We start from the raw sequence: 71,097 nt of genomic DNA on the forward strand, positions 1-71,097 counted from the left end.
ACCACCACGCCCTCGTGGGCAATCTCGCGAGCAATTTCAGGGCGTACTTAACCTTCTCGTGTTCTTCCATGGGCGCAGTGGAACATCGGCAAGCTGTGCTTCGAGGCCGACACCGAGCCGTACGCGCTGGCCCGCGACAAGAGAGTCACGGTAAGGCTACTGATCACTCCTTAGGTTCTGCTACTCCCTCCGACCCATATTACTTGTCAAAATATTACATGTATTTAGATGATTTTTAAACATAGATACACCCATGTTTGATCAAATTTGAGAAAAATAATATGGGTTGGAGGGAGTACTAGTTTTCTTGGGAGATTAAGAAAAGCACTGAATTCCTCTGAGGGTTCAAGGATTTCGCGGCTGCCTTGGGGATCGAGGTGTTCACGCCTGTCAGCCACACCCTTTTCGATCCTGCAGAAATCATAGAGAAGGTATCATTCAGTAATCAGTACTGAACTACTGATGTTCCTGGTAGGATTCATGTGCTTTGGGGATCTTTTATTTGTTTTCTGTTTATTGGCAACCTGAAGAATGGGGGACGGCCGCCATTGACATATCAATCGTTTCTGGCCATCGCCGGGGAGCCACCCAAGCCGGTAATGGCGGAGTACTCTGAGCTCCCACTGATTGGTGACACCGGGGAGTACGAGCTGTTGCCCGTGCCCAAATTGGAGGAGCTTGGGTATGGTGATATCAGCCAGGTTAGAGCAATAGCACGTTCAGTCCAGTGTACTAATTGCTCGACCAGATTTGAAGTTTCCTTGACTGAATGAATAACTGCTCATGCACAGGAGAACATTTCACCTTTCCGTGGCGGGGAGACAGAAGCTCTGAAGAGGATGAGAGAGTCACTACAGGATAAGGTTTTGCTGCTGAAACTCTTTTGATTTTCAATTTATTGCATCCATATCTTCTGAAACCTTAATGTTTCATTCAGAAATGGAAGGTACCTGTTCCTTTATTACAGTTATACATTCCTATTAGCATCAAATTCCCTTTTGCAGGAGTGGGTTTCCATGTTTGAGAAACCTAAGGGCGACCCCTCTGCCTTCCTAAAACCCGCGACAACGGTCTTGTCGCCGTATCTGAAAGTGAGTCTTATCGCATGCATTCCAATGTTATCGGTCTCGCTCGTTGACATTTGCTTCATATTACAATGTTTAAAATCGAAATGGATTGTTTACGTCGCAGTTTGGTTGCCTATCTTCGAGGTATTTTTACCACTGCATTCAAGAAGTTTACCGGAGTACCAAAAAGCACACAAAACCACCTGTTTCGTTGACTGGCCAGGTGTGTTCATTAGTAACTGCGAGGGTTTGTTCTGAAGAAAAGAAAAAAACTGAGTTCTTCAGTTTTATGTTTCTTGTAACAGTTGCTATGGAGAGACTTCTTCTATACAGTGTCTTTTGGCACTCTTAGTTTCGATCATATGAAAGGAAACAAAATATGCAAACAGGTTTGCTGATTCTGTAACCTCCTTATCTGCAACCTTCTCCTGAACATAATCCGAGTTCTTTTTCATCTTAGATTCCATGGAGACAGAATGAGGAGTTGTTTGTTGCATGGAGAGATGGCCGAACAGGATATCCATGGATTGATGCTATCATGATTCAGGTTTAATTACCCTGAAAAACATGTGCCAACTTTGCACGGATGAGTGCAACTTGCTTCACCTTTTCTGTTTCCTCTTTCTGTCTGCATCACTTATAACTATCCATATCATGTGAATGGTTTTGCTTATTTTGTTGGTCGTCAGCTGAGGAAGTGGGGTTGGATGCATCATCTTGCACGCCACTCTGTTGCTTGTTTCCTGACGCGGGGTGATCTGGTACGGATCTACACCTTAGCTAGCTACATATTTGTTTGTTCGAAAAAGTGGTAGTAAGTTAGCTTGGTAGTGTATACTATTTAACGAGTGGCGTAGACAATCTGCAGCGACGCATGCTTGTTTTCAAGGTAAATCCCTAAAAAAAGAAAGATTGATAAAATGCCACAACTTCAATTTGTTCTTTGATAAAAGGGCACGCCTTCTGTCACTGACTATGGACCAACACAAGGGGTGGCATTTTATCAAATCTCATGTTCTTCTATATCAAATGACAGTGATCGGGAACAAAAGGCGCACTTTTTATAAACATAAGCCGCTCAAGTACCTAATCATATCCGATAAGAACATACCTTTTTCAAAGTAACATGGGCAATGTCATTCATAAATTAAAAAACCATCGACGCCATTTATAAATTCTGAAGACATGAATGCAAAGTATTTCTTTTTTCCTACGTGATTCTTATTAGCTAACGAGCATGACCATCGAGGAGAAAATAGTTTATTTTTCCGTTGGATTCCAAGATTGGATGTCCTCCTTATCTTACCTTACCTTACGAAATTGGCTTTTCATTTTCTCAATGAAGTTTATCCACTGGGAGAAAGGTCGTGACGTCTTCGAAAGGCTACTGATAGACTCTGACTGGGCTATCAACAACGGCAATTGGCTGTGGCTATCCTGTTCATCCTTCTTCTACCAGGTCAATAATCAAACAGTCCCTTCATGTACTACATGTAATAGCTGCATTCTTATTCAGTCCAAGCTTCTTTAATACTTCGTTCAATATTTCTCGACACAGTATCACAGAATCTACTCCCCAATATCATTCGGAAAGAAGTATGATCCCAATGGAGACTATATCCGGCATTTCATCCCAGTGCTGAAAGGTAACTATCTCAACGACAAAATTTCAGCATCTCATTTGCGATTTTCAGAACCAATGAATGCAGCATGTTGGTGTCACAGACATGCCAAAGGAGTACATCTACGAGCCTTGGACTGCACCCCTCAGCGTCCAGGAGAAAGCCAGGTGCATTGTTGGTAGAGACTACCCAAAACCAGGTGAAAAGAACATCTCTTTTCAAGCGCAGGAATTAAGTACAATGCATGAACCTTCAGTGAGCATATTTCTGTTTCCACTTCCAGTAGTTGATCATGAGGCTGCAAGCAAAGAATGTAGGAAGAGGATGGGTGAAGCGTACGCCTCGAATCGTCTTGGCGGTAACACCGTCAATGGAAAGACCTCAGAATCGTCGCGAAGAAAGTCTTCTGATGGCGGCCAAGATGCCTCCGATTTATCTAAGTCGAAGCAACCGAAAAGGAGGAGCTGAGCCCAGAGCAGCGGAGACAATTAGAACTTGTAGAATCTGACTTAGACACTGACCTCTATAATCTTTGGATGCCTGTATGTATCGGCTTCTCCGGCCTCCTGGTTCATTCGGTTCTGTTACTTTTTTCAGAAAAGTCATGATAAAAAAAAGAACATTCTGAACATTCTGAATCCAAGTTCAGTTTACTTTTTTCAGAAAAGTCATGACAAATCCAACATAGATATAAGTTAATTTGTGATGGAGGGAGTACCATATCAGAGAACATTCTGAATCCAAGTTCAGTTTACAGTCCGGAGAAAGGTCAATTCGCAGCACGGGCTAAAAGTCCACGCGGGAGCTGACGAGATTAACACAAAATACTCCATTGCCCGGTCCTCGTGACAGGGGAGAATAAATAAACACTCCACGTCCACGTCAACGTCTTCAGTCCTGGCTCAAACTCCTAACCCATCTAATCACACGCTTAATTGAACTCTGAAGTCTGAATGATGGATGGGGGTATGACTATGAGGGAAATTGCTTGTACGAAACCAAGAGAGAGCCCATGATGCGGTGTTGGCACGTAGGCTCTAAGAACATCTCCAGCCGCATACCCATATTTTGATTACCCAAATCCATCAGTGGGAAGGGAGAAATTTTTTTTGGTATTATTCCAGCATACCTAAAACTAGATACCCAAAAAGGAATATTCTCATTTGATGCTTTCTTTCTTTTCATTATCTTGTTTCTTTTGTATCTATTCCATCTCCTCCTCTCCTCTCACTCCCCGTGGCATCCCCAATCCCCATCGCGGTGACCCTCCTCCATCCCCATCGACGGCAGCGCAAGAGGCGGCGTGCAGGAGGGCGACGGTGGTCGCGCGCGGTGGCGCTCGGCGGCAGGGCGACGGCGGTCTCTGCATCGGGAAGCAGCACGTGATGAGGAGGGGAAGAGGAGGAGTGCCGGCGGCCGGCAAGGCGGCTTGCAAGGGCGCATGCAGGAGGGCTGCGTCAGGCGGGCTCGGCGGCAAGCGAGGGCAGCGACGGGCGTGCGGCGCGGCGCACGAGGGGGGGGGGGCGGTCGGGCTCGGCTGCGCGGGAAGCAGAGTAGGGCGTCGGCGGGGGCAACATGGAGGCGGCGAAGCCCTCGGGCTTGGTGGGGAGTCGAGCAGGGCAGGCGCGGGATGCCGGCCGGCGGCGGCGCGAGCCCTAGCCAGCGGCGGGGCGAGCCCGAGCCGGAGCGGCGGCAGTCATGGAGGGAGCAGCAGAGGCGACGAGGTGGGCGGCGGAGGGGTCCGACGCGGTGGCGAGGGCGACGGAGGGTCCCACTCACCGGCAGCGACGCGAAATCCGGCGGACCGCGACGGGAGGGGAGGGGCCACGGGCGGTAGTTGGCTTCGCGCGTGCGTTTTGGGTCAGATGGGTACTCTGGCTGGGAATACCCAAACATGGGTAGCTACCCAAAAAATATGGGTATCTAACTTTTTGGGTATGCTGCTGGAGCTAGCTTTTGGGGTAAAATACCCATATCGACAGTTTTTGGGTATCTTTCTAAATATGAGTATGTTGTTGGAGATGTTCTGCACAGTGACAGGCTCTATCTTTGCCCGCCAGAGATATATGTCCTGCACTTCCTTTTTCCCAACGAAAGGTTATACTTGATTAATTACTCGTGGTCGTTGCCCAAGTCTAAGATTCAAACTCCAAGCTGCAAAAAGGTACTGTATGCTTGACCAGTGACCACCATAGACCGTAGAAAACGCAAATATGTACTCTTTCCGGACGGAGGAAATAGGGAATACTTTATCCTGACGTACTCCTGAGCGTAAATTCTTTTGTTTCCACTTTAGGTTTTTTTTTAGATATATTCAATTCAATATGGTATTAGAGCATCACCAGTGTATAAGGTCACATTTGTAATAAGGTGGGACCCTTGTATCAGTCTTGTAGCTACCTAAAAATTTCACAATGCTTGTGGCTAAACTTGTCCTTAAGATGGGCCCACAATACTGAAAAATTGGCAAGTGGTAATCCTCCATGTGTACATAAACTATTAAAAAGTAATACCTTTTGCGTTATGGACTGCCCACAAGTTTATGAGTTGTTCTTAAACTTTTGTGCTTATGAACAACCTCCACAATGTATAAAGTTATTCTTAAGGATCATCTTTTTGCTTATGGACAAGTTTTCTAGCACATTGCATGTGCCCTTACCATAGAGTTAAATACTAATAAAAAATCGATAGTTATGATCTTCGTCGAGTCCATCTCTAAGGACTAGATGAACCTAGACATGAGAAGGGTGTTAATACTTGTGCATCTTTCATTTAATTCAATGGACACCTCTCCAGTACAGCCAGTCCATACTAAATCTCGATGTCAAAAAACGAAAAAAAATGATGTCGCCAAAAGGTATTCCTTTTTTTTTTCTGCGCAAACGAAAAAATGTATTCCTACATACTATATAAATCGATTTACCTTTGCTGCCTTCCGATGCTAACAAAACGTGACCTAACTCGAAGGAAATTGAAAGAGATGAATGCCCAACTCATGCCAGAGACCATGCTTATGCCATGCACAAACTACGGAAGGATCACCGGTAACACGTGGAAAACTGAATCGTATATTTAGGGAAAAAAGGAAAACCATATGGAAGCGCAACCCAAAACCATGGGACTACACGGGAGCGGCAAATACGTGACCACCAAGGCAGCACGGAATTTTCTCCTTACACAACAGCAACCTTAATATTGCACGGGAAGTTTTGAGGAGTGGAATTTCTTGAACCCAAGTTAAACTGCATGCCAACGTTACTTGTTCTCAAAGCAAAAGGATTAAGGGCGCCATCCATGGAGAAAGTACGTCATGTTAACTAATGAGTTGTTGCTTTGAAAAACTTATCACGTGACACGTGCCGGGTAGTGGCTTCTAAATTTGACCAAATTCATAATTTTTTTTGAATATTTATATTTTCAAATCAAGAGCATTAGATTCATTATGAAATATAATACTCCATCCGACTAAAGTTATACTAAAACCGAGACACTTTTTATACATCGGAGGGAGTATATCTATCTTTTTAGATGAAAAGAGCACCACTCCCGATTTCATTAAGGAACCCAAATTATTACGGACTTTGTTAATTAAGTATCTAGAGGCATTAAGAATATAATATCTTACTTTGACATTGCTTATGTTGATCTCTTTATATAAGTTTGATCAAATTTTAGAAAGTTTGTTAGTCAATAAAAGTTATATGAATCATAAGTACTCTTTCCGATTCATAAAAAGTGTTATTCATTTTGTACAAAGTTAGTACTAAGTAGACGACACTTTTTATGAATCGGCGGAAGTATATTTAAGGACAGATGGTCACATATCTGCCAACGAGGCGACATTGTATCTCTTGGGTAAAAAAAATTCACAGTCTTACACAAAAAGTAATAATCTAATTTATACATTTACACATGTCAAACGAAAATTGCTCGCCATCCGAATCATTTGTTGGCACTTCAAACATTGTTATTGGTTTTTGAGGGAGGAGGCCAGCACACACCATCTGTACCAGAACCGACAGCCCAAGAAAGGGATAATACCCTGACAAAGGGCCCGATCCGCATCGGACGGCTGACGCTGCACGCCGAGGCCTCGGTTCCGATCCGACGGCTGCGGTGCGCCTACACTTGTCGCCTCGCTTCGCTCTGGAAAGCGCCACCACGCAACGCAACCCCCTCCGGATATACACGTATAAAATCCTCGCCCTTTCCTTCCCCCAAATTAATTACAGAAATTAATTCCGGATTCCTTTTTGTTCTCGTGCTTCCCGATTTCCTCCCAGTTCTCCTCTTCATCCAATCTCTCCCCCGCGCGACGGAAAATCGGGGACGGGAGTTCTGCGGGCTCGGCGGAATTTTTTCGTCGGATTTTCCCGTGCTTCTTCTTCCAGGCCGCAGTCGTCGTCTCAAGGTTTGTGATTTTTTTTCTTCTTCTTCTTCTTCAAATTTTTGTTTTACTGTTTAGGGTCGGGCGTTTCTTGATGTGATTTTTTGGTGCGGGGATGGAGGTGCGGCGAGAACCCTAATCGCATTGATTGATTATTAGTTGACTAAGTGCGATGGTTTTCTCGTCCCCAGTTCAATGGCTCCTGTTTAGGAACTGACTAGAATAGATCTTTCTGCTGTGCGGATTTTTGTAAGTAATCTTGGATCCGTTCCTTCCGACGTAGGAGTTCGTTGTCTCTGGCGTATTTCTGGTCTCAGAATCCAGGTTGGGATGATTCTGCCTGAAGTATCCTTGAGTTTTCCATGATTACCTGTTGTTTGTTGATCTGGTAGGCGATATGTCGGTTAATCTTTCCCTTGATTGCTTGGCGTAGACGTTAGTTGTGTCCCGAAGCAATTACTGATGTCAAGTATCTCCCTTGTCCTAGTAATTTAGCCAGTCGTTCGTTCATCTCTTCTTCTGTAGATTGATGGTCTGATGCATCCGAATCCACTAAGTTTGCAATCGTTGATTCGTTTCAGTTTCCTTCAGGTATCCAGATGAGATTATTTGTGTCGCAGCACATTATCTGTAGATACACTTCGGAATTCCCATTTCATCTATGGTGAATTTGTTTGAATGGAACAGTGCCATCTGATCTGTTTTATGTTTAGTTTATCTTATTACCTTGTACAATACTGCTTTACAAGTTTAGATATTGTTGTCTTGTCTTTGGTAACTAAACTTATCAAGTTACTAAAATTTGTTATTTTCCTTTCTGTAACAGTGTTCGGGAAATAGCAAGACATGATGAAATTCCGGAAAGGGGGCAAGGTGGAAGTATTGCAGAAGGCGGAGGTGCCGTTCGGTTCCTGGAGACCTGCCGAGATCGTTTCTGGCAACGGACACACCTATCTTGTAAGCTACGATCAATGCCTGTTAGACACTAGTGTGGTCGAAAGGGTGCCAAGAAAGGCAATGAGGCCCTCTCCCCCGCCCCCAGATGGTTCCATATGCTGGGTCCCAGGCAACATCCTTGAAGTCTTTGACAGCTACTCTTGGAAGGTCGTGGAAGTGGTGAAATTACTTGGTCATAAGTTCTATCTTGTCAGGCTTCTTGGGGCCTCCATGGAATTGAGAGTACATGCATCCAGTCTTAGGACAAGGCAGCTTTGGCAAGACGGCAAATGGGTTCCTCTTCCAAAGGTATGATTTATCCCTTCAAATTATTAAATACATGTTAATACTGTACTAAAAAACAGTTGTCACACGCTTATTAAATACAAATTATTATGTTAATACCGATGCCTGTTATCGAAATTATGGACACTTTATGTCAAATAGTTGTCGCACTCTTGTTTCTTTTTGTGTTAATACTGTACGATGGGGCTTGAAGGATGTCATCATTTATAAACTTTTTTTTCTTTTCAAGGAGGAGCGTCATTTGTAAACTAAAAAACAGACTAGTAACTGGCGCTCACTAACATGTTGTTGATTACATTCAGGATTCTGGTGGTTCACATAGGAGTCGAACTAAAGGTGGCAACAACACCTCAGGGGACAGTAATCTTCTACTAAAGAACAAGAATGCGTTTGAGGGCAACATGTCTCGAGGCACAAAGAGGAAATCATCTGGTTCATCAGCTTTCCCGATGCAGCGCAGTGAAGTCACTAAAAGATTCCAGATTTCTCATAGAGATGGAAGATGCCAACGTATTGTCCGTGGAGATTCTCTTCATTTGATGGATAAGGTAGATGCTGTTGATTCCCCATGCTTAATGCTGGGTGAAAAATGCATGCATGATTCCTTATATAACAGAGCAAATGGCTTTCCTAAAACAAATTTGGCAGTGGTTAACACTAATGTTGACTATCCCTATCCTGCTCTAACAACACAAGATAGTGATACTGATAGTGCCGCATCCTCTGTTGGTAGTTGCAATCCCTACGGTAGCCCCTATAGGCCAGCACATCCTCAAGAGTATGACAGTGGAGATATTTGTAGTAAAAATGGTGATGATGAAGCTTCTATATCCGGAAGAGAATCACCTCTTCCTATTAAAGGTGATCCGAGGGAAGAAACCCATCTACTTGAGTTGCATGCTTATCGTGCAACAATGATGGCACTATATGTTTCTGGGTCAATTAGCTGGGAGCAAGAAGTTTTGATGACTAATCTGAGGCTTACACTGAACATCTCAACTGATGAACATTTATCCGAGTTAAGGAATTTGGCTTCCTCTGCAGTTTGTTCTAGATAGCCGTATTAAACAGTGATCAAGACAGAGGCTTAGAATTTTGCTGTTATGTTGTCATATCGCTTACTTTAGAATAGTGAAATCATGGTTAGTGTGGACTAAGGACATGTCATTCACTTGTTGTAGTACCTGATGCTCTGTATTAACCATGGAAAAAGAAATTTTGTATGATAGATTTGCCTGAAGTCCTCAATGCTACTTTTGTCCCCACTCAGTAAAGTTCTCTTTCTTTAATTGAACCAGCTGTGTTCTTAACTCAGATTACCTTGTATTGCTTTTGTGCTGCTGTAACAAAGCCTTGATATTTGGTATTAGAATTGTTCTCTCTGATGGTTGTTAGAACACTTTAAAGTCTGTGATAAGTGGTTGTAATTCAGTGATGTGTCATGGCAATGAATTTTCAGTTCTATTAATCTGCATGTTCAGCAAACAACTTTCTATGCTGATGTATTATTGTTACATCTTTGCTCTATGTTTGGGGCCACTACTCTACTGTAGGCAAAGCACCTTTACTTAACAGTATCAATGTGTGTCACCTGGAAGTTCACCAACATTTTAGCTTCTATGACACCTTTGGTCACAACATTAGAAGCCAACACTACGTTTGGCTGATTTTTTTCCCTTTTCCGGTGGTGTGCAATTGCAAAAGGAATAATAAGAAATGATGCCATCTGATGCTTCTCATGCATTTTCCAGGGCCTTCGGTAGGTCTGTGTTGATGGAGGAGTTAAAAAAAATGTCACCTGGTTTACATGGTGATCAATGTGGCAACATTTCCATCAAACCATGGTTGGTTGGTATCTAAAATTTTCATTTTATCTTCTTTTCCAACTCTTACTAGCTTTTGCATGGAGAGTTCCAAGGGAATTTGTCTTGCATTAATCAACAAACAAGTTAATGCTAATATTCCAAGCCCAATATATTTGCAAACAAGAACACTAGTGCACCACAGTAAAGTATTTTTTCCCTACATTTATTGATATTCCTGATCATGTTTTTCTTCTCTTTCATTTCTGTGCTGGAAGAAGGAAACCAAAAGGAGTACTCCCTCCGATCCATATTACTTGTCGCAGCTTTTTCTAGATACACATGTACCTAGACACGTTTCATTGTGTAGGTACATGCGTATCTAGATAAAACTGCGACAGGTAATATGGATCGGAGGTTAAATTTATAATAATAGTGATATGATCATGCGTTGGTAAAGAAGGAATTAGATATCGTAATTGCACAATGTGCTCTTTGTGGTTAATCTCTCATCAAGAGTAAGCATATATGTGTTGTTGAAGTCGAAAGCCTTGATAAATGTAGGCAGGGTGACCAGATTATTTGTTGTTAACTGTAGCTTTCAAAAAAATTATCTTGGTCACAGTACTGTTTAAATGCTAGGTCTCAGAAGCTCTTCTGTCAAAGTTCATAGCAGGTTTTGCTTTGCAAGAGTTCATATCTATAAAAAGATTAATTGGCCTTGTTCTGGGAAATGAGGGAGACTGTCCCTTGTGCTACTTTATGTGGACAGTAAGAGGTAAGTAGGCATATTGTTTATCATCAGGCTTGGCAGCTCTACGGTAGATTCGTGAATTATCTTGTCCATGATGTGTCTTACGAAATGTAAGGTGTGCTAGTGATATATTATGACACTATCTCTTAGATATCCTTGTGAGCAGTTACAAAGGTGTTCTAATGCTTATTTTGTCCTTGTTGCTGCTGCTCGGATGAGATTGGGTCTTTTATGGTCTTACCTGCATGGCCATTCAAATGACTGTGCTCTCCTAATATAAAAACCTAATCTGTTATAGCGTCCTCCTGCAACTTTTATCTTCAAGGAGTTTGAGATGTTTATGTGTAATGGCAACGCTCGGGAATCTTATGGTCATATTGCTGGTATTACTGATATTCCTTTTTTTTTTCCTTACTCTTGTTTCTGTGTGCCTTTGTGTTGTGACACTGCTCCGGCCTATGATATGTTAGTACACCATCCAGTATATACCAGTCCTAAGGCAACTGGCATGATGTTTCTGTTTCACATGTGTCTGAATGAATTTGAGGAATCTTTGTGAAATAAAGTTGTAATTTACAGTATGCTTCGCAACAGAAACATCGATGCATGTTTCAAATTTTACCAGTTTTGGATGGTTTAGATCTTACAGCTTTATTATGATACTAAAGTAGCAATATATATGCAATGCAGTATGATAAGGAAACTATGTGCACAAACTCTTTCCTATACCATGTAAACCATTTCTGGGTGATAACTTCTATCTGAAGCAGCATGAAATAGCGCCTTGTATGCATCGATGGTGTAAAAAGGTTTGATGTACAAGCCTGCTGATTCATTAGTCACTAGAGATACTCTTATTTTAATACCAAATACTCCGACCAATTTTAACTAAAACAACGACAAGAATTTAGGATCAGAGGGAGTAGCACATTAGGCTGATATGTTTCATTGAACAGTTGGATGTTAAACTTCTGTTTTTCTACAATTGATGACAGTGAGCTCAGAACACAATTTGTTGCAGAAGCAAAAACAGGAGTGCTTGGTTCCGGTTTGTTGGTTAAAACCAGTCAAAACTGGTCAAAATCATCCATTTTTTAACCATATATAACTAAGCCATCTGGCCCGGAACACTAATTTAAAGGGGCTAAACCGGATGAATCGAAATCTGATACCAAAAAAGGGTACTAGGCTGTTCTGGTTTAGTGAGTACATGGCAAGTCAGGTGGAATTGGCATATATTTATTACTCCCTCCGGCCGGTATTACTTGTCGAAATATTACATGTATCTAGACGCTTTTTAAACATAGATACATCCATATTCGGGCAAATTTGAGACAAGTAATATGGGTCGGAGGGAGTAATACATTTCCCGTACTTAGAAGCTGTCTTGAAGACATACCAAGGTCATAATGCATGTATAAAACATGGTTTGGGCAAATTTTAAATCTGTCTGTAACAATGGAATGTTAGGTCTGGAATTGATGTTCTGTTCTATATAAAAATTCTAACATCCTTTTTCGGCAAATAATATTCTGATTGGTTGTACAAGTTGTTTTCATTCGCAACTATAAAATTAAACTTCTATATACTAAATAAAAAGGTCTGATTGCAATTCCATAGTTGATCTCAGGGGGGTCATCAGATTGATCAGAACGTGGTGTACGATATAACAAGCACTTTCTGTATATTTTCAGCCGACATGTGGATATAAAATGGTTGATGCTCACCTTATTGCACCTTTATTTTGACGGCACACTTTCTTGCATCTTGGTAACCACATTTGCAGGCTTTTCTAACAAAGATTGTACTATTGCTTCAGGTGGTCTTAGCCTGAAGACAGAACTGATTGAAGTGAGGTCCATTTTCTCATGTCAGCCCAAAAGGCTTGGATGGTGCTATTTTTTTTTTGTTGTTGTTGCTTAGTCTTTAGTGGTGTTACCTGTCCTTTATACTCTCTCCGTCCCAAAATAAGTGACGTGGATTTGTATCACTTATTTTGGGATGGAGGGAGTATTATTGTTTATGAGTACTGTGAGGATTGGGATTCAATTTTTTTGTAACATTGTGTTTGAAGTTTCAGTAGCAATAGCAACGCAATCCTCGTGGCAGCTTTATTCCTTGATCAGGAGACACCTGAGTTTGCAGGTAGGGAAGAAGCCTTTTTCTGTCTAATCTGTGATCTCTCCCTTTTGGCTTGTAGTATATCCCTCCACTCGTTTATTCATGCATTTGGATCCAGGTATATAACACGATTATTTCTTCCCTAGAGACGAGTCGAAATAAATTGAGTTGTTAGAATCATCACTTCAGCTGATCCATCTTTGCTTTTCTTCGGGATGCATGATTGTATCCTTGTGGCTGGACCTATTCTTCTGATGCACTAGCAGAGCACCTGAAGCTGCGCTGTTCATCATGTAACTCTTTTCTTTTTCCACTGCATCAGCCATTGGGATGTCAATGACACAGATAAAGCAGCTAGCAGACAGATCCAAGGAGGTCCGCCAGATGGCTGGGCAGCACTGTGACCTGAAGTTTGTGAAGTCAGCCATCAGGTATCTATCAGTGTACTGTACGGTGAGGTTGTGAACTACCATGGTTCTTATCCAACTGATGGTTCTCGGAGTCGTCAACAAGTTGAGAGTTGGCTGTTGAGATTCACCATTGCAGACTGAAGCTGTAATGTTGGAGATTGAGGAACATTTCACATTTTGGGGTTCAATCCCTGCTTGCCTGGTTTATATAATTATATTGCACACGGTTGACATCTATGTCCATGCATTTGTAAGCTTGGATGGTAAAAGATAATGAAGGAACGGAAGAATTATTGAATCATAGGGCCATCATTGTGTAACTATATAACGATGGATAGTATGTGTCAGCAAAGCTGTTAAGATACTTTGGTAATGTAGTAACGAAAACATTAAAAACATCTGTGGTCAGCAATGTAGTAGTGAAAAACAAAGCCTGGATACTCTTGTAGATTGAAGACAGGGTCATTGCTCAATGACATTTTTGCCATTTTCAGGGTGATCACTGTTCTCTGAATCCACGCATAGTGAAGAAACATGGATCAGAGTAGGCAGTATGGTTTCCCTAGATGGCAAGCAAAAGTCTTGGTGCTTTTCCCAAAATTAATGATTCTTACTGCTCTTATGGGGTTTCTGCAGCCTGCCTGCAGGTAAGTAAGATGTCGAATTATTGAGCAATTTCACTAGCCATACATACCTTTTCTATTAAATTGACATCCATGTCCTTTTCCCACAAAAAAGATGTGCTTATATCCACAAGATTTAAATCAAGTGTGTCCACTTGAGATTGGCTCCTAGATTGGATCAGGAAAACGAATACTGATGGAATAAAGCTGGATGCTCTGGAGAGATCTTTGTCCTGTCCATGTAATGCCAAAGTGATACCTATTACTACCTCCGTCCATAAATACTCAGTATAAGATGTTCTATCTTTGTCCTAATTCAAACTTTAAAAACATACTAATATTTACAGAGGGCCTCTATTTACAATATCAAATAAGCATGGGCCGAGCCAGCCTGTTCCCAGAGCCCGGTCAAAACTTATAGGGATTAGTGTCTGGCTTATGAACAGCCACCAATTAGCTGCTCACAATTTTGCCTTAAGTTAATAAAGTGGGGTTTATGCTAAAAAAAACAGCAACCAATTAGCCATCAGGTAATCATAGTAATTAGCATAAAAAAATTGTTGAGCCCGGGGATCGCCAGGCAAATAAGTATACTATGACTATGAAGATATATATCATGGTGGGTTTAATATAACTATTTTGCTGTTATAGATATTGGTACATTTTTCAACAAACTTGGTCAAACTTTCAGAAATTTGACTTGGGGAAAAAAGATAGAACATCTTATATTTAGGAATTTAGGAACAAAAGGAGCATGTAAAAGAAGTACTCCCTCCGTTTCGTAATTCTTGTCTCAAATTTGCTCAAAATTGAATGTATGTATTTCTAAAAAATGTCTAGATACATATAATATTTCGACAAGAATTATGAAACGGAGGGAGTACATAAGCATCTTCCTCTCCTTATCTTCTTGCTCCACTCGCCCCTAAGACACCCATTTTGAATTGCTTTTGATGCGCTGCAGGGAGACATCCGTTTTGAATTGCTTGATGCACTGCCGGGAAACATTCCAAAAACTTCGTTGCTCCGCGTCACTCATTAGACTTTGCTTAGCATGAGACCAAATGAAGCTACTATACACCAGAGAAGCAGCACTTGAACCCAATTGCATAGGCAATTTGACATGGTTAATTAGTACTGCGTACTAGTACTGCTGGTTTATTAGGCCGGCTGACACAGTGAGACGACCAAGCTTAGCCGGGGACCAGCCAGAGGCCGGGCTCGCTGGCTGTCTGCCTCCATCCATCACCCTTCTGCCATCCGTGGCAGCGTAACGAACCTCATCATGGCAGGGCACTGGGCGCCGCTGCCGCTGGCTCTGGCTCTGGCTCTGGCTGTGCCGCGTCGCGTCGCATTGTATTGTGTGCCAATTGGTGGCCGACTTTGCTCTGCAGGTCAGGTGGCATGGGCAGCTTCTCCCCTAGCTGCTCATCAGTTAGCTCTGCCTGATGAAACAGAAAGCGATGGAGATAAATGGCTGTGCCAGAGCCCAGGGCTGGAGTACTGATGGATACCTGCCTCTACCCACATGAATCTTCTGCGCATACTCCGCACTGACCGGCGACGGCGCTTCACCCAGCCCAGCCCATTCAGTACTCTCTGCTGCAGTGCAGTGCAGGGGCATATGCTTTGGCCCAGAAAAGCTGCTACTCGCACCCAATGGAGTATATGTACGTACGCAGCTGCAGTATGTACGTAGCTATACCCTGACTACTGGCCTGCCTGCTGCTGTGGCCGTCCATCCGATTGATGCATGGCCACTCTTTTCTTTTCTTTGATGCATCTGCTGTCCATGTGTACTACTGCATCATGGGTTAACAACTTAGTAGTACTGTAACATTCATCAAGTTTCGTACATGCCGTGGCCTGGCATCGTGTCTATATGCTGCAAATATCATGGGTTTAACGACTTAACACATGTCCCCAATCCATTCAGGTGTCCTGTCAGGGGCTCTGAACCCATGTGTGAAGCTGTCTCTACCATGCTATGGTCTCTACAATACGTTCTTCGTTACTTCCCCTTGGGTGTCTGCAAATGGAGAAGATTTTAGGGAGGCCGATCGAGAAGCTCGCTTCTGCTTCTACTGCTGCCTCAGGTGACCCTTTAATCTATCGGACATCCCCACCAATTTTTGACAATTATCTCCGACCAATGTGATCGCCAATGGACGTACAAGATCTCGGCCTGCACCGCGACGACTGCCATGGCATATTGTTATGACACAGATCATGTGCATGTGATGGATGATGGTACTTACATTCATAGAGCTAGCCATGCATGGCTCCCATCCCATGACTCAGTTAGGTAGTGTTTGGTTGGAGAACGAGGTAGAATGTAATGAAACGGTTCTATTTCAATAGGAATGAAATGTAATGGAACGGTTCTACTTTCATATATTCTAGAAACCAAACACCTACAACCACTGGTTCCATTTAGAACCAAGTGATTTCTACATTTTTTGAGGAACGAGATAGTTAGACATATTAGAAGAATATTCCTTTTTGAGGAACCAAGTGGTTCCATTCCAGTTTTCAATATTGTATGAACCAAACACAAGAATCATCTCAATTATTGGACCCATTTCATTACATTCCACCTCATTCTCACATCCAAACACTACCTTAGCTAGCCTAGCCATGGCATGGCATCCATTCCATTCCATCCCCTCGATAATTCCCCTCCCCTTTCATTCTTCCAGTGTTTGCCGCCTTCTAGCCAGAAGTGAGTAATGGAGGGAGTATGTCATGTGTATAGAGTGGCTGCTGCTCAAGAGGCAGGCACACACACTCACACTAGCACTGCCCTGCCCTACCTGCCTCTCCTTTATTGTTCTTGGGATCTTACTCTGCCACCACACCAGGCTCGGCGTTTTGGCAGCTGCAACCTTGCCTTTTCGGTAGTGCCCACCAGATTTCCAGCAGATGTGCTGTCCTTTCCCCCTCTGACACCCTCCTAGCTGATGATCAGCCTTGCATGCAGGCTGTGTGCTAGCTGCTGCTTCAGTTAAGATTCTTGTGTCATCACTGAGCAGCTATTGTGCAACGGCAGTTAGTTATGCATGTGCTCCCTCAACACTCATCACTGTGTGCATAAACTAGTTAATTAATTAGAAGCAACACCCACAGTACCACTGTTAAATGACTAGCTTACTGCAGCACATATATATGATAGACATGTATCTCCCCCTGTAGCTAGCGGCAAGAACTCCGTTCTGGAAACCTGAATTGAACAAGAACCTAGTCAAGCAAGGTTTGTTTGCTTTCCAGCATGTTACTCTCACGATCCTTTCTCAGGAATTGTGCGGCGCGGATCGACCCGATATGATATATGAAATATATCTCCTTTGCACCGCGCTATGTGTTAAAATGCTGTCAATCCAGTCTCCGATGAAACCTCTGGCCAAGTAAATAACAACCGGCTCCCTTCCTCTAAAGGAGAGCTAGCGAGCGGGTGAGGATGTCGTGAGTCGTGACACAAAACCAGATGCTATCTCAAGCATATAGTAGTATGGATCCTTCTCATTCCATAGGATTGCAGCAGAGGTTTCTGTTAATCATAATTCAATCAGAGAAGGGGACCATTTGCACGCTTTCCGGGGCAGATCGGCGCTAATCAAGGGCAGCTCAATGTAGCAGCAGAGGGTCATTTTTCAAAGCGAGAAAATTAAAATAGCAGTGGTAGAGGAGGGAGACATGGAATCAAGTAAACAAAGTGGCAAAAAAAAGGGTATAGAGCTAACTAGGTAGCTAGCCCTGTGATGAGAGGTAGCTTAATTAGCTTAGCTCGAGTTGCATGCGATCGTGGAATTATAGGATTTACTTGGGAGATTGTGCTATCAGTAGTGGGGAGGGGGGATCATAATCAAGTGGTTAGTTGCTCATGTGGCCTATTAATTGGATCTTGGACGTCCCTCACGTCGAGCTGGAAACCATGAGGCAGAGTGTGCAAGTTCATGTCATGCTTGCTTGGCGCCATGTGCCAAGGGACCTTTGTTAAATCATTCCGTGTGCGACGGAACGGGGACGGCGTAATGGGAGAAACTTAAATTATTGAAAGGAACCTAAGTTTTAGAATGACAAAGAGAAATTCAAATGATCATGCTTTGTTCATAATTGTATATATCATCATGTGATTTCTTATTTATATCTTGCTGATTGCTACTAGGAGCATGGCCTAATTTTCCCATCTGGCTATAGCTCAGTCCTGGTAATTAATAAGTGAAGCTAAGTAACAGTATCTTATTATGAACCGTGCAATGATTAGCTCGCCGGGCCGCGAGCCCAAGGCGGGCAGGCCGATCTAGGAGAAAAGCCATGGATGTTGTTCTGGGGACGTGAACTCCATTTTGGGGATCTCGATATCCTCGAGAGCAGTAATTTATCAGCAGATTTTGATGCAACGCTATGTGGTTGTGCTCTTGTTTTTGTATACTTACAGCTTCTTCCAGGAAGCAATGGAAAAGGGCATGCAGTGGATGTGGATCTTGTTCCTGATGCTGCACTCGGAAGCTTCTGAGCTGCCATCCCGTGGCATTCTGTCATGAACAAGCAAAGAACATCTGAGGACAGCTGTTTTGATCTCTTTGCGAGGCTCCCAAGATTTAATCAGGATCGTCGGAGATAGCAGCAACTTGTCAGATTTCTCCTGATTCTCGAGGTAGAAGAATTCCTAAACCATTCTGAAAGTACAGTGCTAGCTGACACAAACATTACTATCAAGAACAAATGGAGCTCATGGAGATTGTAAGATAAATATGGGATTGCAACATTTTAAAGGACATGTCGTGGTAAGCACAGCTGTAGAGCTCAATTGCTCATCTGTAAGGTTGTTACCCTTGATGATCTCAGTTTATATTAATTTAACGGTTGACTTAATCATGGGAAAACAGTCAATCTTTTCGGTTGAGCATGGGAACGTAATCTGTGTTTCGTCGATAAATTTGTCAAAATAAAATAAAATCGGTTGAGCATGGAAACAGAATCTGCATTTGCCATCTTGCTGTTCATTAATGTGCACCAGACTAAGCTTTGTGCTAATGGAGCTTCAAGGCTCCAGACCAGTAAGTCAATGCACAGAGAGAGAGGTTTACATTCATTTTATAGAGCGAACCTCTCCTGGTGTTTATCTCGTGCAAACACACCATTCAGATGATCTGTGTCAGGAAATTAATAAGGCATACATGCTTAATTGTTCTATTTTCTGAAGTATTCTCACTTTAAAATTGGTGAAAAACGAGCAAGGCACAATTAGCGCTGCCATGCCATGCATCTGAGCATCTCCTATTCCTAAATCAAATGGAGTAAATATAATAAAAAAGTCTCAACCCCTACTCACTCCGTTCCTAAATTCTTGTCGTGATTTTAGTGCAAATTTAAACTAAAACCACGACTAGAATTTAGAAACGGAGGGAATAGTTGTTAACATTTGTCTTTGATGCATTATTACAGCTCCACGTACTGTCTTATTAAGCAGTCATTAGGAGGAGAGCACAAGTTGAAGCTGTGGGCTCAACCTCCGATATCTGTCGGTTAAGCACGTATTTAATACCGCGATCACTGTCGCTAATCATTCTTAGAGTTGACCTAAGGAGATCCCAGTTTCCAGTGACATGGGCTGGTTTTGAGTGATCCAGAATCCTTCTCCATGGCTGATCATGCGCTTGCCAGTTCATGCTTTCTGCAGGTGTGCTGAATAAGCATACCAATCCAGCCCTCCCTGCAGCATTCTGTTGATGTTGCTTGAAAGTAAATCATTTTCAAGTGCCACCTGGTTGTTGTGTTGTGTGTTCCTTCATTACTGCAGCGGTATAGAACTTTCTTTTGCAGATGATTGCATTGGAAGTTAGAGCTGGAATATATAATTATGGCAGCCATCTCCTTAATTGCACATGTTGCCATCACCCCTATGTTAGTACTAAAATCTTTGAGAGTCAAACTCTGTCTCCTTCCTTCCTTCCAGTACCATGATTTGAGAATGCGGAAGGAAACTGAGACTTGTGTGCCCTCCCAGTCACTGACAGCCTTCGTGCCGAAATGTTTTTTTCTCTTGTTGTTATTGGTTCTCAATTCTCGATATTATTTAATTGTGCATAAATTCAGTCAGTTCGCTGAGTGTGGATATTATTGTAAACTCTGCAGATGATAGGTGTCATTCTGTTTGCTGAATCCTGCACAGGTGGGTGAGCCCTCGTCAGTTGATACAAGGTGAGTCACTGTGATGCATTGCTTTCTATATTCATCAGAGTTCGTCTGATGACATTATTTTACTTGTGCATCATTCATTCATTCATTGATGCCTGTTTGTACATGTCATGTCTTTGCAATGCATTGCATTGCATTTGTATGTGTGTCAGTATCAGCAAACAATATATATAACTGGGATACTGGTGAGCTGCTGAAATGGAATCATGGAATATTAGCACCACCCCTTCCAAAAAAAAAGAACTCTGTGCCCTGATCTGCCATATATAGTTGAACCTTGGGATAAGCATGATGAGATGTGCCCTTAAATATAGAACTGCAAGGGGGTTGTGATGGTGTTGGGTCTTGAAGGAACATGAGAATCAGAGGGGATATAAAACTAATGGCCCTTTGTTGTGTGACTGGTGAGTAGGACAAAATGCTAGTGCCTGCCTGTGAGGCACCAAGGTGAGCTCCTGCTTCCTACCAGCCATCCTTTCCCTGCCATCAAGGGCCTATATCTATCTTGCATCTGAAAGCACCATTCTATCTATCTCCCCTGTGCACTCTGAACAATAATTCAAGCTGCCTTGTTGTTTCATCTCACAGCCTCATCTTTTATTTTATTTTTTGTTTACTTTTGTCACTGCAACTCCAAATCCAATGCAATGATGTGGCATATGATGGTTCTGTCATTACCAGGGCTGTTCCCTAAAGCAAGGGAACAGGGCCATGCATGCATGCTAGAGAACAAACTGTGCCCTTTCATCAGATTACTGTCTAGAACATAAAAAGGTTCATGCTTCTACATCCCACATTGGCCTAAGCTGCTCTTCCCTCGCACCTTTTCAGGCTACCCGCATGCGAATAAAAGCGCGCGATTAGGCCGCCGATAATGGTCATCTAGGAGAGGGCACTGTGCATTGTCTCTCAAAACCCTTTTGGAGCATGAAGGAGATCAACCCAGCTGCCAGCTACCAATAATGCCTTGAGCCACCACCATCACATGGCTCTCTCCCTCTATTTTCATGCATGGGGGGAGTAGAAGAAGACAGGGAGAAGCCAAGTTGCAGTAACTGCAATCAGGTAACAAATTAAAGAATCTCCCAACCACATGCCCTTCCAGGGGACCAGAATTTACACACATGACAAACAGGAAGCACACCACCCTTCCCCTTCCCCATCATTCATCATCTCACAAACAAGACGCAAATTATTGGAGATCTCCAGGAAAGCAAGATGTGCCACTGCCATGGCCCCCCCTAAGCTAGCTATATATATTCCCCCATTGAAAAAATCTGTGAAGCAGCAGCAGTAACTGAAATGGCATTGGCATTGCGTAGGGCTTGATTAGTTAATTACCAGGATGGTCGCCTGGTGAAAACGGCGAGGAGCCAATGTATGCAGATGGATGCCGTTGTGTGTGTCTGCTGATAGCAGTGAGGCCGGCCGGCCAGTGCTCTGTTCATCAATGATTGATTGATGGCTTCCATTGGATTGGACCAGTGGTTTGGAATGCCAGGGAAGAAGATGTGTGTGTGGTGCTGTTCTCCATGTGTGTGATGGATTTTGGCCTGAGGCTGCTGGCAAATATGGGCAGGCACGTCCTACCCCCCCCCCCCCCCCCCCCTTGGGTCCGTACGTCGTTTCGGCAGCCTATCCAAGGGAAACATCGCAATCCAGACTAGTCTACGCATGTCGCCCCTCGGTGATCTGATCATGCAATGGCATGTGTAACCTGCTTGCTCACGGTTGAATGATTTTATTTATTTGTTTATGTATTTATTTTAGAAACGCTGAGATACACAAAGCATACACTTGCACAACATTATGTCAATATTTTGTCTTCCTCTGACACATAGAGAACGTTAAACCTGTGGTTTGATCTCTAGTAGCCTAAGGGTACAACCATGCACCCCACTGAACATCCAACAAATGGTTGTAATATTTTTCCTAGGACTTCGATCTTCTAATGATTTGCAAGCGGAAATCTTTTGTAATGATTTTCTAAGCAGAGATGGTATGTTTCTTTGTGTTTTGCATTTTTTCACAGGAAAGATGAACTCTCATGCGACATAAAGTGATAAAACCCTAGGTGCCATTCTAGGTGATAACGGGCATTCGAACCCTAGCCGCCATTGATCTGATGTTTTACTCTCACCACAATTGATTTTAATTTGTCCGTCTTCACACGTCCCACCCTGGGCGAAGGCGAGGCTGCCCTTTTGGGCAGTGGTGGCAGCAGGGTCGGGGCATCCACCACCACGACATAGATATCCATTTGAGGTCACTTGATCAAAGATGGCAATTAGCCTAAATGTCACCAAATAAACAATCCAAGACACCTATTTGCTTTTCCCCCATAAATTCTGAGTCTGGCATTTAGGTGGATAATGTAGTTTCTTTAATCACCTTTTGCCTATTTTTCGTTTGGTTAACCAACATTTTCATGCTTGTGTTTCTTTTTACAGCAGATTATAAATAAGTCAGCTCAGCACAGTTTATCAACCACAAACTGAGCCTTAGTAAGAAAAAAATGTTTGCTTGGGGGCAAAGATCGGTTTGGAAGGGGCTGCACATGTCGAACCCTCTAGATTGGATCGACATGGAAACTAGGACGTGTAATTTGGTTGTTTCGTCTTGCACGAACCATATCACTAGCTTGATATATTTTTGTGCTTCTATGTACACTGTGAATAATTATGTGTTGTTATCTAGTCATGATAAAACACATACGTTGGACCATTTGTCAGTTATTTTAAAAAAATGTTAACGACATTTCAGCATAGTATAATAAACCAAATGTTTTAGGGTGATGTAACTCTTGTTTCTAATTAATAAAGAGGTATTTTGCTGCAGAAAAACCCAAAATGTGTTAGGTCAAAGTCTACCATGCCAATTCAATGTAGTAGCTGGAGTATAGTGAACGACCACAGATTTCACTTTCATGATGATCCAGCCAAAAGAAATATATACTCCGTGGAAAAAAATGGCTAGTAAACCATTAGTTACCGATCACTAAGACCATTGATTACCACATAGACAATCTGTGATTCACATTCCTTTTCTTCTTCTGAGACCGAGACATCAATCAGCCGCTCTTAAGAACTGGACGAAGAAAAATGCATCTTGCCAAAATCCGAGTTTAGACATATTGGATCGGTCGAGATGACATTTTCTTCTTTACCAACGACTTAACGATGGTCAAATCCTTTTCTGAATCGGTGTTCCAAAGAAGACCAACGAAGGTTCGCATGGTGACATCTCACGGGTTGAAATCAAAAGACCGATATCGAGTGCTTAGTTGCTTACGCGCCGGTTTGTAACGTCTTGCGACCCAGTTTTTCGTTCACCAGACAGAGGGAATTTTGAAGGAATATTTGGACCATAACTCACGGCTAAGACCATCATCATTACTACTGCCTGACTTAATTTCACATTAGAAAGTCCGTGTAAAACAACATCATGTAGAAATCCAAAGCGATTTTGCGGCTGAGCAAACTCGACCCGGGTCAAGTCAAAAAAATGAATGAATATTCCAAAAGGAATTAAAAAACTTTATGTTCCGGGTTTAAGTCCGCAGCAGCTTGCCTACTGGTAATTTAGAGTCAATCAGAGGAACACGTAAACAGGTCGCTGTCCGTAGAACAGCTCTCGCTGGAGTCGCCGTAAACACAGAGGCGTTTACGGGCCTATAGCTACGTTGTCCGTTAGCGTAAAACTGTTGGGAATGCTGCTGCTTGCAGCAGTGGACAGCTAGCCCCCAAAGGACAGGCAGCCTTCTTCCTCTGCCTTGCTTGCCACTGACCAGTGACCACACCGGAATTTGGCTGCTGCTCCCCGCCCCACATGTCCCCCCCCCCCCCCCCCCCCCCCCTCCAAATCCTCAATTTAAGCTGTCCATTTCTTAGTTTTTCCATAAGCTTTTCTGCTTAAATTTTGCATCGCCTTCTTTCTGTTCGAACTTGCATTGGTCTTCTTACTTTATTAACGGAGCATGCTGCATGCATGTGAATTCGCATACATTTCTTTTTTCACGGAGTGGCCGGGTCAGGAAACAGAGCCATGATTGTTAATTTAGGCGAGTTCTTTGTATAATCGAGGTAGGATCACCGACCCGACCGCGCACAGAAAGAGACCGGCAGAAAAGAAGAGCAATGCCGTGTGTAAGGTAGACAAGCAAAGTCTCAAAGAAGACGAACAAGAAAAAGGAAAAAAAAAAAGGCAGACAAAACAAAAAAATATCACACCGATTTTTTCTTCCTTCTCAATTTTTTTTCTTCTCTCTCTTGATGATGATGATGATAGAATAAAACCACTATACAAAATACACACACCAGAAGCCATAGGCTAGACAACAAAAAGAGGTGGGGGCCATTCTTCTTGTGTGTCATCAAATCTTAAGGAAAAAGGCAGGCCCTGATCCCGGTCTGTTAAGGAGGGCATTTTAGGCAAACCTGGGTAGGCTCCATGGTGCTGCAGGCTAGGACAAAAAAGTTAGTAGTGCTTCTTGGCTCTTTGTATGGCTTGGCATATGTACACAGGGTGGCTGGCTGAGGTGGAGGGGCATTTGGGTCATGTTGTTGGGGGGTGTCCTATGATTTGGTGCCCCACAGGCCACACAGCTCTCTTCCTTATGGAAATTGGGTTACGTCAGTTTTGACAAAAGAATTGAAGGCTTGTGACAAGGAGAGCAGGTGGCCTAGGGGGACACCGGATCCGAAGGCTGCGACGACGACAGCGGGCGGAACATCAACGGCGCTCCGTATTGCGGGTACAGGAGCATCAGGACCGTCGGCGCGTGCACGTAGTTGGGGGACGTCCGGATCTCAAAGCGTTGGAGGAGGATCGCAAGGGTGAGCTTGGCCTCAAGGCGCGCCAGGTTCTGGCCGATGCACATCCGGGAGCCGAGCCCGAACGGTATGAACGCGAGCGGGTGCTTGGCCGCCCTGGACACGCCGTCGGCGAACCGGGCCGGGTTGAACTGCGCCGCGTCCTGGCCCCAGTACCGCGTGTCGTGGTGCAAGGCCATGATCGGGATGAGGAGCTCCATGTCACGGGGGATCATGCAACCGTCAGAGAGCTGGACGTCGACCTTGGCGCGGCGGATCGTGGCCACCGCCGGCGGGTACAGCCGGAGCGTCTCGTTTATGATCATGCCGAGCTGTCAACAAAAACAAAAACACATGGACATGTCAGCACCCAAGTTTTTTTTTAATGGCCAAAATGCCCTCCCTTGGCACTAGCAGCAGATTTGAAAGTTCGCCGGGAGCCGCTGCTAGCTCGCTCCCGGAAAGGAATCGGAATCAAAAATTGAGTATGGGACGTACCGTTTTGAGCTTGGGGAGGTGCTCCTTGGTGGGGAGCTCGCCGGCGCCGCAGACGTCGAGGACCTCGCGGCGTGCGCGCTCCTGCCACTCCGGGTGCATGGCGAGGAGCACGGTGGCCCACGTCAGGAGGTTGGTGGTCGTCTGCTTCCCGGCGAAGAAGAAGGTCTTGCACTCCTCCACCATTTCCCCCACCGGGATCGCCGATGCCGACTTCGCTGTCGTCCTCCTCCTCTCGCCGGCATTGATCATGAGCCCCAACAGGTCGCGGAAGCCGCCGCCGCCGGAGTCGGTCTGCTTCTTCTCCTCCCCCTCGGCCTCCGCAGCGGCGGCGGTGGCCTCGTGGCTGCGGCGGCCGATGAGCCTTGTCAGGTTCCGGCGGATGTCCCTGTCGAGCTTCCATGACAGCCAGTTCTTCCTGGTCGGAACGAACCGGTAGCCAGGGACGAGGACCTTGCGGAAGGCCTCGGAGGCGAAGGCCATAAGGCGGCCCTGCATGCCGAAGACGACGCGGCCGTCGCTGTAGCTGCCGCCGAAGGTGACCCGCGTGATGGCCTCCTCCGTCACCGCCTGGAACCACTCCGCCACGTCCACCTCCACCTCGCCTCCCATGGCGCCATCCGCCATGGCGCGCCACTTCTCCGCCAGCGCCGCCACCGACGCGCCCACGTGAGGCACCAGCCGCTGCACAAAAACATCAATCAATTGACCGAGCTTCGTCAGAGATGAATCCATGGAGGGAGGAGAGAAAAGGGGGGAGAAGAAGAAACAGAGGATTCGTTTGCGTACGTTGAGGTTGTCGGGGAAGAAGGCGTCGGCGAGGACGCGGCGGTGGAGGGCCCACTTGTCGCCGTGGAGGCTGACGAGGCCGTCGCCTTCCAGCTGGCGCACCACGGGGTGCGCCTCGTAGCGGTCGAAGGCGTCGGCGCGCGTCTGGAAGATCTCCCTGATGAGCTCCGGCTCCGCCACCGTCAGCCGCGGCGTCGGCCCGAACCAGATCAAGAACGTAGGCCCTGCAATTTCAACCCGAATCGCCATTAATGATTTTTTATAGTACACACACCCGAAAAAGGATAAGGAAGAGACTGCAAGCAATTCCCATTGAAACCACGGGGAGGAAGGACAGGGGAAGCACAAGGTGAAATTAATGGAGTTGTCTGGCTGGGGGAAGGAGAAGAAGAAGCGAAGTAACTACCATAAACCCCATATGCGCAAATGGATAGAGATAGAGGAAGAGAAAGAGAGAGAGAGAGAGAGAGAGAGAGAGAGAGAGAGAGAGAGAGAGGCTGATGACAACAAGAGACAAAAGCTGAGCCCTGGCCACAAGCAGACACAAACAGAGACGACGAAGAGGAGAGACAGGAAAAGCAAGAGAGACAGACAGGGAGTAGATCAAGCAGCACAGATGAGATGATGCAACCAAAACCCGGCCAAGAAGAAGAAGAAGAAGAAGAAGAAGAAGATGAGCGATGGACGCACCGTAGATCTTCCGCCAGTAGTGGTAGAAGGCGAGGACGCGGGGGAGCGCGTTGTGGGAGGTGGGCGGCGACATGGGCTTGGAGGAGGCCTCCACCATGAGCCCCACCATCTCCCTCACGGACCCCAGCAGGAACCTGTAGGGCGGGCCTCGCACCCCTTGCGCCGCGAAGTGCGCCTCCAGCCGCCGCGGCCGCCACCACACCGCGTCCGCCACCCGCGCCGCCACGTGCAGCGCCACCCAAGCGCACACCACCGCCGCCGCCGCGCGCCACGTCAGCCACGCTAACGCCGGCGATGGCTCCGTCTGCTCGTCCCCCATTGCCGCCGCCGTTCCCCTGTTTTTCTCTTTGAAACAGAGCAACCCGAGCGAGAACAGAGGAAATCAAGGCGCGCGCGGGGTTCTCTTCTTCTTCTTGTCTGGGTCCGACGTGTCTAAGAGAGATTGTGTGTGTTAGTGAGCAAGAAGCCGGTGTTAATGGCGTGGGGTTTTGGGTGAGAAGGGAAGGCGGGGGCGGTTATATATAGTGGGGAGGGGGGTCTCTCCGGGAGAGGGAGAGAGAGAGAGAGGCCGGCGGCCATGGGGCCCCGGCCGGGGGAGAGGGAGAGATGCGCGTTCTTTTGTTTTGTTTTGTTTTGAGGCTGCTGTGCTGGGTTGGGTTCGTGAGGGTCAACGAGGCGGGCTTTGGAGCTCTTGTCTGATTGACCGTGTTGGATGGATGGATGGAAGCTGCGCCACCCCTGAGGTCAGGGAATTTGGGTGCAGCAAACACGAACCCATTTCCTAATGCTCGAGGTGACGACTATAAATACGTGCGCGATTTTGGTCAGGTAATTTGGACGTTGGCTTCGGGGTCCGGGCAAAAAACGTAAATGGCTTATCCTTAATGTGGTGTGCAATTTGTTGGTCGATTTGAAACTGCAGAAATAATTTGGTTCTTAACACGAAAAAAGTTTTCAGCCTTTTGAAGGTTGTTCTTTGGATGACCCACCGTCACCGTAATGATAAGTCCGATGGTGGCCAATGATTCTATTGATTTTGGGTGCACCAATTGGAGACGATAGCATGGAAATTTTTCAACCGATTTGGGTGGTGCATCGCTCTTAGGCTAGAAGACTGATGATGTTCTATCTTATTGGTCTTATTGGTCTGTAATTTTTGAGATTTGTACGGCAACTGGAATTTAATAATATAACGGTTGTGTGCATCGATTGATGCAGAGGCCGGGTGCGTTCCCTCATTTTCGAAAAAATGCACAAGTTTACCATTTGATCTTGTCGATCCTACCCGTCGTACATTACCTTCACTTCTTTTCGGAATTGATGATTCAAAGCATAAGTGCATTAGTCTTGTACATGATTTTGTCGATCTAGGATTACTGCTATTCATTGTCGGGAACAAAATGATATAGTACAAGTATTGAATTGCATATTGCAAAACAAAAGTCTGGACGAAGACAATAGAAAATATATAGAGGAACAGAAAATCAGATGTATGGCCACATCTATATAATACACAAATTTGGGAAGAATTAACCCTAGATCTAATGGAATTTTCTTTTTTCTTAGTCTGGGCCGAGCCCCTGCTGGCCACCCTGTCTCCGCCACTGACAATGCCGCACCCGGCTGATCCGATTGATGGATCGGTCGGCTGATCAGAATCATTTCCCATACTTAAACATCAATATATCATCATATCTCAACCAGATTGCCTCGACAAATCATGCTGCAAAGATGTTTTTTTTTCAGTTGCTGCATATGTCTGTTTTCCATGTTAGATACGCAGTGACCTATTTCCCCTCAGCGAATTTTCAGCAACTAATGAAACTTTGTTGCGTGCATAAGAAAAAAGTTGCGGCGTGCTCCCTCCGGTTCCAGCCACCATCTCTCTCTTCTCTTTAATTCTCACAGCTTCAATGAGCTAAGTGCATGAAAAAATGTTATTGTGTTTGATTTCCGTGTGATGAGAGAGAATCATATTTTTTACTTAAAAATACTTTGAAAAGTGAGAAGTACTTTTTTTTTTGGACAAATATGAAATCCAAACTATTTGTGGACAGAGGAAGTAGATGTGTAGCAAGCTCCTGCCGTATTTATATATATAAAAAGCAAATCAAATGAGGTGTGAACAAATGGAGTACATAAGAAGCTCTCATCATCCGGATCGAGGAGCATGCTACGTACACGTCCAATAGGACCGTGGATCTCGGATCGTTGCAACTGGGAGAAGAAGAGTCGTACTCCTTCCTTTAGATGTGGGAAACGACGCCTAGCTAGCAGCTTATTCGCGTCTTTTCGGACATTTGGCTGGTGACAGCCTATTTACATACGTTGGAGCGCGAGACGGAGGAGGGCTGTCTGATGGCGATCGAATGAATGTTCTGATGTGCCGCTAGTTGCGCGGCTGCTAGCAGCGCAACGCTCTGTATGTTGGTGCAAGTGCAAAATTGACCTACACGTGAAGTATTAGGGCATCTTCGACCGTGGTGGTTGATACTAGTTTTTTTTTTAATATGTTTTTTCTTTCTATTCATGTATTTTTCTTGATGGACTCACATGTCATCTTCTTTTCTTTTTTGGTATTCGTGTAGTACCTGTTACTTCTTCAAGTAACCACTACGGTACTTACTTGTAGTATTCGTCTCTTCTTCTTATTGGTCACTAACTTCTTGGTACCCGTGAAGTGTACGTATTCCTTGTTGAGGATGCCCTTAATATCCAGATTAATGGTCTGCCAAGAGCTAGCTGGTGATCGATCATGTATACTACTCCATCCGCCTTATATTAAGTGACGAAATATTAAATGTATTTATACGTTTTTTTTGGGTATACATACATTCATATTTGGATAAATTTAAGTCACTTAATATGAGACGGAGGGAATAGTGTTTACTGATCAAAATATTTGCTTTGAGAAAAAACCAGTTGCGAGGCAACGATCTTCTTCTTCTTATTAATAAAGAAGCGTAGTGCGCTAGCCGAATTAACTTGTATATTTACAATGTTCTTTCCGGAGTAATACCGGCACAAGCAAGCCAAAGAGGTGACAGGTACGATCGACCGATTAGATTCCAGTCCACTGAAAAAAAGGGTGCCATTTGCCACTGTATATCGATCCCATGTCACGATCAAAGCTTTGCTGCGCGCGCGGTATAGTTCGCCACGCATTTTTGACGCTACCTAGAACTTCAGGACAACATAGATTCGGGACACATAGTGCTGGCACTATTGCCCGTTCTTTCTCAAGCGCTAGAGTCTTACATGAGCTATTCAAGGACTACTGTTTCCAGATGTGCAAGATGTGCAATTGCCAGTGAAGACTGTATAGCTAGCCATCTCAACACACTGATAGTGAGATCACGGAGCTAGCTAGCTTGCCAGTGGAGCAAACCTTATCTGCCGTTTTAGGCAACATAGGCACTTCTTGTATGTGCTGGATTTAAGGTTTGGTAGCTAATACCTATAACTACATCTGGTGCGCATCGCTCGTGGTTGAGCTTTTTTCCACAGCGGTTCTTCACAACCTAGACCTGGAACTGTCAACGTTGCAAGTGTGCAAATTAAATAGCCAGCTAATCATCCATAGTTTTTTTTTCCAAAAAAGAGGATTACCCCCGGCCTGATCGACTGATGCACACAGTCACTAATCATCCATAGTGTTTCACGACAAATATTGTTGTTTCTAAATTGACCGTAACATTCTTAAAAGCACAACGATTCTATGTACAAATGCCGATGCATCACGTACGGAAGCGTTTTCGTTCATCCCTCCTGTTATAAATACAATTGAGTTTAAGTTAGAGATAAGGAGATAGTGATAGGAAAGTTTAAACCCACAACAACTCTAAAATTTCTAACAGAGAATAGCAAGGAAAAAATCACCTCAAATTATATGGAACACTTAACATGAATCATGAGTGGGATCACAAACGAACTAAGGAAGGATACAAACGGGATCCTACTTATGTCTCGTCTCTAGGCCACTAGAACGACGGAATAGTTCTCTGTTACGAATGCGTGTAGGCTGAGCATGGCGGCCTAAGCATGCATGATGCCACACAGCTGCGATGGATAATGGACATATATATAGCTCATCACGACATTGATAGCGAGATCATGGAGCACAGGAGCAGCCAGTGGAGCAAACCTAGGCTAGCTAGCTAGGCCGGCATGCACTTTGTATGTCGACTGCCTTAACGTTAAACATGATGGAGTACTTGCTAGCTATAGCGACCAGCCTACACATATATGGTGCTCATAATTGAACTTCTTCCAGGGTGTTTTGCACCCCATATATACAGGGGTCGAATGGTCAGCTTTGCAAAAATGAAAACAGCTAGATTTCTTCTAGAGTACTTGAGAACGTTTTGGTCTTGAATAAACCTCCTTAATGTTTTGAATATGAAATACTTCGACATATATCATGATGCAGGTCATAACTACGAATTGAAGCTTGACCGGGCATTCAACGAGTAATGTAAATATTAGCTGCAAATGCAAATGGACAAACGTAAAATCTAAAACCGCCTGCTATATATAGTTTTATAATGCGTTCTATGATGCACTTTAGTTAGATTCAAAATTCTTGCTCTGATATATATGTACATGCATGCTTCTTCAGTAAGGAAATTAAGAGCTTTAATACTGTCCTTCGGCACAATTTTACGCTGCAATAAGATGTCTACATCTATACTTATACCATGCCACATGAAATTTATGTGCATCATGATGCAGCTGGATACCATAAGTTGTGATCTCTATCCGTCTCTTGAATTATTTTTAGATAATGGAAGAATCTTCCTGGCATCTATATCAGTTGATGCGTATTTCTAAGTCATTAATTATAATATGGGTTCGACTTCAGCACAATCTTTCAACTTTGTGACATGCGATCGATAATCATCATATCAACTCCATTTGATTTGCACTAAAATAGCGACAAGTATTTATGAACGGAGGGAGTAGATACGATGTGTATTGAAATGCTTCAACTTTAATTTGTTTGTACCCTTACTTTTTTTTTCTTCTGGAACTGGAATTGCTAATTGGTTATAGGAGTAGTATGCTATTTAAGGTTATCTTTTATTAAACTCTTCTCTCACATTCGTATTCATTGGCCCTGTCCATGGGGGACTGATCGATCGACGGATCTAGTGAAACAACGGGCGTACGTACTTACCTAGAATAGAATTCAAGGACATATATGCCTCGCAAAAAATAAAAATTCAAGGACATGTGTTGGAGATAGGCGTGATTAAGAAAAATATTCGAGATATACAGCGCTTATACACTATTGCGCACCCTCTGTTTTATAGTTGCACGCATCTTCTTTTCAAGAACTGTTTCCATATATAAATCCATATAAATGCAGCTAAACATTTATGGCGAGATAACGGAAAGGACATATATGTAGCAAACATTCTACTCCCTCTGATCCTAAATTCTTGACTCAATTTTGCCCATATATGGATGTACCTATTCTTAAAAAAACGTCTAGCTACATGTAATGTTTCGACAACAATTTAGGATTGGAGAGAGTATATCATATATAATTTGGTTTCGTTTCGGTTAATTTTGGCAACCATTCTATATATAATTTGGTACGCTAGCTTCCTTCTCGTCGGGGAAAATAAACTGAGTTAACATATCGATTAGGTCTAGGCATTTGGGATCAACAGCTAGCTAGCCAGCGCGCTCGATCCGGTCTCGTTGGGCGTCTCCGATCCGTCGGCACGCACGAAACTCCATGTATTGCTTTCCCGTCTTCTCGCGCGCGCATGCGTGGCCGCGTTGATCCGGCCGTCGGAGAGTCGGAAGAAAACAGCTGGTTAATCAGCTCGATCGGGTCCTGCCGCCCCGCCCCAGGTGTAAAGGACAAAGCAAAACCGCAACGGTGCCCGCGGCAAAGGCAAATTTACCGCAACGGCAACACGGCCGGACCGGAGCACGATGCTCGGGTTCCCTCCCGGCCGGGGCGCGGGCGAGAACATACGCAGTGCACGCACGTAAGGAAACAGAGGAACTGAGGAACATCCCCTACTTATATATGTGACTCGACCGCTAGCTAGCATGTCTGGCGCACGCCGCCAGTTCTTCCGGGGCTCGCCTAGCTCCGGGACCGAGCTAGTAGTGTACACTAGGGAGTATGAGAAGAAGTTTCTTTATCTCGATATCCAGCCTTTCGGGTAGAGTGGATCAGCGTGGCTCGCGCCTGGCCGGCCGGCCGGCGGCCACTGGATATCAGCTGGGTATGGTCCAGACTCCAGAGTCTCTGCATTGCGACGGGTTTATCAAGTTCATTACAAATTGTCAGGTTCTTCCGTAAATTAGGAATCCCCAGTTTGTACCTCCAAAGGTGGCACTTGTGACAGAGAGTAACGACTACTCCTTTACGGATTTTATCACCACTATATATACCCAATTTAAAGAAGGGACTGGCACGATGTACCTCATTTATCCGAATCGGCAGGGTTGGGATCAGATTCATGTGGGTACGATGGCTAGAATTAATTACACGTAGAGGCTTATCCTTGGAGCGCGTCTCCTACCGGCGAAGCGTGTGCTTGGTTTAGCTAGTGCCTTCTTCTAATCAGGCCGGGTTTGAGCATCATCGTTTCATCCTCACTCTATATATAACTTGCACGCATGCTGAAAATTGCCTATCCTCAACAACTGCAATTTTAAGCTTTATAGTTTGCAGATTTGGGGAATATGGTTTTCAAAATTTCAGACAAGTTTGATCTAAAAAATTTTCAGACAAGTTGCAATTAGCAAAAGTGTAGTAGTACTAATTTATAAACAGTTACAGATTTTTGTTCTTTTTGAAAGGTGAATTGATGTAGGTTGGATGCACACGGCATCCTTTGTATATCCTTCTTCTAGGTCATTTTTCAATTTTCAAGTCAAGTTTCGAGACCAAAATTTTGAGCTAGCAAGTAGCTGATAACCTAGAAGCGGGACATAAAGAGGATCCTGCTTGCACTCTACAAGACAGATATATAGACCGATGCAGTGAGAGAGAGAAATGCTAGACCAAACCTCGTCACCAGCAGACCAACAACATACTACATCCTTTTCATAAAGGTTGGAGTGTTTGGTTTCGTTAAGACAAGACTTTGAACCACAATTATCACCAAGAACTTTGTAGATAGAATGTACTGATATAAATATCATGTCTTAAAAAACACATATTAATAAACTAATTCTTGGTAAAAGTCGTCTTAACGAGACCAAACACGTCAAACTTTACGAAAGAAAGGACTATATATATACTTACTCAAGTAGCTACATACACACACACACACAGATATATATATATAGGGTGGCACATGAACTAATTAAGACACTATAGCTAGCCAGCAGTAGGGTCAAATTAACTTGTCTTGAAGAAGAATCTAAAGCACGTGATCAGGTTGACTAATTAATACTACCCGTCATTCTTAACTTAAACGACGCCTCTAATTTCGGCTTAGCACTGCCACGCTAGGAGCTAGAAACTGCCAGTAGCTGAGGAGTTAGCTCTAGCTAGCTTGTTCGTTGCGCAAGCAGCTGGTAATTAAGTTGAGAGAGTTGAGACATGTTAACATCAAGCGTGCCTACTTACGTACACGCCCCACTTGGCATGCATATGGAACTTTTCAAATATGTGCGTGTTCATCGATCGCACGCAATCCAAGCACTAGTTTTCAATCCATTGCACTTTAGAGATCGTTACGTAATATGCCACATGATTAGCTAGATTTTATTTGTAATATATAATGTGTAATCAGCTACGGAATAGATATATAGCTAGGTAATTAAAGCGTGCAAGTAAAGTTTTTCTTGTAACGATTATTTATTGTCGATCGATCAGCATGGATGATCCATTAAATGATCTGATCGATCGTATGCATAAGTTGCATGCCAGCACGGTAGCTGCTGACGCACGTGACAAACGTACATATATACATATATATATAGTTTAGACTTAATTGGAGGCTAATATGTACCATGGGCTCTACATTATTTGTGAAAGTGACACTGCTTAATTTTATTTTGTTTTGGCAGGGACATGTTCCCAGAGTCGCGATCCAGAGAATTAACTTATATATGCGCTTACGTCGATCGATCGATCTGACCTTACTGTCATAACTTCAATTAGATATAGCTATAGGGACAGGTCCGAAATTAACCAACTATAGATTCAAAACGTCGATCGATCTCACCTAACTTATATACGCATACGTATGAGCATATATTACCTAACTGGACAAACATATAATTGAGGATACACACATCATATTCATGTAGATAACCAATTGGTATACATTAGCTGGAGACAGACACTCTAGCCGCTACATTTGTACTCTTCATAAAAGATTGTACCGACAACAAAAACTCAACAGCCTCCTGCAAAATAAAATGTTGAATAGTAGTAAGATGATAGTTGTTTCCGAGGAAACTTTCTCTTAATAAAAATGCAAGGAAGTTATAATGCCAAAAAAAATTGATTGCGTTTTTGTTAGAATTAAAATCAACACGGTGCAGATTTCAGATTGTATCTACGTACCATGCTGGGTTACACCATAAAGATTGTTGTAGCTCCATATAATACAAGGATCTTAGTTTCTTCGATGTTAGACACCCATATATATAATTCCCGTCAGGAAAACTACGCCGATTGACAGCTATCTGAACCTGTCAAGAAAATTGGTGGCCGTAAAGGAGATGTCCATCTATTATATGTGTTTCCTTTGCTTGTATGGATGGTCTGATGAAATAAGCACGCTAATTAACCTTTTGACTTATGCCCACGAACTTTTCCAATGGAAATGGAAAAGCTCTTCATGATCGATCATTGACAAAGATCATTGTCATGCATGCATGGGACCTAATTAAGATGTCGTTCAGTTCACGGTAAGTGAGAGTAGCTATACCTATATGTAAGACCAAATTGGGCAAATACATGTTTTTCTTTTCTATGCAAAGCTGGCCTAACAGCAAATCACGAAATGTACAAATAAAGAAAAGGATGAGAAGATTTGAAGTCATAACGCCTTGACTCTTATCTTGGAAAGACTTAGGAGTTAGGGCTTAGGACTAATATATACAAGTCCACAGAGTTGGTCTTTCGTTGGTTTCAAACTTAAAAGTAATAATTAAAGTTGGTATTGGTTTTATTGATGTGACCTCATTTATATTGCAAGATAGAAGTTAGCTAGCTCATCATCATGATTCAGGAGTAAAGGGAGGATACACCAAACTTGGATAAGCAAACACAAAACATTGGAGTAATTTATTTGTGTCAATCAATACATGAGGAAGGCTGGATCATGCTCAGCTTGCAGTTTCTCATCCAAATTTTTGTGGGCCATCAATTTGGATAATGCTATATTTATTTATAAGAAAATAGAAGGAAGTGTTAGGAAAAAATTCCTCACATTAAACTAATAAAATAGAAGCTTAGTAAGGTAAACAAGTTAAACTACTCAAGTTGGGAATTAATGCATCAGTTGAAAACCTATATGCAGTGAAAATTTGGAAACTTTTGATGCTAGCCATTAGATCTCAAACAAATGGATCATCTGAAATGTGGAACCTCTAATCACTTAAACACGTTGTTATGAAAACAATGCAGATAAGTGACTAGAGGTTCAACCTTTCATCTGATCCGTTTATTTGAGCTGTAATGGTTAGGATTAAAACCTTTTAAGTTTTCACTGAATATTGGTTTTCATCTGATATGTCGCCTCTCAAGCTTGTAGCATAATTTAAAATGAATGCAAGACATTTCAATATAGAGTAGTTCAGTTATTTTATTTTTAGATGATCGAGTGGTTCAGTTATAAGCGAAGAGAGTACATATTCATACTTGACCACGTAGACGTTACTTTTATCGGCAGGTACGGGTTTAATCTTTTCTGTTGTTCGTGGAATACTTTGGAATCCAAACATGTGCAACGCAGCGCTTCGCTAAATAACTATATATGTCTAGATTATTGGATTCATATATACATGAGAAATTTATGTACTTTACTTAGCTCTTCGTGCATGTCCTTTAAATTATGCATTGGTTTTCTTCATAGCATTTCCCCCCCTTGTGTCTATCACAACTGCAACATACCCCAACGCCAAAATAAGATTCTTGACTTTTCTTATGGTACAGCAAAAATTACTCAGGCTCTCGCTCGCTTCAACACACCTGCTACTTAGAAAGGATTTCATAGCAGAAACTTTCCCAGGTGTACCTGTGTCAAAGGTACAGGACAAGCAGACTCCAAATTAAAGCCGCCCCGGCCGCCGATCAGAGGCTCTGGCATTCGCCGTCTCTTTCACGACCTGCGCCTGCTACTGCCATGTGCTCACTGGCGCTACCCCTGTGCCCGCAGAGTACGCCGTACGTGCACGCAGCTCTAGGGATAATCTCTGCCTCCTGCGTACTCTACTATGTACCGTGAATGTCACAGATGTACGTACTCTTCGCCAACAAGCCGTATTAGTACCTGTAGCTAGTCAGCTGATCATAGTATACCAATTAGCAGTAATTAATTAAACGTCGGTCTAATTACAGTTTTGCGACCAGTGTATGGAGCCATTAGGATATTGCTTCCTCTTGTCCAGAATTTGGTTCGATCGCTTTTAATTAATTTGCTCGGTAGTTTCCTAATTACAGAGATTATATTCTGCGCACGCGATAGTGGAGGACCGGTCTCGCAAAGTGCGCAGTTCTATCCACCGACTAACTTGAATTTCTTACAGATTTTGGCGCCTATTTATTCTAACTATATACACAGCTAGGTCATATATTCCATGGCTGCAGGTTCCTGGATCGATCATGAGCAAAGAACTGAATCTATCTCTTCTTTTTCCCCAACAACTAAGTAGTGCCAGGACGTTCTATGGCTCAAGGACAAAAAAGGACTTAAAAGACCATTTGAATATATCATCTTGAAGCCGAAATATGTGCGATTCTGATATTCCAAATTCCAGCTGATCGAATGAAAGCGCACAAGTTAACCCGATTCAAGGTTCTTCTTTGGTAACTGCCGAATCATTCAAAGGGTGACATATGTAACAGAAACCACTAGCTAGATCAAGAGGTTCTATATACTTTGGTGAGTTTCACGGGTCAGGATATATATGTTTTCTTGATAACCTTTATCCGAACGATAGACTGATCATGCAAGAGAATATATGCAGATTTTAGCTAGGTAGTTACAAAAAGAGCTTGGCCATGAGCTAGTCTGCATCACCAAAGTTTCAAAAGAAAAAGAAAAGACAAGCCTACATGCAGATAGCGCTTGCTGTGAGGACAGTATAATAATTAATCTCCACCTCCCGGTTTGAAAGTGTGCATGCAAAGCGTTTTTAACCCCACAGAATCGGGTACTTTGCATGAAGTAGTGTGTGATCTATATAGTCTATATATACTAGTACTTGATTAGAATTATACAAAACTGCATGCTTATCACAACAAACTTAGCGAAACTACCGAGAAAGTACCAATTCTCCTTGTGCAAATATGTATGTATTCTGTCTGTCTCTACTTTTAAGTCTCTTCACCGATGCATTTTTCATGGATTCGATTGCTTGCTAGCTTAATTAGTATGAATGGAATCAGTCAAACGTGGGGGACTTACTGTCCGGTTTCGTTAATGATTTTTATGGTAGTCCCACTCACTTTCTAAAAGTTGTGTGTGCAGTTAGGATATTCGAACGTTTTTGTTGGTGGGCTATGTTCAGTCCGGAGCAGATGGAAATTAAAGGAAAATTTCTATGACAGAGGCCCTTAGCAAATTTCTGAATTTTTGTTGCGAGAAGACTATGAAAAATTAATAATCCTTGATGCTCAAGTCAAAGACGTTGAGAGCGTCCGGCCGGTTCGTCGTCGTCACAGGACTTTCTTAGCATGCACGTATATCTCGTACTCCCTCGGTCCCATACTAAGTGTCTCAAATTTGTTGAAATATAGATGTAGTTATAAAAATATCTAGATACATGTAATGAAAAGTCACTTGATACGAAACTAGTATATATACAGTCGTCAGGTGTGATGTACGTAGCTCAAAGCCACACGCATATATCCTCTCTTATTACTTTAATGTTTCAGGTATTGGCTTGCAGGTCTGATTTGAAAGGTTAACTGAACGATGACTAGCTAATAACAAGTCAAAACGTCACGTCCTTGACCAAACCATTGCATGGCTACCGATCGATCGTCTACTCAAACATGAAAACCATCCATACGCGTACTGATTTATAATTGCAATTGATATATAGGAGTATATCGTCGCTATCAAATCGGTTCATAAACAAAATATGCCGTCAATTCTGATTAGACCATAACCTAACCAAACTCAAAAGCTAATGTCAGCCGGTTAGAAATTGTTTCTCTAATTAAAACATTGCGGTAGCAGCCGTCATGAGGGACCACGACAATAAAATGCCATGAAAGCAAAACCAATCTCGACCCTTCTTTTTGCTTCATGAAAAACAAAAAGGCGCATGAAAACCACAACATATATAACTAATCAGTGCAACACACAAGATAAATAAATCAAGAACTTGTGACATGATCCATGCATTTAGAAGCCAGAGACAAGGAGATCAAGAACTTATTTGTTGATGAATTAGTACCTTTCGACAAGAACTTATTAATTGGATTATCCTTTTGAGAAAGGTTCAACAGTAGTACTCGCAGTACAGTATGATTTTTTAAACATTTTTTGTTCTGATAAGAAGGTGCATGCATATTATCTGTTGGTGCCAATTCGTACGTACTTCTCTGCATGGGTTTTCTGACGTGCCACCTACAATGCATTATTTTACAGAAACATCCCATATATTGTCCCTTCTGTGACGCATCTCTGAAACCAAAGTCCAAACCAATGCAATAATCACGATACATGTTAATTTAATCAAAGCTTTGATTATTATTTTCCGGTCGATGATCATTGTAATTTTGTCAGCATTCGGTCGCGACATTTTGAGCCAAGGATCCGAACGAATTGCTGATGGGCTGCGTAACGTACGTACGCGTTGTCGTGTGGAGCCCCGGCCGGAGGCTATCGGAAAGTGTAAAGCAATTAAGGTTGGTAAGATGGCAAATGCAAGGGCCAGACATGTTATCAGGGGTTAGGTTAATTAGTGACCGGCTTTTGGACTTGTTCTGTCGTTTGGTCGACAGCAAAAATGCCAAACTAAAGCGAGCGCGTGTCAGGTTTGAATCAATCGATCGGCTGCTAAGCGTCATCACGGATTAAGTTCCAATGTAAACACATGTCTGGACGTATCTGCGTGTAAACAAATGGCAAAACACGTGTTTGATAATTTGGGTGAATTTTATTGCTCTCAGTCAATTTTGGACAAGATGAATGTTGTTCAATAATTTCAACAACAATGGCTGTATATACTGAGACGGAGGGAGTATATATGCATGAATGGTGAGATACTGAAATTGATACTGATCATTATGGACCAAATTGGTTGGCGTATCTCAGAAGATTGCTATGATCGATGGGGCCGGTTTGATCGATTTATTGTCGTGGGTGTTGTTCGATCTATGCATGTCGACCGTGCCGCATGCAGGAGGAGTTACGTGGCTGCCGGTGGGCCCACGGACCGGACCGACACGCCAATCAATTCCATTCCCGCACACATACATATATACGGGCCGGCCGCCATTCCCTGCGGTCTCTACGCGCGATATATCCCTGTCGGCTTGCATGTCTGGCTGTCTCGTCCGATCCGTGTCCTAAGAGATACGTGCCACCCTAACGATCACAGGTACGTATGGGCCAGACCTTAGGTTAGCATGCGTAGCGTACGTACCTATGTGTATGAAAAAAAAGAAAAAAAAAAGAGAAGTCCTTTTTCAACCCTATACTCGTAGACGAAGTCCGAGTTCAACCCCGACTTTTTAATCCCCTGAAATTGAAACGCCAACCTTGTTAACCCCGGTCAATTATGACCACTAGCAAAAAAAAACCGTGCGATGCTACGGAACAACGGAAAAATGGTATCAAAACGTCAAATTAAATGTTGATGTGTTTCATGAGCACATATATATATATAACAATTATGATATATTTATTTTCGTGTGCTAAACTTTGGTTTTTTTCTCTTTTGCACATGTCTTATTTCTATATTTATCCTTGCCCTGCTCTTCTATTACTTCTACTCCGTACGTTATTTCTCAAATCTCTTTTCACAATTTCTCGCTCTCCCTCTGACTATCCTCTCAATCCACCCGAAGTGCAAACTCCTTCTCTTCCCGTCCCGATTCATCCCGCCACCGAACATCGCGTCGCCATGCGCGGCCGTCCACTTGTGCGCACCGCCTCCGCCTGTAGATTCCCGCCGCCCGTCCGCTCCCGCATGCCGCTTGCTCCACTTGCTTCCCTGTACGCCTATGCGCCGCCCGCCTCCGCCCTCTCGCAGCCTTGTCCGCCCGTTCGCCGTCGACACATCGTGTCCGGCCACTGGTCGCCTCACGCCACTGCCAGTCTGGAGAGCCACCGGTGGCTCGCGCCGACGCGGTCCCTGCTGCCTTGAGCGAGGCCACCGCCATCCGGGCATCAGGCTCGTCCCATCGCCGTCCAATCTACTTTCAACGGGATTGGGTGACGTCGAGGCCCGCGAGGCATTTGATCCGACGGCGCCGGTCAGACACGCATGCATGCACGATGGCGCCGCGCGGCGGATAGGGAGCCGGCCGGCCGGTGCATCGGATGCCCGTGCCTGCGTGTAGGATAGGTGTCCGCGGGAGTAGGAGGAAGTGGTATTCATGCACATGCACGCATGGGCTGGGCATCCACGGACCCGTCTCGCGGTGTCTCATGCATGCAGGCCTCAGGTCTCGTCCGGTCGGGCGGCCGATGGAATGATAATTATAACTTTATACTGAATATGAGATACTTCCTCCAATTCTAAATTATTGTCGAAATACGTTTTTTAAGAATACATACATCTATATTTGGACAAATTTGAGTCAATAATTTAGGATCAGAGGGAATATTTAGTATGGATCAGAAGAAATAGCCAATTAGCCGGTGTGCGATCGATCCATCATTGGTCGCGCGCCGCGGCCGGTGTGATCGACATGGCAGATTATATGATTAACAAAAGAAGTATGGATTTCATATTTTCATCCTCAAATGTAGTTTAATGGAGGACCGATTCCTCAGTAAACTCAAACTTTGGTCTAATTTTCAGCCTAAATTGACCAAACCTAGATTATTTCTCCCGTAAGGCCTTGTTCATTTCAAGGCAAATCCCTCTAGATCGTGAGGATTGAGGAATTGAGAAGAAAATGAACTACAGTACAAGTCTACAATCCCTCTCTATCCATGTTATTCCCTCTCCCTGCAAGGTTGAAATGAGCCAGCCCTATGCGGTAACTTGGCCTCTTGTATTTCCTTCCCTTTTGTCACGTTTTCATGATTGTTACGTGTGCTAATTTACAGTCCTGTTTATCCAAACTGGCCTTTCTCGTTCGCTGACTTGTGCTTAAAGTTCTTTTTTTTCGGCGGAAGACTTGAGCTTTAAAATTTGACTTGCAATTCAGCAATGTGTCTTGTTCTTTCTTTCTTTCTTTCTTTCTTTCTTTCTTTCTTTCTCTCTTTCTTTTTTGATAATTAGTCAAAAAAAAACCGCAAACGATGTTCCTTGTTCTAAAAGCTCTGGAATTGTTTGGAAGGCCCTTTTTTTAAGGGAAATTGGAAGGCCCTAATTAACGGTGCTCAGTATTTTCTGCGGAACCCAATACCATTTTCTTCTGTTATCCCGGCTTGCATACACTTTGTCAATGTGAAGCCCAAGAGTTGTTCGAAGATGGCCAAAAGAAAGCCTCAGTTTGCAAGGCCCAAAAGCGATCACGAGGGTGAAACCAGGTGGCCCGATACTTTTTTTTTGAAAGTTAGCAGGAGAGCTGCTAAGATTCCATTAAGAAAAATAAGTCGATGGCAAAGTACAAAAGGAGAAACCCCGCCAGAGAGATCCGGCGAAGAGACTCAAACGAAAAGAAGGCCCTGCCACCAGAAAGACGACCGGAAAAATAAAAAGAAAAGAACCCAATCAGCTGGGGTCAAAAGGGATCAAACCATCGGCGAGCTTCCAAAGACGAGCTTCGTCATGAAGCCGAGCAAGGAGCCCCGCAATAGGAAGGGGCGAGCCACCTCGAAAACGCGTCGATTCCGTTCCTTCCAGATTTCCTAACAGGTAAGCGTAGCTAAGGACTGGACACCTTTCACCAAGGAAGAGCCAGAAGCCTGGAAAGACAGTGAGCAAAACCAGTCCGGAAAAGCAATGTCTACGTCCCAAGCGGCAGGGTCAAAGGAGGGGATGGAAAACTGAGAAGCCATCTCACTCCAAACCCGCCGAGTCCAGGGACAATCTTTAAGAAGGTGCTCAGCCGTTTCCAAATTCGAACACACAGAGGGCAAAAGTATCCATTATCCCAACCACGGCGGAGTAGCACGTCAACAGTGAGGATACGACCTTGCAGAGCAGTCTAGATGAAAAAACGGCATTTCAGCGGAGCCCGGATCTTCCAGACGGAGCTGAGCCGCGGCACATTGATCGCCCCAGACGGAGAGAAACGACAGGAAATGGAGTCCTCGATGCCCGGGCGCAAAGAAATATGGTCGAGGAGAGACGCAAGGCGGCCCAGCTCCTGGCACATGTCCACCGAAAGTCCATGGGCCAGGTCTAACAGTCAGCGATCGCCCGTAACGCATCAGTGACCGACCGGTTCTTACGCGCAGAGATAGCAAAAACTGCAAGCGCAATAGACATGGGCGCAGCCCCAAAGAGCCAGCTGTCGAACCAGAAGGAGGCCCGCTTCCCATCTCCCAGCAGGACAGTTGCAACTGAGAACAAAACGCGATCCTCGAAGGAACAAGAGGCGGCAAGATCAGCGGCGTCAGAAGTAGGAGCGGACCGAAGACGGAGAGCACGCCCCGATACTAGGAGACACACACTGCATCAGTGTCTTTTTGTTATTCACGAGGGTGAAACCAGGTCGCCCGAGATGCCAAGCAGCATATGCCACCGTTCTTGTGGATGCCATTGGCGAATCACATTATGAACTCAACCATGACGTGTGCTTTAGCCGCCATCGATGACCTTCGAACGAACGGAGAAGTGACCCCACATCCCTCTGCTTGTGTGTGACATAACAATCACATCTTTGAATTCATATCCATCGTACTCCCTCCGATCTATATTAATTGTCGAAATATTACACGTATCTAAACGCTTTTTAGACAAAAGATATTACACGTATCTAAACGCTTTTTAGACAAAAATAAATCTATATTTGGACAAATTTGAGACATGGATCGGAGGGAGTATTTTTCAGTGGGTGCACGCCCGCCTCCTCAGAGGACTGGAAGGCACGACTCCAAACTTGTATGGAGGTACTGGTGTACCGGATAAGCCAAACACCATAAGTTTAACTATGCAACATTATGCTACCACATGTGAATCTTAAACCTTTGTTTTAAACATGGAACGGCATAACTTAAAATACAAGTCCAACAACGTGCAGTTACAGGCTTCCGCAGCTTCAGCAAGCGGCAAAAGCTTTTGGGTGGGGTTTTGAGACGGGGGCGTCTTCACTTCCACAGCTTCCGCAGGGACATGTTCTTCTCGTTGTCCTTCTTCATCACCTTGGCCACCGCCATCTCAAAGTCTTCCTGGGTTACGTGCACTCTTCTCTCCCGGAGAGCAAACATTCCCGCTTCGGTGCAGACCGCCTGAACAATGACAGAAACTAGTGATACCACTGCTTGAAAAAAGCAAGCCATGTGCAGAGGAATATGAAGTTCTTATGCGTCGATGCCGCATACATTATAGCGATTTCAAGCAGAGGCACGTAAAAGTCTTTTCCAACTTATGTATATATACAGTTGTTGCTAAGGTCAGTGTATTGGGAATATAAAACAGAACATTATGTTCTCTCTTTTCACATAGTGCAAATATTTTTTATATCATAATACAATCAGCCTATCAGCGCAACAAAAGGGCATGTTTGGTTGAAGGACAACTTTGCCAGATGTAAGCTTAGAACATGCGTGACTTGCCACAAGCATGGCAAAAAGGTTGTTTATGACCCATGAGCCATATGGATAATAAACAGTGGCACAAAACAAGCATATATCTAAGAAACTGCAGCGCCCTTAACGTTTTATTTGGCTAACTGTGTCAGGGTGAACAAATCCACACAGCTAACTTAACTATTTTAGGCTTTCAAAATACTAATTAAACCTCATCTTGATGTTAACTTAGCTACATGAGTACTGAGAGAAAAACTGTAACATGAGCGTGCTCTCAACCCTCAGAGCTCATTATGTGTAAAACTGTTCAGTTTGGGGGAGATTAAGATTGATTGGGTATAATTTTATGTTCTCAATAAACAGATGAACTAACACAGACGAAAAAGGCAGAAAAACGTAAAATTATCAGATACTAAACAAACCTTTAGCTCGGCTCCTGAAGCTCCATTCATCTTTCCAGCGATCTTTTTCAGATCAATTCCACGCATCAAGTTCATTCTTCTTGAGTGAATCTTCAAGATATCACCTCGTGACTGCAGAGCAAAATATTAAGCATGTGGCAACACAAAGGACCATGCAAAATCAAAAGGCATTATATGTTACACTATGTAGCACTTACATCCTCATTAGGGTTCGGGAATTCGATTTTCCTGTCTATGCGGCCAGGCCTCAGAAGGGCTTGGTCCAAGATATCTATCCGGTTTGTTGCCATCAGAACCTTCAAGAAACATATATAATACAGCATGATAATGTTCTTTCATATGTATGATAAGGACAAAGAAAATGAGTTACTAAGTGAAGCATACCTTAATTTTGTTTGATGCTTCAAAACCATCAAGTTGGTTTAGAAGCTCAAGCATGGTGCGCTGCACTTCACTATCACCGTTGCCAGTTCCAGACTCCATTCTAGCAGATCCAATAGAGTCTATTTCGTCCATGAATATAATGGATGGTGCGTGCTCCCTTCAATAATTTAACCAAGCAATTAAGCCAACATTAGGAATAGAGAATGCATGTGAATTCAAGTCACAAGCAAATATGCTTCAGGCCTTCAGTTGTAATAAAAGAATAGTGTAACCTTTTACTTAGCATACCTAGCCATTACAAAGAGTTCACGGACCATCCGCGATCCCTCACCAATATACTTCTGAACCAATTCAGAACCAGATACCCTGATGAAGGTACAGTCAGTGTGATGAGCAACTGCACGCGCCAGTAATGTTTTTCCAGTGCCTGGAGGTCCGTAAAGGAGGACACCCTGCAAAAGAAATGATTAAATTTTATGCCATAAATATAAATTGACTTAGTTGACATGTTTTGGACTTATTATAACAAATCCAAACCTTTGGCTGGGCAATTCCAAGGCTCTCAAATAGCTCAGGATGTTTGATGGGAAGCTCAATGACCTAAAAATTGAGTTCACGAATCAGATGTAAAAGTAAGTGACCTGAATTGGCAGTGGACTGAAGTTCTAAACAAACCTCTTTGATCTCCTTGATTTGCTGGTCAAGACCTCCAATCATATCATAAGTAGAATCTGGAACCTTTTCAACTTTCATAAGATTGACCAATGGATCGACTTTGCTAGGCAGGATCAAATGGAGCATATAGCTATCATTCCGGAGCGCAACTCTTGTTGAAGGTGTTATTTTCGTAATATCGATGCTCTTATCAATATCTACCACATATTTGCCTTCCGGATGCACCTAAACAATAACATCCAAAAAAATTAATAACACTTCGATCGCCAAAAAAAACTAGAACTGCCATTTAGAAGGATCAGATAAGCAAATCAAAATAATTGACAAGGATCATGATTAGTCACCAAGACGAACTTCATCATAAAATAACAGCTAAAAAAGATAACTTTAGGTAAAGGGAGCATCCCATCACTCTTTCTCACTGTGTAGATGCTATCCTAAATAGGTACTAATCCCAACTATTTAGATCTTACACCTTGTACTTTCTTGATTTCTTCATATAGGTGAAGTACCAATAGGTGAAGATAATATGTAAAAGGAAGAAATTTACCTTCACTAGAACCTTTGATTTGCCCATGACCTTCACCACCTCACCAACATAAGAGCCTGGTTCTTGAAGCAGCTGTAACTCTTCCCTAAGCATTCTAACTGCAAAATAGATATTTGAAGACAGATTTAGTAAAAGCACATGCAAAAAAAGATGCGCCACTCCATGAACCAAGATCCAAAGAATGACTGCTATATATCATCACCCGTAGAAAACTTGGGGCCACAGGACGATCACGAAATAAACTTCACCACTCAAGAAGAGTCATGTTTTGAATTCTTTGGTACTAGGATTATGCATTAGAGTGAGAAAAACATGATTTTCTCACAAGAAAGTAATATTATTGATTAGTAATGGATAATCTCACAATTAAAAGAAAGATTGAATGTCCAAGGTAAGCACTTAAAAAATCAACACGGCATCTTCTAATTTCTAGATTATGGCAAAAGACTTCCAAATCAACACAGCCAATCACCTACTGTCCAAGGATGTGACTCAAAATTGTGAATTTTTCCAAGATTCGTGCACAGGGTAAGCTAGGGTTCCACTAATGCGATCCATTAGTTCACCACGCAAAGCTATTTCTAGGGTTTTGGAAGGGGCTACATGAATAATCCAGTAAGGTCACCTCGGGAGTTGAGATCGTTGCGCTGGGCCTCGAGGCGGTTGAGGTTGTGGGTCTTCTGGCGGATCTGGAGCTGCAGGTCGTGGATGTGTTGCAGGTAGTACTGCCGCAGCCCCTCCCCTCCGCCGCGCGCGCCCTTCGCCGCGTCCTCGCCGGACGCGACCGGTAGGGGATTCGAGATGTCCATCGCCACCGTCGCCATCGTCGGCTGGGGGAGCTGGGTTTGGTTTGGTTCTCTTCCTGCGGTCGACGAAAGCTTTTGTTCCTGTTCACTTTTTTTTTGAGAGAGGTTGCTCCCTTTTTTTTTAAGCAAGCCGCAGAGTGGATTGTTTTCCTTTTTTCTTTTGAGAGGGTTGCTTGTTGGGTTTGTGTCTGGTCCACCGCTTGCTGGCCATCGGACCGGGCTTTTCTGGGCCGGTCGGAGGTATGGGAAAAATCCCGGCCTTGGGCCCGGCACGACAAAATTTTGAGCCAGGACAGGCATGAGGCCCACTGTGGGATAGGCTTTTTTTTCATTCTATGGGCCGGCCCATGGGACACGACACGAAGAAGGGTGGGCCAGATCTGGCACGATACGGCCCGAAAAGCATGAAAATTTTCCGAAAAGAACAAAAAAAGCACAAAAAAGCCGGAAAAGCACGGGTGGGCTTTCGGGTCGTGTGTTGGGCACGAAGCAAGTCTGGGCTGGGCTTTTATCCCGACCCATAGGGGACGGGCGGCCAGCAGATGGGTTCCGGCCTTCCGCTGAGCGTCTGAGCCTATGTTCCAAAAATAAAAATACCACCACTTTTTATTCATCACATTTCCGTGCCCTGGCATGGGCACCTTAAGAGTGCTCCAAATAAAATCTATTTTTCCAACAGTATATTTGAGCAATACTAGTTAGAAACCTGTGGGTTGCTACTGAAAAACACATGTGAAGCTCACACATCTCATCGTGACTTTTTCTTTAGCACCTGTGTTCTAGGAGTAGTTTTGATCAAGTCGCAAGAGACATTAACATCTTTTTGTTCAGCTTCACTCCATAACAAAAGACGGTTTTCTGCCGGTATTGTTCAATTTTAATAACCACATCTGTGGCTCCTGTTGGTCTGTAACAATCACAGCATAAGTAGCTTTGCCTCCTGCTCATTGTCATATTCAGTCCAAAATGAAGGACAATAGATTATTTGGATGCTAATTGAAGCCAAAACATAATATCAAAATAAATATATTGTAATAAGCCATGTATAACCACTCGAGCATGGTTTTTTTTACTCCCGAGCGTGGTACTCCATCCATCCAGTACGTCTGAGTCAGTTGCACTGGACGGTGGTCCTTCTGGCCGACCACATCGCTGGACGAGGCAGACGGCACCAAACGGAGAGTACGGGTGTTCCCGTTAGTGCCTTAGGGATGGGCTATGAGGAAGGACCGTTCGATCTGCAGGAAAATATGTAAAACAATTGTTCATTTCCGATCCAGTACTGTTGGCTACACTGCTAAAGATGGGATCTAACCCTTCGTTATTTACTCCTCATCTGAGCCGAAAATTTCAATTCCATATAAAACATGGCCGTTAACACTCAGTCGATTTTAGCTAGTTCATGTAATTTTATCCTAAATCGTCTTGTGTTGACTTAAGAATATGTATTTTCTCTCTCAAAAATATGTATTTTTTCTCTTCCACTCTCTATGTATATATCCGTTCTCTCTCAGAAATAAGTATTTTTCTCTATACATATATCCATTCTTTCTCAAAAATATGTTTTCCTTTCCCTATTCGATCTCATTTCTCTCTCCCCCCCTATATATATCCGTTCTCTCTCAAGATATGTGTTTTCTCTCTCTATATATGCATTCTTTCTCAAGAATATATATATATATATATGTTCATTCTCTCTCTAAAATATGTGTTTTTTCTCTCTCTTTACATATCAATTCTTTCTTAAAAGTGGACTTATGGAAATCTTTCGAATATTAACATTCGAACCACTTAGAGAAAAAAATGTAATAGGCAACTTAGAGAAAATGTAATGCACATTAGTGTAAAATGCAAAACACAAAAGTGGAAGAATCAACCAAAAAAATGTGTGGTACACATTATTCAAAACATAGGTACACAAAAGTCTGAAAGTGTAGTACACATTATTTGCGTACAGAGGATAAGAAAATGTAATATGCAACTTAGAGAAAATGTAGTACACATTAATGTAAAAATGCAAGAAACGGTAGTGTAAGACTCAAGAACAAAAATGTACTGCACATTATTCAAACATAGGTACACAAATGTGTATAAGTGCAGTACACATTATTAGCGTAAAAAATTTGTTCAAAAATTTGTAGTAGAGAAAACATATCGTCAAACCAAAATCAATTAATTAGATCTTTTTTTGCAGATTCTATGAAATAAAGACAAAGATGAAAACAAAATTTTACATTAATGTGTATTACAGATCTTGTCCTTGGAAAATCTCAAGTTGCACGGCCCTGCTCTCGAAAGCCGTCGTTGATGGCATCTGGTCTGACCAAACCATGATAAGTGCACTGTGGCCAGCAGTACCAAGAGCGTGTCCACCGTGCCATCGTCTCGTGCCCGGCAGGCAGCTCCAAGACAATGGTGGTAGCCTTGCCATCAACTTGTCCACCGACCTTAGCACCGACATTGTCGTCAAGGTCAGCTCTATGGTTGTTGTCATCGGACCAAAGAAAAATTGTCCGATTGCTGCCACACGCGCTATCTCCTGGCACAATGACGAGAAGAACGTCTTGAACTCAACCAGCGTGCAAGTAGATGGCCAGAACCCAACCTTGAGCCTCCGGATGACTCACCTTATTCTCCTTGAGCCTCTTTCACGAAGTTGGGACTCATTCACTTCGGCTAGCTTCTTCCTCCAATTCGGAGATGGCAAGCTCCAATGTCACTTCAAAATCCCACAAAAGGGAATCTCGGGCTTCTTCACAGTCTCCACGAAGAGGTCACCAGGGCAACAATCTTTAAGCCATGCATCTAGGAGGAGAACCTTCAAGAGAAAAAAGCTCACGGGCTCTCACTCGAACAAATCAAGTTTGAGAGCTCAAACCAATGCACCAAATGCAAAGCAAGAACACAAGAAATGCTCAAATCCCTCTCTCTCAAATCCCACCCAAAGCAACAAATGCTAGGGAGAAATTGGAGAGGAGGAACAAGAGAGGAGATCAACCAAGGAACCCTCCAAGTAGATCCCCAAATTTGCCTTCACTTAGATGGAGGAGTTGGGGCTTGGGGGAGGAGGAGGAAGCTCTCAAAGGTGGGAAATTTCAGATCCAAGAGGCACCTCTCCAGCGGGGAAGAAGACCCCTTTATATAGCCCCCCCACAAATCTGACCGTTGGAGCCAGGCTGGGTGAATCTGGAATCTCATCCGGAATTCTGGGTGAGAATCTGGATTCTGGTACTGTAGCAACTGGACTCTCTAGGCCACTTTTCAGAACCAATCTTGACAAAATTAGGGCATCCGGAATATAGTCCGGAAATGCGGACCAAAATCCGGATGCACATCAGCAGCAAAAACAGCAGAAATCACTCACACGAAAACGCCAATAAGTTTTGCATACAAACTCCATTTTCGATGAACTTGGTCTTGTTTTGAAGATAACAACGAGATCTATGAACTCACGAAGAAAACCAGCAAAGATCAACCAAAAGATATGATGCAAAATATGCAAAGGTTTGAACACTCTACGCATGATGAGTTTAAGGAGCATGCCCGAAAGCCCCTCTTGATAGAATGGCTATCGAACCTATAAACCGGCTCCCACCAAACTCCTTGAGACCGGGAAAACTAGGAAAACCTAGCTAGAATATACCTTTGCCTTGTGCAATCCACTTGAGGTTGATGTAGGCGCTCATGCTCATCTGAAGTTGGAATCCTTCGTTTCATCACTGACACTCGGTGAAGATTCTCAATTTGCTCCCCCATACTCTAATGTGGGAGCCCTTCACTTTAAGCATATCTTCACGTGCCCATTATCTCCAAATGGATGGCAAGTTTCAATCATGTATCTTCTCGGGATGCTTATCTTGATCAGCTTGCCCTTAATTCTTAACCTTCATGATCATCTCAACTTGATGTTATCTCTCATGAGCCATGTGAATTCTTCTTTGTTGATCCAAACCCATGAGGTGCACTTAACCCACATAGAAATAGCAAACATGTAGCTTATGGGTTAGTTCACAAACACAATTGACAAATGCTTACCATACCACTAGATTACTAGATCCCATATGGTACATCATTTACGCTTGTGTGTTGACCAACTTGAATCCAAATGTTGCACTTCATCTTGGTCAACCTTCATCTTTCCTTTACTCTTCATCTCTATGATATTTTGAATCCAATAGTGAACTCTTTATTTAATCTTCATTGCTTCAAGACTTGATTACCAAATGCTCTCTCATGACCATACTTGGGATTCACCATGAATATAACATTGGTTTTCTTCATTCTTTATAACAATATATTTAGACACATAATGGATTCTTCACTTGCGTGCTTGCTCCATGACTCGGTCAACCATGAGTCAACTCATGAGCACACCATAACCTTGTCATGAAGCCATATCTTGAATCTTTCTCTAGTATTCATCCTCTCAAGATCTTTATTTTCTATGGCTCAACTCATGAGCCCAAATATGACCACCTTCAAGTTCCACCTTAGAATCATATCTTGGTCAATTCTCAATCTTCATACATAGATCAATGCAAAACACTTATCCATAGGGATTATCATCGGTTACCAAAACTACCAATCCAATTGTCAAATTTCAATGTATATCTTTATGTCCATGACATTTATCATTAAATTCACCACTTGGTCTTCAATCGTTGCCTATGGAATATTCCTTCAAATATAAACATTAGTCCATAGGGATTGTCATTAATTACCAAAACCACACATGGGACAACATGCACTTTCACCCGATCATCTGTCACGGGCGGCACGCGGCGTCCTTGCCGAGGAACTCCTGGACAAGCCGCATGGTGTCCTAGGAGATCAGCATATAGGGCATCTAGAGAATGCGTTGTTAACCTCGTCGCCCCCTCGGAGACTGACATGGGATAAATGGCAGCCATCGACGACTTGTGCGTGAGGTACCACGCAATCGGGTACGGGGTGACACGGAGACTGGTGTCGTGCGGGAGGGGAGCGTGCGAATTGTCGCGCCAAGAGAGAGACGGCGGCCCTCATGCACGGTATACAGCATGACCCGGCAGCCAAGGCCGTCTAGCACCTGTGCCACTATGTCGTGTGGGCGCGCAGTCACCAAGATAGTGTATGGGCGCACCGTCACCGGCGTGCTCCTGTAGTCAATTCCCTTGAGAACATTAGGTCCAGCGTTAACGGTCCAGACGAGACGCCCGACTCGGTGACGACGGATATGGAGCCATGCCTTGTCGTAGCATGGGAGGATTTGGTTGACGAGGACCACTGCACAAATCAGATTAACTTGTGTGTGGTTGTGTACATAAAGTTGTTGAAAAAAAATAGTTTGCATCATATTAGGAAATATGTTTTCAAAGTTGAGGGGTAGGGGAGTTGGTGGACGATTCCGACAACCCCTTTAGTGTTAAGCTTTTAATTTGCAGAAGAAAAAAGTAAAACTAATCGGTGTTGACTCTTTCCTGGCGGCGGGACGATCTACGCCGCCTCTCGCCAACAAGAGAAGACTGGGCCGGGACGAGCTGCGGATCCGTGTGTGGCCGTGACGAAAGGAGGATAGGAGACCGGGATGGAGACATATAGGGGGAAGGTAGAGGCGCGGGAACGACTGATCGGGCGAGGAGGAGGAGCCACGACAGATCAGGAAAGGAGGAGCCGCAGCAGCGATAGATCGGGCAAGGAGGAGGTGCAGCGACAGATGGATTGCTTAGTTCGCCTGTCGCTCATCAACCTTTTCTTTTTGAACAAATAATTATCAAGACAAGGAGGGGATTGCTTAGTTCGAATAGGCTTCGTTCTCTTTGCATTGATTGGTAGGAATTTGCAATGTTTAGGACATATTTGATTTATAGGATTTTGAAATCACATGAATATGAAAAGTAGAGGATTCAGATGTCATGCGCACTTCAATCCTTAGGATTTTCCACGAAGTCTCACCTAATGCCGAGAGAAATTAGGTCAACTTGGGCATAATCCTTAGGAATCTAACATCCCTGCTCCTGTGAAACAGACGCTACACATATGAAAAAATTCTTAAGATTCGTAGTCGTCAAAAAACCTATAGAAATCCTAAAACCAGAATGAGCCATTAGGGCTCCTTAATTTGTTTCAAAGGAATTTTATGGAAATTTTGGAGGATTCGGTTCCTAAGGATTTTTTCTTCCTATACTACTCACATTATTTGCAAATTTGAAACCGTAGGTATTTTTCTTAGGAACTACTTCACATGCAATTCAAAAGGAAAATTTTCTATGTTTCTATGGAAACTATGGAAAGCATATACATAATGCTTCAAGTAAGTTCCCATATTTTTCCCATGGTACAATCAAACGGTTTCTGTTACAAATTTATATGTTTTGAATTCCTGTACGATTTCAATATAACATGCCATTCAATTCTTATGGCTTTTCTATTGTTGTGTTTTTTCCAACCCTGCAAATCAAATAGGCCCAGATGGAGTTCGTGCCAACCGCATCAGCGCCCTTCCGGATGACTGGATCCTCGTGGTTCTTACCTTCCTGGGCTGTGCTGCCAGAGCCACAGCCACCAGCCGCTTCTCTCGCCGGGCCTCTAGACCGGCCTCCACAAGCTCGTCTTCCGTGACGTCCCATTTCCATTGCTCGAAGAAGTGCTTAGCCGCCTCTCCCCCAATGTCTTCCTTCTAGAAATCCGCACCCCGGAGCAGCCGGGGCCATCACAACGGAGCAACGCAACAACACTGTCACTGGTCTCAACTTGTTGCTGCGTGCCGCGGCACGGGTTGAGCTGGAGGAGTTCATCTTCACCGTGCCATCTAGCTTAGCAAGCTTGTGCGCCGAAATCAACTTGCCCTGCTTCCACCGTGCAAAGTCCATCATGGTACACATGGACTCCTTCATATCCCTTGATCCCACTGACGGCAATGACGAGCACTTCTCCGCGCTCGGGACGTTGTCTCTCACAAACTGCAATGTCACGACGTCGATGCTTTGCTCCGCCGCTGCTAGCACTTGCGCTCGCTCGCTCTCATGGTATCCCGCATTGTGCTTGAGGAAGACCTGATGGTCCACTTGACATCACTGCTGGAGCTCGTCGTGGCCGTGTCCACGGCAATGGGAGAGATTGTGGATATCAATGCCCCCGAGATCAAGGAATTGACCATGGCCATGTATGCCTGTGAAGAGACAAGCATCTCTATCCGGGCACCAAATGTGGAGAGGCTCTCGTGGAGCTGCCTCTATCGATGGGGGACTGTTGGGTTTGGTCTGTGGACAACATAGCTTAAAAGCACTGGAGCGCGACGGTACCTAGCAAAAAAGAGACGCAAGAACTGGTGCATCATGTCTATGCTCTGGAGCAACAGGGCTGTGTGCATCGATCGATGCAAAGGCCGGAGGGGGGGAGGGGGGGGCGTTGGGTCTCGCTCCTTTTAAAAAAAAAGGTCTGTGTTACACCAATTGTATAAAAAGGTCGTGCGTTACACCGGATCACCTGTCATTTATGTGTAAGACTGTACATGGTGCACGTACGGAGGGTACAATTAAAATATAATAGGAACTTAGAGAAAATGTAACTTACATTAGTGTAAAATACAACACACAGTAGCGTAACAATGAACAAAAAGAAGCGTATCACACATTATACAAACCTTAGGTACACAAACATCTAAAAGTGTAGTACACATTAGCTTACCAGATTTGCTTGAAAAATTGCAGTAAACACTAGTGTAAAAATACAGTAGACAAAAAATATCGTCAAAGCAAAATCAAATAATTAGATCTGGTTTTGAAGATTCCACGAAACAAAGACAAAGATGAACACACAAATTTGTAATAAATATAACCTTTTAATTGAATCCAGGAAATCATGTACAACAGCTCATATTTTAATACTTTTAATATGGTATCACAGAGAGTGTCGTCTAAGATCTTGTGGTACTAGTATATAGGCACGAATGTTGCAGCTAGGTCCTCGAAAAACCCTGACATATTTATCCTAACGCAAGGACTGTAGCTTATATATGTACGTGTTTCTTACTTTACTAGATTAGAAACTAAAAGATCTTTTTGGTTAACTCAAAGGGCTGGCAAGGTTAATTTGGTTTAATTTTGGAGCGTCTCTGGATATATATGTACGTGATTCCATTCGTATTAATTTGGCAGGTATTACATATCCATGATGTACAAGCGCGTCAGATTCCATTCCATTTAAGTACGACAGCAATGCATGAAGAATAACAACGCCTGGGATTCCAGATATAAGCACCCTGATTTTGAGAAAAAGGAGTGATGCAAGCTAGTTGAAACAAAAGCCAATGTGCTTTTAGGATTAAGCGCTGGTGCACAAAAAAAGTGTAAGATACAACTTAGAGAAAATGTAATACACATTAGTGTAAAATGGCACACACTAGTGTAAGAATCAACAAAAAAAGTGTAGTACACATTCTTCAAAACTTAGGCACACAAACGCCTAAAGTGTAGTACAAATTAGCGCGTTTTTTTTTACGGTTAACTCAAAGGGCTAACTCAAAGGGCTGGCAAGGTTAATTTGGTTTAATTTTGGAGCGTCTCCAGATATATATGTACGTGATTCCATTCATATCAATTTGGCAGGTATTACATAGCCATGTTGTACAAGCACTATTCCAGAAAACCCCTCCAGTGGCGGTCAAAAAATGGGGTTGGTGGCGGTGATCACGCCCGCCACCAACTCTGCGTCACTGAAGTTTTTAGCACCGGTGGCGGGTAAAATACCCGCCACTGCTTCTCCGAGATCACCAATGGCGGATAAAATACCCGCCACCGAAGATCCACAAACCGCCACTGTAAATCCCTCCGGCACCACCCGAAAAGTACGTGGAGTACAGTAGTGGCGGGCGCAGTACCCGCCACTGGACATTTCCAGTGGCAGTCTATGGCCACAGCCACTGGAACCTTTTCAAGTGGCGGTCGTGTCTAACCGCCACTGCTATATGTTCAGTGGCGGTGGCTTTTAACCGCCACTGGTACTATTTTTTTCGGAAAATAAATAAATGAATTATTTATAAAAATAAATATTCCTGTAGCACAGAAATAGCAGGAATGCAGCACAGCACAGATAATACCAGAAATACAGCAGCACAATATACAACACCAAAGAAACAGAAATAGCAGCAAATATATTACAAAGTTCCACATGAGTTAAACATTCAAGTCACATGCATGTGTATACAAAGTGTTTGAAAGAATAAACCACAAATAAAAGTATTCCACACAATTTAGCCACTTTTGGCGACAATCCCGCCGCCGTAGTAATCCCCTCTCGATTTGAGGACCTCCTTGTTGAGGATTTCGCCGATGTCCTTCTGGATCTCGTACACGAGAATTTCAGAGTTGTGCCCTAACTCGGCGTTGGCCAGAAAGAAATTCTTCACTTCTTCGAAGGTCTTCTTCCCCTTCGGCTTGAAGTCGTTGATCCACTGCTAAATAGTGTGCGCGCAGTAGTAACCACAGTAGACGGATCCTTGAGGCTGTTGCTCGCAGGGGAAGTTGAAAGTGTGCCTAAGGGGAGCATCAGGATTGCGGCTGAAGCCAATCATCCCGTACCATTTCACCGCGTCGCGATAGGCTGAGTCGATGACATATTTGATCGGCTCAAAGTCGCGTTGTGGTTCATTCCCCTTGCGTCGCAGTGGATCAAAATATGTGACCCCTCCCATATCGAGGCAGATGGCAATTGTCACCCAATGGCCGCTGTTTGATAAAAGGACGCACATTGTATTAGCCAAATAATATAACAAGCAGGTCTTCCGACGGAAAAAGATTTATGTATTCACGCGAATTGAAAACAACTTACTGTAGATGGTACAATATCAATACAAAACGGCGGTCTCTGTGCTTCAAGATGAATTGAGTGAGGTATTCAATCGCCAACCTTCTACTTTCGGCCAACAATGGGTCAGGACCAAGCAAAGTGGCGTTGAAGAGAAGGGGGTCGGCGACGCGATCCCATATTGCTTCACCCTATAGGCCTCCCTCGTGTAGTATACACACCACAGTCTTAATATGACGTAGGCACTTGCAGTTGAAGAGGTGAAACAAGTCGAGGAAGTCAATGCCGAAGCTAACGTCATTTTCCTTCTGGATTTCCCCCGTATTGGAGTCGAAGAAGCCATAATGCTTTGGCACTCGAACCTTGATTTCCAGATTTGTGAGGTCTGCGCCTGATGATGCCACATTCATATATTTTTCATGGAGCTGTTGCATCTCCCGTGGCAGGCGATACAGGTCATACTGGGTCACCATCGGTTGTCCAGGGTGGAACAACAAAAATTGAGAGAATCGCCTGTCCACGAAATAAGACCCATCAGGCAATCTATCTCCAACACGGGGGTGGGTGGGCATCTTCACAATGTCTGGCCGCTCTTCCCAAATCCCTTCTATTTGCAGCGCGGTCTTTGGTTGTCTTTCCGTAGAAGACGACTGTTTCCCCTCCTTGGAGGAGCCCTTGCTTGCCTTGCCGCCTGTCCCCCTTTTGTTTTTCCTGCGTCTCAGGAAATCGAAACTGTCCGGTTTCTGGGGGACCTGCATCCCAGCAGGGGCACTTGGACGGCTCTCCAACGGGGCCGATTGTGCTGCGGCTCTCCGAGGGACGGGTCTTGGTGCGGATGGATTTGGGGCTTCGGGTTTGGGCGGCGACGAAGGATTTTTGTCTGCATTGTCGTCACTGCACTCCGCCGCAGGTGAGAAGTCTCGTTCCGCGGGCTCGTAGTCGAAAGGATCGGGTGAGGCGCCAAGTGGCGACGGAGACGTCACGCGCCGGGCGGGTGAAGACGGACCGAGACGGGGCGACGGAGATGGAGACGGCTCCGTACCGAGGACCACCAACCTCCTAGGCCAGATGAGGTAGGAGTTGACGCAATCCCTTAGGGTCGTCGCCTCTTCGTGCGGAGGATAAGGGACCCGTTCGTCCTCGAAGCCCCTAAGCACGGAGTCCACCTGCACCCTGACCATGTCGTCTCCCAGGGTCACATGGTGCACCACGGCCGTACGCGGTATCAGCAATCCGTGTGCGCCCAGAGGATTCCCCACCGTCGGCACGTGTAGCCGGCATCTGACGCCCTTCTGCGCATGACAAACATCACAACATCATTAATAGATTGGAGCATGACAGTGGTATTTCACAATTTTTCGTAGCGCGCGAAGACACTTACCGTGAGGTTCTCGTCGGGTGGCCCAAGCGGGTCAAGCTGGCACTCGGTGCCGGAGCATGAGGTGCTCTTATTCCCCAGCGGGGACGGATCCAGTTTGGGTGGGGTTGGTTGGATGGGCGCCGGCGAGAAAACAACGTGATCGATGAAGTTGTCGACGTCACGCTGGTCCCTTGCAAGCCGCATGAGCTTCCTGAGCTCCTCCCTTGCCAACACCCGGATCTTCTCATCTAATTCCTCTGAGCTCTGTTCTTTGCTGGACGCCTTTCTGCGTTTGCGCGAACCTTGCTCTTTCGCCATCTGCCTGCGAAAGGGCCCGGAACCGACACCTCGCATATGGCCCCGTGCTCATTTCATTGCAGAGCGTAGCTGATGGCATCATCCCACTGTTGGTTGATAGACGAGTGGGAGCCATCCGACTCCCACTCTACCATTGCACCCTGTATACAAAAAACAAAATGCTCGGTGTTAATCTTATATGTGAGTATAAGAAGCCCAACCGATAAAAGAAGATGTCAGGACGAGGCCTTACGAGTGCAGCCATGTGCTGTGTTTGCTGCTCAAGTTTCCGAACGGATTGATCCCGTCCGTACTCATCCCGAACCTGATGTTCCTGGGCTCTGCGCCGAACTCGGGGAATTCGTCGTCCAGAGTCCTCCATTGAGCTGCATTTGCGGGGTGTCTGAGGACTCCATCATCGTTGCGGTACACGCCCTCAGGTTCGATATCCGCCTGAGTCGCGTCGTGGTAGATGAACCACCTGGCCTCCTTCTCGTTCTGGAACCAACGCTCCAGCCTGGTGCCACATGGGAGATACCAGACCGTCTTTGCCCCCGCACCACGCTTCAATTCTTCCTCCTCGCCGCCGTCAGGATTGGGGTCTTTCTTCCTGTATCGGGATGTTTTGCATACTAGACAGCTGTACATGTCTTTGTAGTCGCCCTTATATATGATGCAGTCCAGCAGACAAGCATGGTATCTGATGCCTCTAACCCGAGGGGGCATGTAACTTTCTTCGCCTCGTACGTGCTCTTAGGCAACTTGTTGCCCGGAGGAAGTACCGTACGTAGGTAACTCAGAATCTCCGTGAATCCCGAGTCCACAATGTTGTATTTTGCCTTTATACGCAAAAGCTCGAGCGTTACTTCTAGCACACTCTTATCCACGCCGGCATTTTCATATACCGGTGTCTCGGCATCCTCCCTCAGCTTCTTGAACTTACGGGACACCCTCTCATTCTCGGGGTCATCCAACTGATTCTGCGGGTGCTGATCGTCCAGCATTTCAACCATCCTACCGGTTGGAACGTCCTGTACTGGATACTCGCCACGGGATGCTTCTTTACCAGGCTGGTCGTCAGACTCCATGTTTTCCTTCTCAATGCCGTCATCGACTTCAATACCATACTCCCCGTGAGAAGTCCACCTTGAATAACCTGACACAAATCCCCGCATGAGCAAGTGGATCTCGACATCCTCTGGTTCGTACAACTTGCTGTTCGGACATCTCACACAGGGACAACACATCTTATCACCCCCTTTCCTATGCATATCTTCCACGCCGGCATCGACAAAAGTCTTCAGCCGCTCTATCCACTCAACACGTAACCTGTCCTCGTACATCCAAGCACGGCCCATCGAGCTACAACAATTTTTTTTTAAAAATAAACAAATCAGCTTGATCAACAAAAATGGAAAATTTCGGCATGACCTTTGCTAAAAAAGTTAGCATTTTGCACTACGAAATTCGATGTCTGCATCAAAGACAAATTACCCCCACCCGCATCGTCATGACGGCCGGTATCACATCACATAAGAAATACACGGCACAAAGGCCGGTGTCAACACACATTTAATATGTTTGAACATGCACGTACACCGGTCCCGAGGTTAAGCTTAACCCTAGGGCTAACCCCCAAGGGCTAAGCTCCCCCATAAACAGCTATATAGAGAGAGAGCTACAGAGAGAGAGAGCTAGAGAGAGAGAGAGAGCTGGAGAGAGAGAGCTAGAGAGAGAGGGAGCTCATCGGAGCAAAATTAAAGCGAGAGAGAGAGGGAGGATCCTCACTAGGGTGAGGGGGAGCTCCAGAGACAGCGGGGGCAGCCCAGGAGAGCCGTCGGAGAGAGATCAGGGCCGAGTTTCCCGCCGGTGGCCAAGGCGCCATTAAAGGCCATTTTGCAAAATTGGAGAAGAATAGAGGAGGAAGAAGGGAGAGGAAGAGGGAGGAGAAATGGGGAGAGTTACCTTCCGGCCGCCGCCATCAATTTTGGCAGGGCTTCGCCGCCGGTGAGGAGCAGAGCCGCAGCTGGTCCAAGACAGACGCGCGAGCTCGAACATCTTCGGGATCGCACAGTGCTTATATATAGAAAGGTCACTAGTGGCGGGTGTACGGATAAACCGCCACTGGAGGCCTCACTAAGCCACTGGAGGCTTATATATAGAAAGGTCACTAGTGGCGGGTGCATGGATAAACCGCCACGAAAGAAAGTCTAATATTACCCGCCACTGGTGTTCTCCCACCAGTTTCCCCTCTTTAGTCCCACCTCGCTAGTTTACAGGAGTTCCGACCAGCATAAAAGGGGTTCCGCCGCCCCACCTACCGGTGGTTACTACTCACTGCTCAGTGCTTTCCCCGTTCCGGTTGAGTTCTAAACGAGTGATCGGGCGGTGCTTAAGGGGTTCAGGGAAGGGCACTAAGACCGAGTAGTACCATCATTTATCTGGTGGTCTACCAGTGGCGGTTCTTTTGGATGCCCGCCATTGGTAGCTTTTAGGGTTTCCATGGGCAGCGCCAGTGGCGGTGGTTATCACCGCCATTGATGATGGACCACCAATGGCGGTGACTTGTTTTGAGACACCACCAGTGGCGGTGGCACTCGTGGATGCCTTGAGAGCCCTCTAGTGGCGGTGTGTTTTTTGGTCCGTTTCAACCGCCACTGGAGGGGGATCACGGATGGGATTTTCTGTAGTAGTGAAGCGCGTGAGATTTCATTCCATTTAAGTACGACAACAATGCATGAAGAATAACAGCGCGTGAGATTCCAGATATAAGCACCCTGATTTTGAGAAAAAGGAGTGAAGCAAGCTAGTTTAAACAAAAGCCAAAAGGTGCTTTTAGGATTAAGCACTGGTGCACCAAAAAAGTGTAAAATACAACTTAGAGAAAATGCAACACACATTAGTGTAAAATGGCACATAGTAGTGTAAGAATCAACAAAAGAGTGTAGTAGACATTTTTAGAAACTTAGAACACGAACGTCTAAAAGTGTAGTACAAATTAGCGTTAAAAAAATTGTTCCAAGAATTGCAGTAAACAGTCTTGAAAAAAATGCCATCAAACCATCATTCGATTAATTAGATATTGTTTTTAAGATTCCACGAAAGAAAGTCAAAAATGAACACAAACTTTGAATGAATGTTATGTATGCTAGAAATGTGTCATAAAGAAAACATTATATTCACTGGTTGGGATATCGAATCCGTAGCCGATCGATCGGCTAGGTATTAGTGATTAATCGGGATATCGGCAGATTAACTCATTTAATCGATCGACTGTCAATCAGCTAGTTATTTTTATACAAGGTTTCTCAGCACTAAAATAGAAGGGGCAGCACTAGAAGCATGTACCAAATATCTATCAGCACTAGAAGGCCCAGATGGAGTTCGTGCTAGAGCTAGGTGCAGATGCCGACTGCATTAGCGCCCTTTCGGACGACTTGATCCTCGTGGTTCTAGCCTTCATGGCTATGCTGCCACAGCCGCAGGCACCAGCCTCCTCTCTCGCCAGTGGTGCGGCCTCTAGACCGGCCTCCACAAGCTCGTCTTCGGTGAAGTCCCATTTCCATTGCTCGAAGAAGTGCTTAGCTGCTCTCCCCCAATGTCTCCCTTCTAGAAATCCGCATCCCGGAGCAGCCCGGGGCCATCACAAGGGAGCAACGCACCTAGACTGTCGCCGGTTTCAACTCGCTGCTGCGTGCTGCTGCACGGCTTGAGCCGGAGGAGTTCATCTTCACCGTGCCATCTAGGCTAGCAATCTTGTGGGCCGAAATCAACTTACCCTGCTTCCACCGTGCAAAGTCCATCATGGTACACATGGACTCCATCATATCCCTTGATCCCACTGACAGCGACGACGAGCACTTCTCCGTGCTATGGACGCTGTCTCTCACAAATTGCAATGTCATGACGTCGATGCCTTGCTCCGCCGCTACCAGCGCTTGCTCGCTCTCAGGGCGTCCCGCATTGTGCTTGAGGAAGACCTGATGGTCCACTCGACATCGCTGCTGGAGCTCGTCGTGGCCATGTCCACGGCAATGGGAGAGATTGTGGATATCAATGCCCCCGAGATCAAGGAATTGACCATGGCCATGTATGCCTTTGAAGAGACAAGCATCTATGTCCGGGCACCAAATGTGGAGAGGCTCTCATGGAGCAGCCTCTATCGATGGGGGACTATTGGGTTTGGTCTGTGGAACCTCGAGAAAGTGGCGTGCAGAAGGTACAGAGAGAGGGACGGCCCCCTTTGGTGATAATTCATGCCTGCAATGTATGTTTCCTATGCTGATCCTCCTCAATTTACTACAATCCCTCACTAAATTGAATTTTTATGAATGATGTATATCATGCCACATTATTTTTCAGGCCTCGCGATATTTTTTCCAGCAAGCAGTCAGCTTTGTGCAGGAAGATCTTTTTGTCGGAAGTGAGAGAGGGGGAGTAGGTGTAACATCCCAAAATTTCAAACCTTTACATGTGCATTGCATCCATGAGCATCATGCCACAGTTGCATGTTTGAGTTCAAATTTTGAATCACAAAAGGCTTTAAGAGATTTTGTTTACATCCCTGTAACCTTTGGATTTTCAAACCAATAGGGTTGATGCATAAAAAGGGTTTAATGCATATATAAACTATCCCATAATTTTTGGTTAACTAATTGGAGTTGAAAAAGTATTTTATTCAAACAGATATATAGCCCTAAAGTCATTTATAGGGCAAATGTATTTTTATATATTTTATTTTGAAGAGAAACTACTTCCAAAAGTTGTATCATGGTAGAACATGATTTTACAAATTTTCTGGAATTTATTTGGACCAATTTGGAGTTCAAACACAAAAGATATCAAAGAAATGAGAAAAACAGAAAAAGAAAAGGCCTAAAAGGAAAAAAAAAAAGGGTAAACCGGACCGGCCCGGCCAAAATGGGCCGAACCGGCCCAGTCCGACCGCGCCCGACCGGCCCAAACCGCCCGGTCCGCGCGCGCGCGGCCGCAGTCGCTGACAGGTGGGGTCCACCTGTCAGCTGTGTCTTCCCCGAAGGAAAGCGCCGCCGGTCACGCGCGCGAATTCCGGCCGCCGTCCTCGCGCGCCCGCCGCCGCAATCCCCTCCTCCGGCCTTCCATTTTCATGCCCGATCACTCCTTTATAACCCCCGCGACCTCCTCTCTCTTTCCCCCTTGTTTCCCCATCCAATCGCGCCGCCGGGCTGCCCCGATTTCTCGCCGGAGCCGTGCCCGCGCCGCCGCCCATCTTCGTCCTCGGCACCGTCCCCGACCGTCCCCGACCGCGCCTCGTCTCCGCCGGGCCGCGCCGCACCTCCCCGTGTCTTCCCCGTCGCGCCCACGTCGCCGGAGCGTCCCCGCGCCGCCCCGCCCGTGCCCGCGCCGCCGTCCGCCGACCGCGCCGCCCGCTCGTCCCGTCCTAGACGCCGACCCGCGCCGCCCGAGCCCACGCCGACCGCGGCCCCGTCTCCGCCGTGCCGCGCCGTCATCGCCCGCCATTTCCCCGTCACGCCCCGTCGCCGGAGCACCCCCGCGCCGCCCCGCCCGCGCCGCGCCGCCGCCGGTTTCCGTCGCCGGAACCCTAACCCGCCGGTGAGCTTCCCCCGATCGATCTCGTCCGTCCATCCGTCTCCAACGGTGTAGATTAGAACGTCTTTATTCATTTAAACCGAACCGGTACCAACGAATAGGAATGCGCCACGTGGCACCCGAGTTATAAAATAAAAATGTAATTTTATTTCCCCGGATTAATAAAAGGCATTTTTGCAGATAGGCCCCTGTAACTTCAAATGATCACAACTTTAAATCTGTTTGGCCAAATTTAGTGATCCACACCTTTTTGGAATCCTTAGGAAATGTAGAATCTTTTGGCACTGTCCAGATTCAAATTTGAATATTTGAATCACATTCAAATTACAGATTAGGGTTTTATGCCATTTAAATCATAGCTAATTATTTAGAAGTCCTTTTTGAATGAAACCAGTGCCCAAAATTTTATTTTAATGTCCTCTGTCCAATGGGGCAGAGAAATAAATATTATGAATTAAATTGTTTTGCAGATGCAAATAAAACCTCATTTTAGGTTTTAAACCCTAGCTTTTGCTTTTTCTTAAAAACCCTAATTACATGTGTTTAATTCCCAAGGCATTGGATCAGCAGATCACCTAAATAAAATAAACCAAACTCACGTCACATGTTTTGCATCGCATCATGGCATACATATTCTTTTGTCATGTTTGTATTGTGTGTTTATGGGTGTGTATATGTTTGTTGATGGTATAGTATTCTCGGAGAGCGAACCTTGCGATTGTGACGAGTGTTTGAACTCCAACTACTATCAAGGCAAGTTCACTTTGACCATCATCCCATTATCTTATTATGCACTAGATTTTATTAGTTGCATTGTCAGAATTATTATTGTATCTATGCTAGCTATGATCTATCCTACTAGTATAGGATACCTTTGCCATGACTTCACCACCAATTGCCATCGTAGTAGTAAAATGCTATGCTATGATAATATACGAGGGTGGTATTATTACAATGTGATACTATTGAATTACAAATATAGTTTTCCTAGTGTATGGCAAAACAAGTAATTCAATGAACCGTCCTGGGTGGGCTGCTTTGAGTTTTCGGATGTCGTGACGTTAGGTCCATTTCTATGGGGCCCGCTGAGTCGTCTCTCCGTGTGATTCGGGAGCGTCCATGGTCGCCTCCCCGTGCGATTCGGGGAGCGCCTACGTCACAATGTGGGATGCCACCCGGGATAACCAGAGACTGGACTAGTTTCCTGTTTAGTAGCTTCCAGTACAACCACATGGTATTATGGGCTCTGCCAGGATGGATGTAAGAAATATGAACCTGGATCCGAGGTGACATCGGTATGTAGCAGTGTAGGTTGGAACGCGTCCCTCAGGTGGTTTGGGGGAATATGTTCTGAAAATTCCTGTAATCGATGCCGTTGCTACTCTACCCTGAGGACAGCAAAGGATTAACACGTCGATTTCTTGTGGGTAAAGTGTACCACCTCTCGAGAGTGTCAAACTAAGTACTTAGCCGTGTCCCCGGTTACGGACGATTATGAGCAACTGGATATTGAAGCTGTAAGGAAAGTCTCACTCATTCCAATTTCCTAATAAAATGAATGGTTTGAACTGGGTAGGAGCATTGATGTTTCTACTCAATGTGCCTAGGTTAATAGGAGCATGGGTGTTTCTACCCCGTGTCCAATAGAATTCAAAACTATTTGTCTAAAAATGATAGAATTTGAATAATGATGCTTTTATGCAAAATAGCCAAACCCCACCTAGCCAAACTATGCATGTACTTGGTAGGTCCTTTATAACTCTAGTGAGCTTGCCAATACATTCAAATGTATTGACCATGTAGTGGCTGCAATTAACAATGCAGGTGGATCCGACGATGAGTGAGGTTCGTCATTTTGTCATGGGTCATGTGCTTACATTCCAACATGCTCTCTCCTCTGGGAATAGATGATGCCCTTTACTCTACCTTTCCGCTGCAGCTTCATGATACATTGTTGTCATGGTTTTGAACATTATTTGTTTATGCTGGCCTAAGAGGTCATGCAAGTTTGTAAGTACAATTTAAGTTCTGGATGATACGATGTAATAAAGTACTTTTGACCTTTGTATCTTGGTATTACATCTTGAACTGTGTGTGCTAGTGAGTCGATCCAGGGACTAGCACAAGTAAGCACAGAGATCGAACCCTTGGTGAAGGGGGGATCGCTTCAGTAGGTTTGGGTAAATGGGGGCACATGGGAAGGAGGGAGAAAAGGAGAAGTAGGTGGGAGGGGGGGGGGTCCATGAGAGGACGCGTGCGGGGGTTTCGTCCACGCGGGGCGGACGATCTTTCGCAAACTTGATGTCTCAATTAGACAACTAATTAATAAAAAGTATTCATACACCTGACATCTTAATGCAGCAAGTAAGTAATCAAAAACAATCTTTATAGACAGTGCTTTGGTCAGAAAAATTATCTCTTGCCGTAAATTCGCTTGGAATTTTCTCCCGAACCCCACATCTTAATTCTGTAGTCAGATGTTGGTTGTCGTGGAAGAGGTGGCAGATATGTAGTCTAGTGGTGCCGGCACAAGGGTTGAGAAGGAATGATGCAAGCTAGTTGAGACAAAAGCCAAAATGTGCTTTTAGAATTATGCATTGGTACACAAAAAAATTGTAAAATACAACTTAGAAAATGTAATACACATTAGTTTAAAATGGCACACAGTAGTGTAAGATCTACAAAAGAGTGTAGTATACATTTTTCAAAATTTAGGTACACAAACTTCTAAAACTGTAGTACAAATCAGCGTAAAAAAAATTGTTCCAAAAATTGCAGTAAACAGTAGTGAAAATAAATGCCGTCAAACCATCATTCGATTAATTAGATCTTGTTTTTAAGATTCCACGAAAGAAAGACAAAAATGAACACAAACTTTGATATGAATGTTGTGTTTGCTAGAAATGTGTAATAAAGATAACATTTTATTCACTGGTTGGGATATCGGTGGTAATCCGTAGCCGATCGATCAGCTAGGTATTAGTGATTAATCGGGATATCGGCAGATTAACTGATTTAATGGATCGACTGTCAATCAGCTAGTTTTTGTTTTAATCCTTGGTTTCTCAGCACTAAAATAGAAGGGGCGGCACTAGAAGCATGTACCAAATATATATCAACCATTCAATCAACCATACCAGAAAATGAGAGAGAGCGAGAGGAGGATGAGAGGGATAGGGTGGAACGAGCAGGGGATGGTGTCCGACCTGGAGCAGCCGGGCAGGGAGAGAAGCAGAGGCGGCTGAGAGGAGCACCCTGCTCCAAACGTCTGCGGACTCCTGGACAAGGTAGGGGATGGTGGCTGAGCCGGGGAAAGGCCCTTGAACAGCACTCCTGGACAAGGTAGGGGATGGTGGCTGAGCCGGGGAAAGGCCCTTGAACAGCTGAGTGGGGAGAGAAGCAGAAGGCGGCAGTGAGGAGCTCCCTCATCCAAATTTCCGGGCTCCTGGACGAGAACAAGTGGCTGAGCAGTTAAAGCTGTGCACATCAACATTTTATTTTTGAACTAATAATTATCAAGACAAGGAGGGGATTGCTCAGTTAAAAAAGAGTTTGTTCTCTTTGCATTGATTGATAGGAATTTGCAATGTTTAGGACTTATTTGATTCATAGGATTTTGAAATCACATGAATACGAAAAGTAGAGCATTCAGATGTCATGCACACTTCAATCCTTAAGAATTTTCATGAAGTCTCACCTAATGACGAGAGGAATTAGGGTCAACTTGGGCATAATCCTTAGGAATCTAACATCTCTGTTCCTGTGAAACGGATGCTACACATAAGAACAAATCCTTAAGGTTCGTAGTCATGTAAAAAACCTCTAGAAATCCTACAACCAGAATGAGCCATTAGGGCTCCTTAATTTGTTTCAAAGGAATTTTATAGAAATTTTGGAGGATTATGTTCCTAAGTTTTTTTTTCTATACTACTCATATTATTTGCAGATTTGAAACCGTAGGTATTCTTTTTAGGAAATACTTCACATGCAATTCAAAAGGAATTTTTTCTTAGTTTCTATGGAAATTATGGCTAGCACATACATAATTCTTCAAGTATGTTCCCGTATTTTTCACATGGTGCAATCAAACGGCTTATGTTACAAATTTATATGTTTTGAATTCCAGTACGATTTCAATATAACATGCCATTCAATTCTTATGCCTTTTCTATTGTTGTGTTTTTTCAAACCCTGCAAATCAAATAGGCCCAGATGGAGTTCGTGCTAGAGCTAGGTGCAGATGCTGACCGCATCAGCGCCCTTTTGGACGACTTGATCCTCGTGGTTCTAGCCTTCGTGGGTTGTGCTGCCACAGCCGCAAGCACCAGACTCCTCTCTCGCCGCTGGCGCGGCCTCTAGACCGGCCTTTGCAAGCTCGTCTTCCGTGATGTCCCATTTCCGTTGCTCGAAGAAGTGCTTAGCCGCTTCTCCCCCAATGTCTCCCTTATAGAAATCCGCATCCCGAGGCCATCACAACGGAGCAACGCACCAACACTGTCGCTGGTCTAAACTCGCTGCTGCTGCCTCGGCACGTGTTGAGCCGGAGGAGTTCATCTTCACCCTGCCATCTAGCCTAGCAAGCTTGTGCGCCGAAATCAACTTGCCTTGCTTCCACCGCGCAAAGTCCATCATGGTACACATGGACTCCTACATATCCTTTGATCCCACTGACAGCGATGACGCCCACATCTCCACGCTTGGGACGATGTCTCTCACAAACTGCAATGTCACGACGTCGATGCCTTGCTCAGCCGCTGCCAGCGCTGGCTCACTCTCAGGGCGCCCCGCGTTGTGCTCGAGGAAGACCTGATGGTCCACTTGACATCGCTGTTGGAGCTCGTCGTGGCCGTGTCCACGGCAATGGGAAGATTGTGGATATCAATGCCCCGGAGATCAAGGAATTGACCGTGGCCATGTATGCCTTTGAAGAGACAAGCATCTTTTTCCGGGCACCATATGTGGAGATTCTCTCATGGAGCCGCCTCTGTCGATAGGGGACTATTGGGTTTGGTCTGTGGAACCTTGAGAAAGTGGCGTTGCAGAGAAGGCACATAGAGAGGGACAGCCCCCTTCGCTGATAATTCGGGCCCCCTTCGCTGATAATTCGGGCCTGCAATGTATGTCTCCTATCTTGATCCTCCTCAATTTACTAGAATCGCTCACTAAATTGAATTTTTATGAATGATGTATATCATGCCACATTATGTTTCAGGCCTCGCGATATTTTTTCCAGCAAGCAGTCAGCTTTGTGCAGGAAGATCTTTTTGTCGGAAGTGAGAGAGGGGATTAGGTTTGGGGAAATGGGGGCACATGGGAAGGAGGGAGAAAAGGAGAAGTAGGTGGGAGGAGGGACCTTGAGAGGACGCATGCGGGGGTTTCGTCCAAGCGTGGCGGACGATATTTCGCAAACTTGACATCTCAATTCCACAACTAATTAATAAAAAGTATTCATACACCTGACATCTTAATTCAGCAAGTAAGTAATCAAAAACATTCTTTATAGACAATGGTTTGGTCAGAAAAATTATCTCTTGCCGTAAATTCGCTTGGAATTTTCTCCCGAACCCCACATCTTAATTCTGCAGTTAGATGTTGGTTGTTATGGAAGAGGTGGTGGATATGTAGTCTAGTGGTGCCGGCACAAGGGGTTGAGAAGAGAGATTAATTAGCGACAACGGGGTAGCGTCCGGTGCCTATACATCAATAATCTCGCTTGATATGGAAGAGTAGGTGGAGATCTAGTGTGGTGGTGGCGCAAGAAATGAATCTGTTGGTTAAGCAAGGTGGCAGCACAAGGGGTTGAGATGAGAGATTAGGAACGCCGAGATTTGTAGGTTAGGCAATGAGAGATTAGGGCTGTGTGCATCGATCGACACAAAGGCCGGGGGAGGGGGGGACACCAATTGTAAAAAAAAAGGTTGTGTTTTACACCGGACCACCTGTCATTTACGTGTAAGACCGTAAGGGTACAATTAAAATATAAGAGGCAACTTAGAGAAAATGTAACTTACATTAGTTTAAAATGCAACACACAGTAGTGTAACAATAAACAAAAAGTGTATTACACATTATTCAAACCTTAGGTACACAAACACCTAAAAGTGTGGTACACATTAGCTTACCAAATTTGTTCAAAAAATTGCAGTAAACACTAGTGTAAAAATTCAGTAGAGAAACAATAT

General features: G+C 44.4%; 4 protein-coding genes across 12 annotated transcripts in view; 2 read left to right on the plus strand and 2 right to left on the minus strand.

The window, feature by feature from the left end:
* The window catches only part of LOC100823069 ((6-4)DNA photolyase), a 3,740-nt gene extending 380 nt beyond the window's left edge, over positions 1–3,360 (plus strand). The window contains exons 2-14 of one of the 2 annotated variants that reach the window (XM_003571470.4): positions 79–150; positions 351–431; positions 531–701; positions 792–863; positions 1,005–1,091; positions 1,192–1,290; positions 1,373–1,456; positions 1,528–1,614; positions 1,757–1,828; positions 2,413–2,526; positions 2,626–2,713; positions 2,793–2,888; positions 2,973–3,360. In XM_003571470.4, coding sequence (XP_003571518.1) covers positions 79–150; positions 351–431; positions 531–701; positions 792–863; positions 1,005–1,091; positions 1,192–1,290; positions 1,373–1,456; positions 1,528–1,614; positions 1,757–1,828; positions 2,413–2,526; positions 2,626–2,713; positions 2,793–2,888; positions 2,973–3,157 — 1,308 coding nt within the window. In that variant the 3' untranslated portion in view covers positions 3,158–3,360. The remainder of the gene's footprint in view (positions 1–78; positions 151–350; positions 432–530; positions 702–791; positions 864–1,004; positions 1,092–1,191; positions 1,291–1,372; positions 1,457–1,527; positions 1,615–1,756; positions 1,829–2,412; positions 2,527–2,625; positions 2,714–2,792; positions 2,889–2,972) is intronic. The other variant, XM_014900242.2, reaches the window with a different exon arrangement.
* A 3,517-nt stretch (positions 3,361–6,877) lies between these two features.
* LOC100824607 lies at positions 6,878–16,483 on the plus strand. Of its 7 annotated transcripts, none has more exons than XM_024460740.1 (8): positions 6,889–7,100; positions 7,903–8,321; positions 8,621–8,866; positions 10,070–10,898; positions 12,694–13,019; positions 13,318–13,426; positions 13,900–14,052; positions 15,965–16,483. In XM_024460740.1, the coding sequence occupies exons 2-4, from the start codon at positions 7,923–7,925 to the stop codon at positions 10,079–10,081; spliced, it is 657 nt and encodes a 218-aa protein (XP_024316508.1). In that variant the 5' UTR covers positions 6,889–7,100; positions 7,903–7,922; the 3' UTR covers positions 10,082–10,898; positions 12,694–13,019; positions 13,318–13,426; positions 13,900–14,052; positions 15,965–16,483. The 7 variants fall into 7 exon arrangements, with proteins under 7 accessions (XP_024316502.1, XP_024316508.1, XP_024316506.1 ...); XM_024460738.1 differs by having other exon boundaries at positions 10,070–10,166; positions 10,763–13,019; XM_024460737.1 differs by having other exon boundaries at positions 10,070–10,162; positions 10,763–13,019.
* A 7,869-nt stretch (positions 16,484–24,352) lies between these two features.
* Positions 24,353–27,557, minus strand: LOC100832967 (cytochrome P450 734A2). 2 transcript variants are annotated; one of them, XM_010235713.3, is made up of 4 exons: positions 27,015–27,547; positions 26,325–26,548; positions 25,539–26,219; positions 24,353–25,372 (listed from the first exon to the last, which is right to left on the minus strand). In XM_010235713.3, exons 1-4 carry the CDS (start codon positions 27,331–27,333, stop codon positions 24,911–24,913), a joined length of 1,686 nt encoding a protein of 561 aa, XP_010234015.2. In that variant the 5' UTR covers positions 27,334–27,547; the 3' UTR covers positions 24,353–24,910. The 2 variants fall into 2 exon arrangements, with proteins under 2 accessions (XP_010234015.2, XP_024316162.1); XM_024460394.1 differs by having other exon boundaries at positions 25,539–26,548; positions 27,015–27,557.
* A 16,772-nt stretch (positions 27,558–44,329) lies between these two features.
* On the minus strand, positions 44,330–47,986 carry LOC100833280 (26S proteasome regulatory subunit 8 homolog A). Its single transcript, XM_003571047.4, has 9 exons — positions 47,703–47,986; positions 47,078–47,175; positions 46,528–46,752; positions 46,390–46,452; positions 46,141–46,304; positions 45,853–46,009; positions 45,666–45,764; positions 45,469–45,579; positions 44,330–44,746 (listed from the first exon to the last, which is right to left on the minus strand). Exons 1-9 carry the CDS (start codon positions 47,899–47,901, stop codon positions 44,606–44,608), a joined length of 1,257 nt encoding a protein of 418 aa, XP_003571095.2. The 5' UTR covers positions 47,902–47,986; the 3' UTR covers positions 44,330–44,605.
* Between the last annotated feature and the right edge of the window lie 23,111 nt (positions 47,987–71,097).

The sequence above is a fragment of the Brachypodium distachyon genome, chromosome 3, assembly GCF_000005505.3.
Source record: "Brachypodium distachyon strain Bd21 chromosome 3, Brachypodium_distachyon_v3.0, whole genome shotgun sequence".
Classification (NCBI taxonomy): Eukaryota; Viridiplantae; Streptophyta; class Magnoliopsida; order Poales; family Poaceae; genus Brachypodium; species Brachypodium distachyon.

Coding starts and splice junctions, on each gene's coding strand:
- LOC100824607 (XM_024460734.1), top strand. CDS start 7,923: ATGATGAAATTCCGGAAAGGGGGCAAGGTGGAAGTATTGCAGAAGGCG. Junction 8,322..8,620: donor AATGGGTTCCTCTTCCAAAG/GTATGATTTATC, acceptor GATTACATTCAG/GATTCTGGTGGTTCACATAG.
- LOC100832967 (XM_024460394.1), bottom strand. CDS start 27,333: ATGGGGGACGAGCAGACGGAGCCATCGCCGGCGTTAGCGTGGCTGACG. Junction 26,549..27,014: donor CTACTGGCGGAAGATCTACG/GTGCGTCCATCG, acceptor TTGAAATTGCAG/GGCCTACGTTCTTGATCTGG. Junction 25,373..25,538: donor ACCTCCCCAAGCTCAAAACG/GTACGTCCCATA, acceptor TTTTGTTGACAG/CTCGGCATGATCATAAACGA.
- LOC100833280 (XM_003571047.4), bottom strand. CDS start 47,901: ATGGCGACGGTGGCGATGGACATCTCGAATCCCCTACCGGTCGCGTCC. Junction 47,176..47,702: donor CAACGATCTCAACTCCCGAG/GTGACCTTACTG, acceptor TCTATTTTGCAG/TTAGAATGCTTAGGGAAGAG. Junction 45,765..45,852: donor AAGCATCAAACAAAATTAAG/GTATGCTTCACT, acceptor TGTTTCTTGAAG/GTTCTGATGGCAACAAACCG.